This window comes from Carya illinoinensis, chromosome 1 (assembly GCF_018687715.1).
Source record: "Carya illinoinensis cultivar Pawnee chromosome 1, C.illinoinensisPawnee_v1, whole genome shotgun sequence".
In the NCBI taxonomy this organism is placed as follows: Eukaryota; Viridiplantae; Streptophyta; class Magnoliopsida; order Fagales; family Juglandaceae; genus Carya; species Carya illinoinensis.
In genome coordinates, this window is record NC_056752.1 from 39,932,167 (window position 1) to 39,999,838 (window position 67,672).

Below are 67,672 nucleotides of genomic sequence, written 5' to 3' on the forward strand. Positions count from 1 at the left end.
TAACATGAGGCAAAATATGGTAAATATAGTACTACAGGCCGTGCAGCAGGCATACTCATGAACCCCAGCTCATGCATGCATGCCCACAGCATCCAGATTATAAATCGAACCACATGTTAGAAGCAGTATCAATAATGTAGAAAGTGAGAAAACTCTCGCGAATATAAATGCTGGTGTAAAAATCTTAGTGATAAAGCTGATTCGATGAAATGCTAACCATGCAGTACTTTGTTGGAAAATAATATTGGACGTTGGAGTTATATAAATGATGCGTACGTACGTGATACAGAAGATAATTCTGTAATCTAATATTAATAGCACTAGCCCATTTTTGTGAGGGGGTAAACGGAAGTGCTGATCATGAACTTCCGGCCGGGGAAACTTTTCATATAACTTAAATGAAAGACGAGACGAACATGCAATAGATCATCAGCAACAATAACCGGCCTGTAGTATTACAAAAGAAATGAACGTATAGATACTAGGTCAGTACCCATGCAATATAATTCGATCGGTGACAATACATTAATTGATATCCTGATCACGTGAAGAAGATTATGTAATCTAATGCATGTATATGATTTTTCCAAAGAGGATGTGGATGTGTTTCATTTGTTTTAGAAAATGACAAAAAAAAAAAAATGATCCGATCGAGTAGGCATGTACTGTGTGGCATGCGGCCCGCTATCTACAGTATCACAATACGACTGTTCAAGCTATAACAAGATGATTGATGGGCATTTTTCCTATCACTGTACATTCTTTCCATTTTATTTGAGTCACGTCAGTACCACTCCAACTACTGTGCTTTGAGCTTTATAAAAGGAACAATGCTATACCATGTAGATATATATATATATATATATATATGCAAGCAGCATTAATTTGTCGTATATAAAAAGTGAAACCCCTAATCCACCTCCAGCCGGCCCTTATATAAATCCTCTCACTCGTTTCTAACACTCACTTTGCTCTCTCTCTCTCTCTCTCTGCGTGCATGTTTGTGCTTGTGCGTGTATGCTGTGTTGTAAGCAAAAGGATCAGATCCCACCATCCAAAAAACCTGACCTCTACATATATATCTCCATATTGCTCAGACACTTAAAACACAAGACTAGGCCAAAAGAAACAAAGATGGTTGCAGCGGAGACACCCGAAAAGTACCCGACAATGCCAGAGGTACAAATCTTTACGATTCCTACAAAATGTTGTAATCAATTTAATATACAATATCTCTCCTCGACACAATTTTCTGCATTTCTGTTATGTGATTTTATCTTCATCAGGTGCTGGAGGAGCTCAAGAGAATGGCAGGTATAGGCTTCCCCCTAGCAGCCGTGAGTATTGTCGGCTATCTCAAAAACATGATCTTAGTCATGTGCATGGGAAGGCTGGGAAGCCTCGAGCTAGCAGGCGGAGCTTTAGCCATTGGTTTCACCAACATCACTGGCTACTCGGTGCTGTCAGGGCTGGCAATGGGCATGGAGCCCCTTTGTAGCCAGGCCTTTGGTTCACGAAACTTCTCCATTCTTTCTGTGACTTTACAAAGAACAATTTTGATGTTACTTCTTGTTTCATTCTCCATCGGACTACTATGGGTCAACCTCGAACCCCTCATGCTTAGCCTCCACCAAAACCCAGACATAACACGAGTTGCAAGCCTGTATTGCCGCTTTTCTGTCCCGGATCTCATTGCCAATAGCCTTCTTCAACCTCTTCGTATCTATCTCCGTAGTAAAGGAACAACGTGGCCTTTGATGTGGTGCAACTTGTTAGGACTTATTCTGCACATTCCCATCACCATCTTCTTGACCTTCACTCTTCGTCTAGGGGTAAAAGGAATAGCAGTTTCCACTTTCGTAACCAACTTCAGCATCCTCTTCTTCCTAGTGTGCTACATGGCCTACAGTACTCGCAGTACTACCCCTGATCAGGAGCCTTTGTATGTGCAGCTCTCGAAGGATCCTTTGCCACTTTCTTCTTCTCCAGCTAAGGAATGGGGAATGCTGCTTCGATTTGCAATACCAAGCTGTCTAGCTGTTTGTTTAGAGTGGTGGTGGTACGAGTTCATGACAATTTTAGCTGGTTATCTTCATAATCCTCGGGTGACACTTTCAACATCAGCCATAGTAATACAAACCACCTCTCTCATGTACGCAATACCATCAGCACTCAGCGCATCGGTCTCGACCCGCGTAGGCAACGAGCTTGGAGCAAGCCGGCCAGAAAGGGCCCGTTTGGCAACAATGGTGGCCATAGGGCTGGCCCTTCTGAGTTCTTTAGTGGGTTTATCTTGGACCACTCTAGGGAAAGAAGCATGGGGAGGAGTGTTCACAAAGGACAGTGAGGTTCTAGAGCTAACTGTGACTGTTCTACCGATAATTGGACTGTGTGAGTTAGCAAATTGTCCACAAACCACAAGTTGTGGCATTCTGAGAGGAAGTGCGAGGCCAGGAATCGGGGCCGGGATAAACTTTTATGCCTTCTACTTGGTGGGTGCACCACTGGCCATAGTTTTAGCCTTTGTTTGGAAGCTAGGGTTTGTGGGTCTTTGTTATGGGCTTTTAGCAGCTCAAATTGCATGTGCGGTCTCCATCTTAGCAGTGGTATACAACACAGATTGGGAGAGAGAATCCTTGAAAGCCAAAAACTTGGTGGGAAAGAGCGACCAACCAGCAGTAGTAAAGTGTGAAGAAGATCTAATTGGGTTTCGTTAAAGACAATGATCGATTTTGAAAAGGTGATCAAGACAGAGTACGTACTTACGTACTTTTGTTGAGGGATGATCATCACAGACGACACCATTCGAATTAACAGGAACAAATTCCAACTACACTTTATTAATTCCATCAAGTCACACTAGTATCAAATGTACGTGTTTCCTTAATTTGCTTCTAGTAACCTCTCTCTTACCAAACTACATGCATGATCATTAATTAGTAGTAGCCAACAATTAAAGTTTGATTGTAAAATGACGATTCTCGTTTGGATCATCTCCTTTTGTAATATCGCAAAATATAGTTGTAGCCTCTTTTTCCTGCAACTGCGTACAGTACGACCGATCCTGAGCATTAGCTATATATCTAGCTAGCTAGGTTGACTCATTCTCCACTAAGCAAATGTAACAGTCTTTTCTTCCCACTCCTTTGCATGATAACAATATAGCCCCCGTCAGCAAAAGACAAATCAATTATAATTATAATTTGGAAGCTGGATGGGTAAAACAAACAACGTCTTCTTGTCTATATAACACATCCTAAGAGCAATTAATATTTAATGCCAAACCGGACCTCATGTGATACAGATCAGAAATCATATGCACATGCGTATACGTACGTACGTAGGGTCATGATCGATCATCATGTGCAAAAACATTAAACGTACGGACGCATGTGGTGACACGTACCGCATAACATACCATGTGTGATCCATAGGCAGATCAATTAATTAGATCATGACAATATGGATAACTAACTTCCTAACGTCGTAAGACGCATATCATGTTTTACCCTTGAGTATGATCTTATCTACACACGAGAATGCATGTGAGTGAAAGTCGTACGTACGCATATTATCTGCAATCGATTGATACGATCTGTTGGGATAATAAAGATGGCCAATGTGAATTTGCTGCACCACGTACATGATATATATAATCAAAATTCAATACGATAATTATGATGAATGCCCTGGCTATTCACTGAGGGAAAAAAAAAAAAAAGTAAGCGAGCTATATATATATATACATATATTCTCGAAGAAAAACAGCAAAGTTGGAAGAGCGATAAATTTGGACCAATTAAACACTGGAGACTAGTATGTTATACTCATCGGTGAAGGAACAGTGGTGGCCAAATTTAAAAAGAGTTTTGAGTTGAAAAATGGGGCAGTGTGATGTTTGTCGGCATTGGAAATTTGGAACTACATGGATGCGACGACAAGTGAGATTCATACGTGGCTTGGCTTGCGCATGAAGCTCACTCGCTTATCCTATTCTGACACTACTGCTCATCTTGACCTTTAGATTGGAGGCTTTTGATTTCAATAGTGAAGTGCGTACAGCTCAGAAATACACCAAAAGCGGTACATCGGCCTTTGTCTTCTCTCTATATGCTCAAGAGACCGTGAAAAAATAATAATAACTAGAAAAAATGGTTCTAATATATTCCTATAGATCATAAGGGGCTAGCTAAGAGAGGGAGAGGAGGAGAGAGGTGCCAAAACACACCTCCTTTGATCTTGCCTGGATGTAATATTCCAAAGGAGGGTTCTGACCAGGCCATGCAGAGATCAAGACTCTCATGTAGAGGGAAAAAATAGTTACATTTGTATCTAATTGATTGCTAGTTGCAGGTCTCTTTTTAATATATATTGTAATTGAGTCCCTCCAATTTGTTATTTTAAGCACGAATAATACTATTTGGTGATATGAAATTTATCGTTCAGATAGTACTCTTTTTGATTTGTTAAAAAAATTAAAAATACAAATATAGAAAGGATAAAGAGAATCCAAAAGCTCACTCTTCATCTTTTTATATTTTTGAACATCGCGCCTTTTGGTTTGAATATTTTTCTTTTTTGTATTTTTTTTTTTAGTAAACTAAGCGGTATCATGTCAAGAGAGTCATCTAAACGATAAGTTTAAGATGATCCAATAACAATACTCTTTAAGGATATTATTTCACCAAAAAATGTTGAACCGTTTTAGCATATATATAATAATATATAATTATGAACTTTGCTACTTATCTTTTCACATATCAGACATCATATACCAAAGTTTTCATTTTTTCAACTAAATTAATTAAATTTTTTTATTCATTATCTATATACCACATATTTGATAAGGAAAAAAATCATGTGTGATATTATAACGATGAGTGGAATTTTTCTATATTAAAACTTCTTAATTTCTAGTTGATCGATATTATTCAAGTTAAATTTTACTTTTTTCTTTAAATAAATAGTCCAATATGTGTTGAAAAAGAAGCCTAGCTAGCCTGTATGTATTATTAAGAATCTGATAGGAAGAGTTTAAAAAAGCATTAACGGAGATTAAAAACACTGTAAAGTTATTAACTTTTATGATATATCTCGGCATAGAGGACCATAAAAAAAGATCTGTATTTTTGTGTATATATATATATATAAACTCGCCGGAGATCATCTATGGATAATACGCCGATCATAACTGTATATCCTTGATAGCAATGATCTATAGACGCACCAGATGATCGGCGTATTATCCATAGATGATCTCCGGCGAGTTTATATATATATATATATATAGAGACAATTAATATACATGGGATAATGTATAAGTAACATCTAAAAAACCACATGATCAGAAAGTCAAGTCTTATCTACTTTGAAAGTCAAAGTACAAATCAAGTAAATATCAACTTCATGATTAAACTAGCTAGCTGGGGACCAAATCAATTTTAGACCACAGAATCCTTCAATGAAGAGAACACTGATATGAGATATATATAGGACGGTCCTCGTAAATCTGAGGATTAGGGACTTTCTACGGTCAATTAGGTAGGTAGGTAGGTAGATTTATGACTAAACATCGATCATCAGGCTAGCTAATAATTATGCATGATGGATATATATGAATAATGTTATTATGCTATTTAATTTTTTTAATCATATTTTTTAAAAATTTTTTTATTTACTAATTAAAGAAGTGTATTAATCCTTTTTTAATATTTTTTAAAAATATTTAAAGTGTTAAAAAATATGAATAAAAAAATTAAAAAACAAAATTTACAAAACATCCAATAATCAATTGACTGGACGGGTCCAGGCATCACTCATATTATATTATATAAATATATATATATATATTATATAATAGGCGGGCGGGGAGGCTAGCTAGCTAGCCCTAGCTAATAATCATGCTAATTAGAAATTTGATTGGATATGTTTTCAAAAGATCGATTTCGTAGAAATGCAGAATTTCTATATGTGGTCCCACTTTAAGATGCTGTATTTTGTCTTGATGGTGCAAGTGTTTCAACTTTCTAAAAAAGAAAAATTTATTTATAAATATAATTATGTATTAATACATATATATTAATCTAATATAATTAATTAAAAAATAAATTATATTAAAATTAATATTAATTTTAATTTTAAATATAAAAAAATTAATATTAATATATAACTTTATTTATATATAACAAAAATATTCTAAAAAAGATTTCATATTTTACGAGGCTCTTTCTTATTTTGACCATCACGTGCTTGTCGGCATTTAAAAGTTTTAAATATAATATTTATTACGCATTCAATGTTACTCAATTAACAATAATCTTTTTTCCATTTTATACTTAATATATCAATCAATTCTCAAATTTAAAAATAAAAAATTTAAGAGTCCATGCAAATCCTCACATCAATATTATTTTCCTTATACTTTAGAAAGTGTTTCAAATGGGAAGAAAATGCAGTTCCATTGGCCTCGATGGTTCTTATCAAGTTATTTAAGAAAATGAGAAAAAAAAAAAAATCCTATAATCTCACTAGAGCCGGCCTATAGGACCTTCACGTACAATAGAATAATATAATATTGCAGTAGTCTCACGTCAAAAGAAAGCAAAAGCCTTGTACCAAAATTAAGAGAAGAAAAAGAAACAGATCAAAGGAATAGGACCTCATGCATCGATGCTCCAAAAACATGATATCATGAACTTCATCGACAATTTTACTTTTAAGACCGAGAAACATCAGTACTACTGATGATCTCATGCATCCCAAATTATTGAAATGGCTTGAAGAGAAATTTTCAAGATTATTTATATTTTTCTACACCTAACTAGAGAAGTTTTATATTAATATTATTGCACATGTGAAGCTAATGCAATATCCATTAATGGATCCCATCTATTATAGCTTCCACGTTCCTTCTGTCGGATTAATTTTTAGTTTTAGGGCAACCCTTACATATATATGTATGTATATAATATATATATATATATATATACACATACACGACTCTAGGTAGACTCAACGTGCAAGACACGTGTGCTCTGTTGAAATTCTATCTATTAACCTCTTCTAAAGTAATGGAAAATGCCATTTTCAACTTCAAGAGAAAAGTTTAAGAAGATTTATAGTAGATCCCAACCAAGACGATAATTGACTGCCAATGAAGTGCATTAAGCAAACACACTTTAGTTTATGTTAGTAAAAACGTTGAATATGCATGTATGACATTAAATTCAAAATAAAAAATAATAATTAATTTAATTAAAATGACTATTTAAATTGGATAAGATTTATGGTCTAACACGTAGCTAGATGCGGTCTACTTTCATTTCTCTTGCTCATAATATTTCACATCATGCATTTTTTATTTTCTAAAGGAAAGATTTTCTTGATTCAAATAACCAACTCATAACAAATGGAAAATACATGGAGAAGCTATATAGCTTCCTCCATGTCTACAATGACTTCTGAATCGGAAAGAGAAATAGCATCTCTAGCTAGTGTATGTGCAAATGTGTTACAATTCCTGTTTACATGTTGAAAAGACCAATGAACATATGACTGTAACAGCACTTTGATATCACTGATAATTAATAGTCCTGCTTCTGACCAAGACTCTTCCTCTCTTTGGATTTCTTTGATATTTTACCCACCATATTTAACGCTAAGGTTCACACAATTTACGGGTATAATATTATTTAATATTATGAGATACACATTTTATATATCTCATATCATCAGCTTCTAATTGTAAAATATATTTTAAAAGGTAAATTATAGCTAGGAACTCTTCATCCATGTTGTGCGCCTAAGCTAATTAAAGCAACTGAAAGCTGTAAGTTACCCAAAAAAAAAGATGCAACCGAAAGTGACGATTAAAGTATAGAAATTAGACATGATATCACTAATCCAACAAATTTTCCAAATTTGGAAGCTATTGTTTTTAAGATTCTGTGCCAGAATAGGTCGGTTAAATACAAAAATAATTCATGTGATTTCCTGAAATCACTTTACTAACCAAGTTATTTCTTTTTTAGTGAGCTAGACCACTTATAAGAAAAATGATATTTCCTGTCATAGAATGTGCAAACACTGCACTTTTTTTTTTTTTTTAAATGAGCAAATATAGGATCCAAGTTGAAAAATTAGTTTTTTTTTTTTTTCTAATGGATCACCCTTTTTTAAAAGTAGTGCACGATACTTATATAATTTATAATTGTATCTAGTATTATCCTACTTATAAGCATGCAGCCAAGTGGCGGCCACCGCAAGGTGGTGGCTCACGATGGCCACTTCCATTTCAAATGATTTTATGACTTCTTTTTTTTCTTTTTGTATTAAGTAGTGAAAGCATAAGTGTCAATTAACCCGATAAAATGATTTGTACAAACCTAAATACATAAGTCTTTGTTAAAAAAATGGAGCTCACCTTAAAAGGTGTAAAACAAAACTATTTGTTTTAGTGATATCCATTTCTTTTTATAAAATTGCACAGAATTTATCTATTTAGAGATTAAGAAATGATATTTGCAGTCGTGGTTGTGCAAGCGGCGTGCAGTCGCTTTGGAAAAAATGAATTAATATAGGACCTACATGAAAAAAAAATTAACTTTTTAATCGTGGACTGTTAGAAGTAAAAAACAAGAACTCGAAATAAAGTCTTGATGTGGAGAAAACTGATTCTCATTAACTTAACTAACTGAATACAATGGTCTATTACACACATATATATAGACTATAGAAAAACAGAAAGACACGGGGAAAGAGTCCTAAAGTTAACTTTTTATTTTCTACTGATTTACAAGTAATCCAAGACATTGCTTTTCATGACAACCTAGTACACTGCTGCTCATGACTTTATCTGCAATTGTGTGCCTTCTGTTCAGATGTCAATACATGCTTCACATGCTTTTCTGTTGCTTTACTTCCCTGTGTCGGTGCTTTATACTTTTCTGCTGTTGTATCTTGTATTTCAGAAACTTGTATGCTGCATGATACTTTCTGCAAGTCATGGTGTGCTTGTTCAGAGGGTCCATGTCCCTTTTTACTTTCTGTTTCGTGTGACTCCCCCTCAAGATGGGCATAGATGTTGAGTATGCCCATCTTAGATAGTAAGAATTGAAAAACAGAAACTGTCAAAGCCTTAGTGAAAATATCTGCCAGTTAAAACTTTGATGCAATGTGGATAGGTGTTATGATTCCAGCCAAGACCTTTTCCCTAACAAAGTGGCAATCTAACTCTATATGTTTGGTTCTCTTATGGAAGATGGGATTCTTGGTGATGTGAATGGCTGCCTGGTTATCACAGAACAAGAGAGCAAGTTGTGCATGATCAATGCTGAATTCTTTTAATAGACCAAGGAGCCAAACAATCTCGCAGCTTGTAGAGGCCAATGCTCTATATTCTGCTTCTGCTGAGGACCTAGAAACAGTCATTTGTTTCTTTGATTTCCAGCTTACCAATGAGTCCCCAACAAATATGCAAAAACCTGTAACCGATCTCCTAGTTTCAAGACAAGCAGCCCAATCAGAATCACTGTAGGCTTTTAAGTGTGGAGATGACTTTGATGATAGGAAAATGCCTTGACCTATAGAGCCCTTGAGATACCTGAGGATTCTATAAGCTGAGTGTAGGTGAGCTTGTGAAGGTTTGTCCATAAACTGACTCAAAACATTTACAGCATATGTAATGTCTGGCTTAGTAATGATTAGGTAAATGAGTCTTCCAATGAGTCTTCTGTAGGCTGTAGGGTCCTGTAGGATTTCATTTGTGGTATGAACTAGTTTATGATTCAGCTTAATGGGTGTGGAAACAGGTTTGGTGCCAAGAAGCCCTGAATCTTCCAAGATTTTGAGGGTATATTTTCTTTGACAAATGTTTATTCCAGCTGATGACCTTGCAACTTCTAGTCCTAGAAAATACTTACGGGGTCCAAGTTCCTTGATTTTGAAATTGCTATGAAAATATGCTTTGAGTAGATCGATTTCCTCTTGAGAATTGCCTCCTATGATGATGTCATCCACATATACTAGGAGTGCTGTGAAAGTTCCTGTTTGACTTTCTTTAGTGAATAAAGAGTAATTAGACTTGGATTGTTGGAAACCAATGGCTATGATTGAATTAGAGAATTTTGAAAACCATTGCCTTGATACTTGTTTAAGGCCATAAATGGATTTATTCAGCTTTCATACCAATTTCTCCCCCCCAAGCTGCTCTTTGTGAATGTTGTAACCAGGTGGTAATTCCATGTAAATTTTCTCATCGAGATCCCCATGTAAAAAGGCATTATGGACATCCATTTGAGATAAAAACCAGTTTTGAATGGATGCCAAGGTAAGGAAGACACGGACTGTGGTGAGTTTGGCCACTGGGCTGAAGGTTTCTTAGAAGTCAAAGCCTTCTCTTTGAGTGTATCCCTTGGCTACAAGTCTTGCTTTGAGTCTTTCAAGAAAGCCATCTGAATGAAGCTTGATTTTGAATACATACCTACAACCAATTGCAATCTTGTTGGGTGGAAGAGTTGTGACAGTCCAAGTATTGTTCTCTTCCAAGGCACTAAGTTCAGTTCTTATGGCATCTTGCCAATGCTTAAACTGGACAGCTTCATGATAGGAGGATGGTTCAGAAGAGAGTGAGAGGGAAGCAGAAAAAGAGTGATGGGATGGTGAGAGGTGTTTGTAGGTCAAGTGATGATGGAGTGGGTGAAGAGTGGAGGAAGTTGCTGCCTGACAGTGGTATTGTTGGAAGTAGGCAGGTTGGTGTTTTTCTCTGGTGGACCTTCGAAGGGGGGGGGGATGGTTTGTAACTCAATGGATTGGGTTGGAAGAGGGGTGGAGTCAAGGGAGGTATTAGGGAAGGAGGGTTCAGAAGGGGTTTCAGATTGTGTCAAAGGGGTGCTTGAAAGGTAGTCATTTAGTAGTTCACCCTGTGACATACCAGAAGATGAAAAAGAATTGTCTGGCATTGCTGGTGGGAGTACAAGATTGTGAGGAAAGGCAAAGTGGTTTTCCTTAGAGGAATTAGGAGAGTGAATGGGAGATTGAAAGGGAAAAACTGATTCATGAAAGACTACATTCCTAAAGATGAAGGTGGAATGAGTTTCTATGTCATAGAACTTATAACCCTTGACATTGGCAAGGTATCCTAGAAAGACACATGGTCTGGCTCGTGGTTCAAATTTTGTTCTGTGTTGTTTGGTGGTGCTAGCATAACTCAAGCATCCAAACACTCGAAGGTGAGTATATGATGGTGGTGATGAAAAGAGCATTTCATAAGGGGATTTATTGGAGAGAAGAGGATCCTGTTAACAATATATGCAGCTGTGAGAACTGCATCTCCCCAAAATTGAGTGGGTAGTGCAGCTTGAAACAGAAGGGCACGAGCCACATTTAAGAGGTGTTGGTATTTCCTCTCAACAACACCATTTTGTTGAGGGGTATAAACACAAGATTTTTGGTGGATAATGCCATGGTCTTTATAGAAATTGACCATTTCAAATTCAAGACCATTGTCAGTCCTGATCTTTTTAACTTTCTTATTGAATTGAGTGTGGATGAGTTGAAAAAATGACTGCAAAATAGATCTTGTATTTGATTTTAGTTTCATTAAGAAAACCCAAGTTACTCTTGAATAATCATCTACAATGGTTAAAAAGTAATGAAAACCCTGAAGAGAGGCTTGAGAATATGGCCCCCATATATCACAATGTATCAAGTCAAAAGGCAAAGAACTAGTGGATGTGCTTGAAGGAAAAGAAAGATGTTTCTGCTTAGCCAAATGGCAGATTTTACAATGAGATTGATCTTTGGATTTTACATTAAGCTCATAAGAATGAATCAAATTCATTCTTTGAGAAGATAGGTGTCCTAACCTAAAATGCCATAGATCAAAAACTTGTTGAGAAGCTGCATGATTGGCTCGAGTTTGATTGGAGAGATTTGAAGGAAGACTGATGTTGCTGTCATGGGAGCAAGGCAGCAAGTAATATAGGCCAGCATGAACCTTAGCAAGTCCAATCATCATCCATGAAGAGAGGACCTGAATAAAGCACAGATCACTTAAGAAAAATAGGCATGTATCTAGCCTATGAGTTAGCTTACTGACTGAGATAAGATTGAAAGCAAATGAGGACACACACAGGACATCAGTCAAAATTAGTGATTCTGAAAGTTTGACAGTGCCTATGTGTGTGACATGGGCCTTTGTACCATTTGGGAGCTGTACAAAGGCTTTAATACAAGAAGGAGTTTTGTCAAAAAAGGAGGTGGAGCACACTATGTGATCAGTGGCTCCTGTGTCCATGATCCATGGTGTGTGACAAATATCAGACTGCTTATGTTGAGAGTGATCAGCAGTCAATGAGAGAGTGGAGAGGCAATGATATTTACCTGCTAGGTTCGAGTAAGGTGTGATGGAGGAATTATTTTCAGGAGGGTCTGGTTTGACAGCAGTGGAAGCAGGAGCAGGAGTAGGCAATATTGGCTTGATTTGTCCCAAGTTGAGCTGAGGAAATTGAGCATTGACAAGAGCCATGAGATGTTGTGCTTGTGCTTGAGAGAGATTCAGCTGAGAAGCACTTGAAGCATGTGATTCCTGAGGTGAAGAGGCAACCTGTGCAGTAACTTGGTTGGCAGAATATGATGCAGCAGGATTATTTCCAAACTTAGTTTTGGTAAACTTGAAGTTTGGTGGAAATCCTACCAATTTATAACACTTATCCTTCGTATGTCCAACCTTACCACAATGATGACAGATCAAGTCTGATTTTTCCTTTTTCTTTGGAAGATTTTGATAGGCTAAAAAGGCAGATGGCTCTGAGATAGGCAAAGCTGACTTCCTTGCCTGCCTTTGTCTTTCTTCTTGTAAGATTAATGAAAAAGTCTTGTCTAGTGAAGGTAAGGGACTTAGTAAAATGATTTGTCCCCTCACAAAGTCATAACTGTCATTTAATCCTATTAAAAATTTGAAGACATAGTCTCCTTGTTGGACTTCACCAACAGTTTTTAAGGCATCACAAATACATTTTCCACAAGTGCAACATGGAAGTGGTTTGTAACTATGTAACTCTTCCCAAATAGCATTAAGTTGGGTGAAGTAGTCACTTACAGAGAGATGCCCTTGAACAATGCTACTGAGTTTGTGTTGGAGGTGATAGATTCGAGCCTCATCAGGTTGAGCAAATCTCTCCTTAAGTTTGTCCCAAACCTGTTTAGCTGAAGTCATGAAGAATACATTAGAAGCAATCTCTTTTGAAACAGAATTTAGGATCCAAGCTAGCAAGATGTTGTTGCATCTCAGCCATGACACATATGAAGGGTCTGACAACTCAGGAGCTTAAATTGAGCCATCTAGAAAGCCTATCTTATTTTTGATTGAAATGGAAAACAGAAATGATATGCTCCAAGATATATAATTTGAACCATTCAATGGAGGTGAGACAATAACAGTATTGGCATTGTCACTATGATGTAGAAAGAATGGACTGTTTGGGTCCTCAACAAGAGAAATAGGAGAAGAAGAAGAAGAAGATGTCATGGCTCAGAAAATGCAATTTCTGTTTGTGAACTTAAGCAGACATAGCAGGACAAGCCTTCTCTGATACCATGTTAGAAGTAAAAAACAAGAACTTGAAATAAAGTCTTGATGTGGAGAAAACTGATTCTCATTAACTTAACTAACTGAATACAATGGTCTATTACACACATATATATAGACTACTAAAAAACAGAAAGACAAGGGGAAAGAGTCCTAAAGTTAACTTTTTATTTTCTACTGATTTACAAGTAATCCAAGACATTGCTTTTCATGACAACCTAGTACACTGCTGCTCATGACTTTATTTGCAATTGTGTGCCTTCTGTTCAGATGTCAATACATGCTTCACATGCTTTTCTGTTGCTTTACTTCCCTATGTCAGTGCTTTATACTTTTCTGCTGTTGTATCTTGTATTTCATAAACTTGTATGCTGCATGATACTTTCTGCAAGTCATGGTGTGCTTGTTCAGAGGGTCCATGTCCCTTTTTACTTTCTGTTTCGTGTGATGGACCCTACTCTTTTTTAAAGCGATTGTATGGTATTTGTAATTCCACGACTGTATATAGTATTACCGTTAGAGATTATACCAAATATTACTCGTCAACTGGTAGGGAATTGGCCGGCCAGATCTAAGATTAGAAAGGATGTATAGTGACAAGAAGAGAGGCTTTACAGTGGCCCTTAAGGTTAGACTCGGCAGCTCATGGGGAGTAATTTATTTCGGTTATCCAGAAAGCCCGTTAACTTACTGAACATGATCAGTGAAGAAAATATTACCTAAAGAAGGTGGGCTCAGTAAGGACCCAACAGCCATGCCCTAGTTCAACGAAACACATCAGTACTTTTTACTTTTATAAACAAAGAAATCAACTGTGCACGTTTAGGAGAAAGAAATTGCCTAACAATCCGATTACATGCCGGCCCGGCCCGATCTTACCCTGTCAGATGCGATCAGAGGCCCTATTACCATGGCAGGCTCATCATGTCATATTACATATAGAGAAATGTGTACTGAAGTACGTGGGATCGCCTCTGTTCAATTTAAATCTAAATAACTTAAGTGCTGGCATGCATGCACTAATCCCCACTATGATCGTACTGTAGCTAGGACGTCTAAATTATGGTACTAGACCCTTAATACATAAGCCAAGACAAAGGAGGCCTGCATACATTCATGACCTCAATGGAAGGTTGTCGGATCAATCCCAGTGGTCCATCAAAATTATAGAATCCAAAAAAACACTGAATCGAATCAATGTCTGAGATATGCAATGTAATGTAAATGTATGATGTGTTTTTTGTTTTGTTTTTGTTGTTTTGAATTTTTCTATCGAGAATTATTAACATTGTCGGTTTTTTCCTGGTTACTTTTGTTTCCACTTTTGGTAGGCAAAAATAACTAAGCTGATGGTGACCAATGATGCGGCAATTTTTAAGTACGTACTTATATTGGCCTTGGGAGGCTTCTATGTAAGTTTTGCCTGTTGCCTGCCATGGGGGACCATCTTCAGGCCCAATCAAGCATACATGCATGTTGAATACCACATGCGCAAATGCATATGCATATTATATATAATAGGTTGGTTTAGATAATTAACATTAATGGATTAGTTTTTCAAGGGATTTGATTTTAAAATTTCTGTAATTTCAAAAGTTCTTGTTTGCATTCAAACAGAAAAACTGACATGTGAATATCTCGATCATAGATTTATATAAAAAAAAATTTACATCATACTGTCATTTTACTTTCATTTCACTCAATAAGATATGACATATTTTTTATTATTGAATAATCATTCAATATATATTTTTTATCATTTAATGATAATGAATATATCACATCTTATTTAATATGATAAAAATAAGATAAAAATAAAATAAAGATATAATGTATATCATTACTCTATATATATATATATATAAAACGTATATATTATGCTTAATTCGCATAGTCAACACCAAACCTCGACTCCTTAGCTATCTCGAACTTAATTTATGTCATCGATCGGACACCATCCTTCACGTAGGTGAGCGTCTCCAAGGGTTGCCTTCGGCGCTAGCTCACCCCGGAAATTAGGGGTTAGCCACCCTTTTCATTGGGTACTTGCAATCCACCCCCGAGATTGGGTTGCGACCCAGACCTCGAAAATTAGATCAAGCCACGTACCTTCCTCCTCGATTTGATTTTTATATTTTCAAGTAACTTGTTATGAATTATAGTTTACATGTCAAATTATCGACGCGTGGTGCATGCGTTCTCATTCGGTTTCACGTGATTTTGAAGACATGTAGTGACCAGATTGTTGTTAATTGAAAAAAAAAATAAAATGATTTAACAGTCAAGTAGGTACACTTAGTACACTAGCATTAAATTAAATTCTCAAATCTACATCTCAAGTACGTTGTTTTGCCCAACGCAAGTATCACAAATCCCCATCTTGATGTCCTTGTTTAGGTGCAAAGGTCAAGTGTAACAGACAAAATTCCTGCCAAGTAGCCATCACACAAAGGACTCTTTTGTTTCCTTTTCTGTTTTTGGCCTAACATTTCTATTTAATTTTCATTTTTGGTCGCTTTGTCCGCTCTTTTAAAAGTTTTTTGATAAACAAAAAGAACTGCTTATTTTACTAAATTAATTTTAGGGCCCCCAACTCCATCTTCTGCCAAACAGAGGTCCTAGTATTGCTCATATCCTTACCCACGTCATGTCAACTTCAATTCCAACTCTTCTCAGTACAGCCCCACCCTACACCCCTAGCCATTAATCTGACCGTCCACGTGGCCCAGATCTCGATCACTCCTCTTCTATCGAACCAGTTAATAACGATTATTAGGAAGGGATTAAGAGCATAAGAAGAAGAGTAATAATGATTAGTTAAAATGGGGATAGACTCCAGGGGGACGTGTAGCAGGGGCCGCCACCTGTCCCCTATGGCGCCGGCTTTATATATAAAAAGAAAGAATCTTTTGTACTGCTCACGCTGCATTTTGTAGTTTCTGAGAGTAGGGACTGCAGGGAGAAGAGAGAGAGAGAAGGCAAAAAAAGCAGAGAAAACGAGAGCTATTGTTGCGACACCTCACCTTGCTCCAAGTCGAACCCCCACAGAAAAACCTTGCGACACCTCATCTTGCTCCAAGTTCAACCCCCCACAGAAAAACCAAAACGAAAGCAGGCTACTTTTTCTGTACCGCCACGACACATTAGCGTCGTTCCTTCTTCTCATCACCCTCCTCATGTCTATCTTTTTTATTTTTTATTTTTTATCTCTATCTTATTGTTTATTTATATTGGGACTAATTAACTTGCGCCACTAAAAACATACAGCTTGCGACCACCTTTGTCAAACATGATCTGTTTTCTTCTACGTTTCTTTGAATCACTTGGTGTTTTCGGGGGTTTATTTTTGTTTTTTTTTTTTTTTCGAATTTCTTTGAATCCAATTACCCATCGGTTCAGCAAGCTTCGGGGATCATGAGTTTCTTTCTTCTTTTTTTTTTTTGTTATTTTTTTTCTGTCTTTTGTCATTTTGGTTTGACTTTGAATATATAATTAGTTGATTAGAGTACACGTATGTGTATATATATATATATATATATATATGTATGTCTATGTAGCCATCGGGGAAAAAAAAACTACAAAATTTTTCAAACGATTAAAATTTCCGTTGAAAAACTCAATTGAGTTGAAGTTATTTCTTACATGTGACAATTCAGTGTGTTGAATAAAATTGTGTGTAGCCAATCTGAAAAAAATAAGACAACCTCTTTCTGTTTTGCATTTTCAAGATTAACACATATTCTCTGTACATGATTTCAGTCTTCTCACCAAACTTGCATGCATGCTCCTACTTTAATTTGACCACGATGGCAGCTACAGTTTTGTGATCTTTATTTATTATATACATCCAATGTGCGTGACCAGATTATCATGCATGCATTTCTATAATTTTCACCTCTTGATGGTCTAGGTAGGTAGGTCAGCTAAACTGATTGATAGATACTACAAGAAATTTTATACCATATATTTTTATTTAATTAATATGTAATTTATTATTTTTATTTTTTATTTAAATACATATCATTTTGAAAATTTTTATTTTAATTAAATAAAAGTGTACGGTATAAAACTTTTACGTAGGAATTTACCAGCTAGATTAATTAAGATAGGATATATAGAAATTATTTTACGAAATTAGCTAGCTGTCTAGATAATTAATCACCGGCATAAAACCGAGGCCTGGCTGATCATCATCGTCAAAACCCCGCCGGCGTACTTGAAGCGATACTTTGCGTGTTTGTCTTCATCCAAAGAATCGAGATGGGAGGGCAAGTTTCATACGGAAACCTAGCTAGCTAGCTAGCTGATACGACCACGTAGTACTTTGACATAAATGACCTGCAGACACCAAGGATTAATATATGGAAAAATATAGTTGCAAGCATAGTTGTGCATTAATCTGTGCACCAATATGATGTGATTGATCAAAAAGTAGATTTGATTGAAAATAGTGTTAATTTAAATTTTAAGTATGAATAAATCAGTATTGGTACACAGATTAGTGCGCAACTGTGCTTGTATGTAGCAAAACTCTTAATATATAGTCAACATGCTCCAAAAATCATTTTCAGATAATGAACCAAAACTAAACTTGATTCTTCGTAAACATTATTATATTTCAAATCGTTCAAATTTCAATACCCATGCCAGATTATAATCTTCGTTTCATTCATGGTCGATCGGTCTCCTTTGAAGAGCTTATCCCTGTCCCATTATCTTTCTTGATCTGCTATACTGCATTATAATTTCCATATATCTATGATCCATTGATATATAAGAAAACTAAGGTGTACGTGGAGAGGCTTTTTAATGGAGTATATACCCTTACATATAATGGATTAGGTCGGAAAGATCGTGAAGATGATAATGATTATAAGGAAAAACAGACAAGTAATACTAAATTACGTACATGAAATTGAAAGCCCGCTGCAATATCCTTAATTATACATCACATTTACGATCTATTTGAGTTCCCAAGCTTATACGTATGTGCTGCTTTCTCATATATATCGTCAAAGAACTAATCAAAATAAGCGTGTATTATAGGTTAAACTAAAAAACTTTATGACTCCCCAATAAAGATCAATACCATGCATGTGATAGGGATAAGATTAGAATGATGATCAGTTCGATCTGCTGTAGCGTAAAGATCACTGCAGGTGAGGATAACAGCGAAAGGTAGGTTTAAGTATAGAAATGATTAATTATATATAATTAAAAATGTAGCTATCAAACCCCGCAACCCGGTCTTAATGATTTGTTTCGGAAAAGCTGCTTTTAGATCGAGTGTCATGCAAATAAAGAGAGGCTTTTTGGCTTATACACCCATCATCATCATCCATATATGCTTCCCCTAGTAGTACTTCCTCTTAACCTAGCTAATCTTTTCGTGGGGTTTTTCCTTTTTCCTAGCTGTTTCATAATTGGATCGATCTTCCCTCTCAAGCTTTTACTTTGAATAAAAAAGCTAAAACGTATAGATGGGATATATTATATATATATATTCATGTGTGTGTGCGTGTTCTCTGATCATGGACATGTATGGTTACATATCTGTTATAATATCAGTTGTTCGAAGATGATTTTTATATATGTACGAATAATTTTACATATAATTGTAAAATATATAAATATTACGTAATTATTTTAAAAATAAATAATATTTATTATTAAAAATTAATTTTTTTCTATAAATTTCATATTTTATTCATTTTTTCAAAATAATTACGTAACGAATACAGAATTTATAATTATAAATATTTTTTCTCTATATGTGTATTCATTCTTCATGAAATTTAATATCTCTAATCATATAAATTAAACTGACATGTAATATTTTAAGTGATTTTTCATTTAAATGGTTGATTTTAAAAACTGCTTAAAATGATCATAATATTAATACATAATGTGATTAAAGATGATAAAATAAGGATATTGAATATATAAATAACATTACCATATGTGTAATATATATTATTGAAAAATTATCGATTAATGTTACTGAGTTTTGGGTGCCAAATGTATGCATATGTGATATGTCGTACGACGTACACAGTGATATATATAACAAATAAATAAAAAATAATATTATTTGGGCAGTAATTAGATCATATTATTCATGTTGTGTTATCAAAAGTCTCTTTCCTGCAACTTGGCCCATTAATTTTCTTAAAGTACTAACATGACAATCTAACACATGCAATTATACTTGGTGAACAAGTTGTCGTGACAAATCATTTTATCGCACTGGGTCAAACAATCTTATCATTAATTTGCATAGACGTTGTATATATCAAGCCAGCATCTGTCCCAATGTTTACCCATAGATATTTCTTCCCGTAAACCTAATGCAAATCATGACACTTTACACCATGGAATATATCAATTAGACAGTTAAAATATAAATATATGCGGTTGGGCTAGCTAGATTGTTGGATAAGGGTATACATATATATAGAAAAATAATTAATATTAAAGTTGATCAAGTTCTTAAAAAGCACCCGATGAAGGAAATAATATTATCTATTTATTTACGTATCCTCGTCAAAGATTAATGTTAATGATAACGTGGATCGATCACGAATCCATTCATTATCACTTTTAGTAACTAATTAATCATTATAAGAAAAACATGTTTTAATAGTTATTTATGATGAAAAATGATAATTTATTATTAAAATACATATCTTGTTGCAACTAATCATTTTTATAGTAAATAATTTATTACAAATAATTGTTTTTTTTTTTAGCAACTTTTTTTAAACTTTGCATGTTATTTATTGAGAGAGATTAATTTAATTAATCCTCGGGCGGGCACCAAGATCAATTAGAACTCTAATTCTGTGATTAAATTATTCTTAAGTCTAAAAAAAAAGGAAGTGATGCTAATTAATTAGCTAGCCGTTCGTTGGTTGCCGGGGGATTGGGGTTGCCTATCACGTGGGCTTGTGTCTCATGCATGGATGATCTCAGTCCTAGTCCTCCTGTAAACCCACCAGTCCACAAAATGCATGCCGTCGTAGGTTTTATGCATGCCGTCGTGTGGGAATTAAGGATGAGGGGTCTGCTCTTCATTTCACGTTACATATTTATATTATTCATAATCTCACGGTATACATTTTATATATTTTAATATTATATATTTTTTTATTTCTTAAACTAATTAAATTAATTTATTTTAAAAAAAATTCTAAACATAAGCTCACACATAACCATACACCATTTTTTTTTACCAAATATTTGATATGTATATAATAAATAGAAAAATTTAATTAGTTTAAAAAGAATAAATATAAAAAAAATATAATGTGTAGTATATATATAGAGATGATAAGTAATAAATTTTTTTTATTTATTATCTATATATCACAAAAATATTAAAATAAATATAATATATAAGGATGATAAATAAAATTATTATAAATTAATATACGTAGGTTGATGAGCCAACAGAATGTACATTAACATCACCGAGCCAAAACAATAATATACGAAAACAAATCCAGACAGCTTCTAACTCTGACTGGTTTGGATACATAAATATCACACAACCCAAGAAAAAAAATATATATATATATATATATATATATATTTATATAGAATTACTTCTTTCATTGAAGGTGATCATCGATGGCCCGACGGGTGGGGGTTCTTATTTTTTAATTTTTTTACTTAATAGTTAAATAAATATTTTTTACCTATTCTATAAGTATTTCGGTGGCCTCTCTCTGTGGGAGGAGCACCATGTTCGTAGTCTGAAAAAAATAAAATAAAAACTATCTAGCTAGCTATTTGCTGCAAAACTTACAAATTGTCAAACAGCCGTTCTTCTCGGTTCTTAATTTGATCAAACGAGCCAATAGATTTGTCTAGAAAACTAAAGGCACAGTATACATAAAAATAAAAATAAAAAGAGTTGTATTTTTTATAAATCGAAATATAAAATAGAAGGGTTATTGTGACCAATTATAAGGAAAGATATAAAAATAAATAAATAATTTTAGAAAACTTAAAGTTAATTAAAAAAACGTAAACACAAGCAGACAAAATAACCCACAAACTTGGAAAAAAAAAAAATAAAGAAAATGAAATTGAAGCTAAAGAGCGTACGTGGCAGTTGATCGACAAAAGCAGTCAAATCGTTCGCTACGCTAATCGTTTTTATTACTGCTCCATAGCTGTAGGGGCCCCACCAAACCACTCTCTTCCGTACCACACCCTCCACCAGGCCACCCGTTCTCTCCTTCACTGCCTCTCTCTCCCTCTCGCTTCTATTTAATTTTCTCAGATTTTCATCAACCAAACCGTCTCCTCCTCCACCACCACCACCACCAGACTGCACACAGAGAGAGTTGGAGAGTGAGGAGAAACAGATAATAGAATGAGATATGGCGGGTTTGAGTGTTGTACTGGAAGCCCAAAAGGGTGGTGTTAGCAGGAAGACCCCCGCGCAGGTTATCAACAAGACTACCATGTTGCTTACAAAAAACTCCTCTCCTTCTCTGCCTCCTCCCTTTACTCCTCCTCCTTCCTCCCGTAGAAACCTCCATTATCTTCTTCCGGGACCCACTTTCCTTGACCGGTGCTTCCTATGTAACCAAAAGCTCTTGTCCGGAAAAGACATCTACATGTACAAGTAAGCCCCTAAACCAGATTTTTCTAAGCCTTATATCTTTTTCTTTCTTTCCCATCTATGAGTTTTTCATGGTTTATTTTTTACATCATGGGTTGGTTTTTTTTTTAGAGATTTTATTTTTGGGTACTATAATCTGTGGTGTAATATGCATTATGCAGAGGAGACAGGGCATTTTGTAGTGTGGAGTGCAGGTGCAGGCAGATTTTTATGGACGAGGAAGAGAGTCTTCGCAAAAACCACTGTTCATTGGCTGCCATGAAACCCAGTTCTTCGTCTTTTTCTTCTTCTCCATCTCCATCTTCATCGTCTTCCTCCTCGACGGCTCATCATCACCGCAAAGGGACAAGAAACGGAGCGGGAGGGTTTGCGTACTGAGAGGAGAAGGAAAATTGTTAAACTGAAAAATGGCGTTTTTTTTTGTATTCCAGTTTTAACCTTGGTTGGTTTTGTAATGACTCTGACATCCTCTGTCCTTTTGTTTTGCTTCCTAGTATGAAGCCAAAGAAGTCATTTTTGACTTATTATCCCCCCCCTCACCCAAAAAACCCAACGTATGTGTGAGAGCCCATGGTTTTTGTTGCATAAACAACGGTGGAGACGTGTAGGTTTTGTGTCATTGTTAAGAGGGCATTAATGGTTTTCAAACTCTATATGAACTGTTTTAATTAGTTGATTGGGTTATGGTTTTTATTTTTGAATCTTAAAATCAGAGAAAGTGGTTGTCTTTACGAAAGTTATCGTCTTGCTAGCACTTTGGGACGAGCAATTGGATGGTTTTTGTTCTTTATGCAAAGATGGCAGAGCAAACCTTAAATGTTGTGTCCTCGGATGCTCATTTCAGTGAAAATCGTGGGGTGGAAGTCTAGGGACATCAATGGAAAGAACAGTAGTGTTTTAATGGAACTAGGAAAGATGCTACGTAATAGTTAATGAAGAATGGTAGTACCAAGGAAACATGTCATGGTCCCAGCATTGCTACCTCAGAACTTAGACTATTTGTTCTCGTCTTTTGCTTTGTTTTATTTGCTCGTCTTTTTTTCTTTTTTGTTGAACATGGCAGCATCAGCATGCATATCTATCATGAAATTGGTAAGGCCTTGTTTGTCTATTGCAATAATGCTAGGAAATGATTCTGATTACCCTATGTTCACTTTATGTCCGGTACCCCCCGTTCTTGACTGGACCAGAGCTAATATTGGGCATGTAAATTGATTAGACAAAAATAAATCAAGTCCCAATTTTTAATCATAAAAGGTGACAGGTAACGGTAACAAGGAGTGAGTGATCGTTTCCGAGGTATCACTTCAAATTATTTTGGTTTCTAAATCCATGAATCAATTGGATTTACTCAAAATTCAAGAATCCTCACATTTTGATCCAAAACATAACGTATATGGTGCTTAATTTGATCGGAACATATGCCACACCTGGGGGCAATATGCCTCTGATATTATGTGATGGCAACCATGACTCTACACACGCACACCCATACATATATGGCCAGGGCCATCCTTTCATGTCAGGCCAATAAACCAAAAAAAGAGATTCAAGAAATGCACGTTTTCTGGGTGAAAATCGCCCACAAGGTGAGCATTGAATAATGGTTCAGAACATTGAATAATGGGGGTCAGGAATTTGGAGCCTAGAATCCTATACTTTCCGATGTGGGCATGCAGTATTGAAAGTTGGAACGTGGACCCTAGAAAGAGCACAGAGAGAGCGAGAGAGAGTGAGAGGGGCATACTAGATAATAGGAATAAATACTAAATAGGGGTTGCCACTTATTTGTCTTTATGCTCTGCCCCTCAGACCTTGCATCTTACATTCCTGGAAAGAGACAAGCGGCAATTGTTCGTCTCGCGGGGTAAAGATGCATTTTACAATCCCTTTGAGAAGATGGAGAATTGTGTTCGTTCTGTGAGGATTCAGTTTGCCACTTTTACATCAAGTAAAGGAATAATATCTTCTTCTTCTTAAGCTACACCAAATCAGATACCCTTAAAAAAGGAAGTAGAGAGAAGGAAAGCTGACTGCTTGCTGACAACCGTTTCTCCTACACACACACACACACACACCCCATTGCCACATTCAGCCAGCCCCCATTTGAACTATGATATTGAATCCCCGGCTTCGAAGACACCACATTCAGCTGATAGAGCACTGCAATTGCATTTCTTTCAAAGACACCACAGTAATGCAACTTTTTTCCAAGTCAAACTTTGTATGTTTATGGTGGTTTTGAGCGACTTCCCTAACGGTCAACTGTGTTTACATAGGAGATAAGCCGTCGTCAATCGAAATGGACGCCCCCACCCCATGATTTCCTTAAGCCTAAAGTCCCAAATCCAAAGCAAAGCCTATAGAAATTCAACGGCCCAAACTTCCATTTCAAAAGCGAATCAAATAAACTTTACACCAGCTCTCTCCTGTTGGCGTTGGGTCACATATTCACTTAACGTCATCACGGTCGCACGTTTGAAGACTTTCCAGACAAACTTTTTTCCAGTTGCACGGGCATTTTATTATCAAATTTCCTAAGGCATTCTTCTGATTAAAGATTGAATAGCCAGTTTCCATGCAATCTGACACCATGTAAAATATTACACGATATTGAAAAAGATCCAGGCACAACTATAAGCTTCAATATCCAGTGTATCAGGGAATACCAAAGCCATACACAACATTGTCATTCTGATAAACAAGCTAACTAACAATGCTACAGTCTGGAATGCGGCAGAGAAGTTTTCATCCAGATATCCTACTACGTTGGCCTCACTGTTCTTGATATTCCTAGTCCTATAAGCTACTTTTTCCACTAATATTTGCAGCAAAGACGGAACAGGTCGGGACATTCATCCAACCTCAATACCAACTTCAAATTGGACTAGAACAGATCACATAGATATGCACTGAGCACCGATGTGCTAATCAAGTTTTAGATAAAGCAACTGGGACTCATTTAGCTTTCTCAGAAACATCTAATTGCCCTCGAGTCAAGAACAGCTTGGGTATCTAAAGTTCCAAGCCAATTCAAGTGGTACGAGATATACAAGGTAAACAGGTACGGTTTCTAATTATAGTGTCTTTATCACAAATTTTGTCATTGTTGGCGTTACCATCTTCGTCAACATCACAATGATAATTAGCCAGATTTGAATAGCAACACAGCCTTCTGATCCAAATAGAAATAAACGAAGTGGTTTGTTTCATGAGTCACATATGAACCTGCACATGAAACAAGTAAATGTGTCAACAAGATTTTTTTTTTTAATAAGTAGTTCCAGGTTTACCAAACATTCAACACTAAGAAACGATAAAAATGCCAAAAATGGCTATTTTAGTAGTTGTCAGCCAAGATTTCGCATGGGAGCAGACATCAAGCAACTGTCCTCGTTTGGAGCCAGAGGTTTGTACTGAACCTACAGAATTGCACATTGAGGAATGCAGAAAACTTACGAGGCAATTTGGAGCAAGCATAATGCCCCCACACACCTAAAGGAAACCTGAGAAGCAGACAAGCTAAAAGGAAACATATTGCTTGTGGTTTCAACTTTCAAAATGTCATAGCAAAGAAGATGAGCAATGAGAGACAATTGTTTCCAACTGTTATCTAGAAGACACAGTAATCCAACTAACCAAAACACCAATTCATATTTGACAGTTTAATATCACTTTGAACCAGCATCTTATAATGGTCAGTCAACATATGAAATTGAATTTAAATGAGTGTCCATGTAAATGAAAGTTATGGTACAAGTCATTTGAAAACTACAGGATTCAAGGAATGGCCCGAATGTTTTATTAGCTTAGATACTCACTAACAGAACTTGGTATACCACTCTTTATCATGCCTTAACACAATGCACTGCATATGCAGAACTCTAAAATCTGTACCAGAGTATTAGAAAAATAAAATACTTAGACACAGGCAAACATACTACAAGAAACCCACAACATGATGGGCTGCCTATTGCATGGGTAGTGTATCACAACTCCTCTATGGGCTTGAACTGCAAGTTTGTATACTTAACATGTTCTTGATGAACTATCTCACAACCCCAAGCATTGGTTAGTTTCAAGTAATGCAATTAATTGCATTATTTCTCCTTTCCTTTACGATTAATTCAGCCAAAAATATCAAGAAAAGCCTCTCCACATCTAGTAGCTTTCAATCATAATCGATATATAAGATATTATACAGAGAAGGGAAACTCGTGGCTTCATGAACTGCATCAAGATCAGAACTTGCTTTCCTTGCTTTCCGCCACTCTTAAGACCGCCACTCTTAAGACACTAACAACATTAATCGCAAGGTCCAGCCAATAAGTGGGATTTAAGGCTGAAGAATGAGCTGAATCCGAGATCAAATGCGTTTAGAGATTTTACTGTAGTTTGTCATTAAACTAAGCATCAAACAATTTTTTTCCAATCAAGTCTAATACTATCAGCTCGGTGTCACCCATCAACTTCGGTGCTGCTTCCACGTTTTTATTAAAAACGCAAGCAAAGTACATAAACAGGAATGTAATATGGCTAGATTCAACCACATTCCCAGCATGTAATCGATACTTTGAGAGTAGATCTATACTCAAATCGAACAGCAAATATTACCCAATGACCAGTACAAACAAGAAGCGCGAAACGATTCCATATACATATCATCATATTTAAAACTAAACCACAATAAAGCCCAGAAAAATACCTATAAAAAAAATCCCAGAAGAAAACAAAAACCAAGAAACCGAAAGTGAAATAATGGAAGGGAAGGGGGAGTACCAAAGTTACGACCAACGATGCAGTGCCAGGTGGAGCCGTGTCGCTTGTCGAACTCCTTCTTTATGTGCTCTGCAACGTCCTTCTCAACACCGTGGTTCTCAAATGCCTAATAGTTCCCATTCCCACATATCAGACCAGAATTTTAAAAACTGAAGAAGAAAATCACAAATTTATAAATGTAAAAGATTTCTTTCAAAAGGAAAAAAAGAAAAAGTTTTTGAGTATCGGAGAGAAGCTGACGGCGATGGCAGTGTCTACGGCCTCCTTTTGCATGTCGGGGAGCATGTCGGCGCTCTTGATAATGACGCGCTTTCCGGAAGGAGGAGTCGCCGCCAACGAGGGCTTACGGTCGTCTGAGATCGAAGGTTTCACCGTCAGGCCAGAAGGGATGCTCCTCTTCGCGTCCTCGTTCATTTTCCCTCTTGCTTCCACGCTCCCGCACTGCCTCTCACTCCGTGACCCTGTTAACAACAAAACAGCGCTATCTGCTCGGTCGGTCCGAGAGCGTAATTCACTGTGCTGTGGGCAGTGATCTGATTTTAAATGTGGGTGAGAATGCGAGTTGGGATTTCCTCCTCAAAATAAAGTTTGAAAGGCCATAGTCTATTGTTTTTATTATTTGATTTTGGAGACCTAAAGTTTTGTATTGAAGAAATTACTTCACTTTTGGCCAATGAATTATATCATATCTTTTTCCTCTTCTCTTCTCTTTCTTGTTTTTGAATTCACGCAAATTATATATAATAATTTTATATAATGAAGAGGATTTATTAAATTATTTTATAATAAAAATAATTTTATAATTTCATAAATCACATCAAACTACATAAATTTATAAAATTATTTTTATATAATCTCTAAGTATTTTTGAACTACAAGAAGGCTCCATTCTACAGTAATGTTGTTGACTCCAAAACATTATTACTTTTCTGGTGAAAAAGCACATGGGTTTCCGGTCACTCGCATCAAGTTTTCTAATCTTTTAACCATCCTTGTCTCTGTTGCTTTCCCCAACTCAGTGCCAGCAGTATTAAACCCTGCTGCAGTTTTTTGAAAAAACATGGAGCAGATCATATTTAACACCATGGCAAGATGCTTTGTGGGGAAAATCTATCGAGAAAAAGCCTACAAACCTTCGAAATTCTGATTTATTAATATTGTGGATCTTCAAGAAAGCACTTTAGATTGACTCGCCAGAGAAGTTCCTTCCTACCTGCAGCAGTTCCATAAAATAGTAGATATTCAAGTACAATCATTCTGCTACTGATTGCTATACCTCATTCTCGTGTGAAAGGAAGAAACCCAAACAAGCCCATGAAGAACCAGAAACTCCAATTTCGCCATGTGGCTGAAGAAGTAGAATCCAAGAGACTCAAGATAATCTAGAGGCTCTTCAATTAAGACCTTGCTACTCTCTGCTTAAATGCAACTCCAAATTCTAAGTTCAACTTCTGTGTCCTGCAAACATAGTGATTTAATGGAAGTGTGGAATTCTAATCCTTGCATTCAAATATCAACTAATATGCAATAATAAGAACCAAAATCTGAGCTTTACTTCAATCAAAGTTCAAAATGATCAACTGTCAACTACGGAATTAAGCGTACACGCGCGCACAAATACACACAGATACTGAGCTTCAGAAGAAAGCTAATAAGAGCCAACAAGTACTTAACTTGCCCAAAAAAAACCAAGCGAGGCAGCAGAAAATCAAAGATATAATAAACGGCACTTGATGGGTCCATCAAGACATGCCCCTGATATATCACTTCTTTGAGCTTTGCCTGTATACAGCAACCCAATTATAACAACAAAAATGGTTTGAATTCTTAAGGAAAGGAAGTATGAAAAGGAATAAAACCAGCAGATAAAGACAAAGCTCCTGGGTTCTTGAAAGAGACTTTCCCCCAGGCCGCAAGGTATCTCAGTTTGCTGGCTGCAGCAGGCTTGGCTAGATGACTCTTGAAAAGAAAATGAGCAGTATCTCTTAATTACTTTTCTTCCATAATAAGATCAATGATGCCACTAGTTGCTGCAATACGAACTGTATCTTCTCTTCTAAACATGGCACAAATGACCAGAATTGTGTAATTCTGCATCATTGAGTATAAGTAGAAAAAACAGTTTATTCGTTAAGAGGATTAAAAATTATTTCTCCATTAGATATTTGATTCCAAGGAGTTATATCCCAATGGGTAGGCCAAATACCGATGACTTCTAATTATGACTGGATTTCTGTAGTGACACGATGTGGTATGCTCTGCTCAGGCTTCACAGAGAGGATGCAAAATTTGCATTGCTCAATAAGCTGAAGCAAGTCCACTTAATCAACCAACATAATAATAGACTATAAAGTAAAATTTTCCGAGCTGTACCAACCTCATTTTTTTCCATATCATGGACCTCAATGTGAGTTTTCAGCATATGAACATCAAGGCCTCAATGCTCAACCAACCATTGGAAATCCACAGCTCCTTTACTGCCTCCCTTTTCTGCCAACTCTAGCAACGCGAACTCAAACTTCAAAATGCTAGGCACCGTCTGCTCTTCCATATATGCTCTCATTGAACTAAAATTCAGCAGAAGAGTGTAGAATTGATGCTTAAATCATCTTATAATGTACATATGAGGGAAAATGAGATTATAGCTCCAGTCTTGACACAGTCTTCTCCTCTAATTTGGCAAACTCTAGATATTCTTCCTGGAGGGATCATCCTGACCAAAGGGCCCTGGAATATCTGAGAATGCCCATAATACCATAAAAATCGAGAAGCCCAGAATATGGGCCTAGAAGTCATAGAGGGATAGCCAAGAGGAATTCAAAAAGAGATATACACGGCGCTACCTTTAACGGAAGGATAAAAATAGCAAGAAACGATAGGATTATTCAAAATCCCAATCTTGATCTATTCCGATAAATCCTAAACGAGATATGTACAGAAAACAAGCCTATATATACAGGTAATATTTGAGGTTTAAAGAATAATCATCTTTTAACTGATTTTAACATCAGAGTGTTTGTAGGAGGAGCCCCCCTCGAGTTTCATCAAAGGAGATCGGCCGAGCGGTGAAAGATTGGAAGTGAGACACGTCCCAAACATTTGGCACCGTCTGTGGGATGCTTGTGGTTCAACGTAGTTCTCACATGCCAATTGTAACACGCTCAGTAGCAAGCCGAACGATGGACGTCGGACCATCATCTGTGGAAGCGCGACTAGTAGCAGCAGAGGAGAAGTTGAAACAAGCTTTGGAGGCCATGAGAATCTTGCAAAAGGAAAATGAAGACTTGAGACAGAAGAACACCAATTCCCATGATGATGATGTGCCCGCCCACAGCGAGCAAGGAGCACACTGCAGGGTCGAAAAAGATGTTGAACGAGAAAAGAAAGAAAGGATGCATGATGAGTTAAAGGAGTTGGCAGGAAAATATAAGGAAATTGCGAAGAGGATGGGTGGTTCTTCCTCGGTGGAAAGTCTGCTGCACCAAACAGACCTGCCGTACAGCGCACGTATTATGGCTGTGCTGCTCCCGTCGAAATTTAAAGTTCCCCAGATAGATATGTACGAAGGATCCAAGGACCCGGTAGATCATCTGGAAAACTTTAAAGCTCACATCACGCTCCACGGTTTCCAAGGGGAGATTGCATGCCAAGCTTTCCCTCTGACCCTGAAAGGGACTGCCTGGGGATGGTTCGGGACCCTTAGACCAAAGTCAATAGATAGCTTTGAGGAACTAGCAAAGCAGTTCTTGACCCAGTTCATGCCTATCCGAAGACGTCGGCGCCCAGTCGCCTACCTATTAACGGTTAAGCAAAAGGAATATGAGAATTTAAAAGCCCACTTGGCTCGTTTCAATAAAGAGCTCTTAACAACGAATGATGAAGATGAGAAGATCATTCTGGCCGCCCTCTTAGGAGGAGTATGGTCATGCAGTCCTTTCATGGCAAAGTTGGCCCGGAAGACTCCTTCCACCCTCAGGGAGTTCATGCAGAAGATACTCTACAAGCTTTGGTGGTCCCTTGTAAAGAAGATACTCCGGTTGAACGGAGAAATAGGCGGGCTGATAAGAAGGTAATCTGAGTAGACGAGAAAGAGCGAGGGAAGGGCAGTCAGATCGCAACTTCAGATTGGTGCACAATAATCTGGGCGTACAGGAAGAGGAGAGAGAAAAGGAAAGTCACCGCCCTAGCAAAACAGGCGATTGATACTGCAAGTACCATCAGACGAGCTCGCATTGGACTAAGGACTGCACGACCACGAGAAAGAGAGTCACTGAGTTAGCAAGAATCGGCAAGTTAGAGCGAATGGTCGCGGAGCAGTCAAAACCTAAAAGGCATCAGGAGACTAGGGGAAAAGCAAGGCGGAGTTTCAGTCCGGAAAGAAGACGTCGTGTCAATAACCGCCAAGACAGGAAGGTGAGGTAGCCCCCAAAAGGCGATCGAAGCAGGGCGCCCATAGGAGAAATAAAGATCATAGCGGGAGGTTTTGCTGGGGGTGGTATTTCCACATCCAGCCGAAAAGGTGTATGCACGAAAGGCAAGGTATGAAGAGGTACTCGTGGCGGATAGAGTACACAAACAACCAAAGCTTAGTAATGAGCGAATGGTGATATCCTTTGAAGAGGCGGACAGGGAAGGAATTATATATCCGCATGACGATGCTCTAGTAATAACCATTGTGATAGCCAATTACACAACTAGGTGGGTACTAGTAGACAATGGGAGCTCGGTTGATATACTGTTTTGGGAAGCGTTTACCAAAATGAGGATTGATGTTGGCAAACTAAGGCTCTCCCCTAAGCCATTGAAGGGTTTCTCAGGGGACACCATCCAACCTGTAGGAGCAATCACACTACTAGTAACTGAAGGCATCGGAGCACGGACAGCAACCACGATGACCAAATTTTTAGTAGTGAAAGCCCTTTTTCTTACAACACCATATTGGGAAGATCGACCCTCAACCATTTGAGGGCGGTAACATCCACCTACCATCTCAAAATGAAGTTCCCAACAGATGGCAGCATGGGAGAGGCGAAAGGCTAATAGGCTTTGGCTCAAGAATGTTATGTGCAAGAATTGAAGAAAATCAAGAAGGAAGTTTGCATGGTGGCAAGGAAGGAAGGGGCCTTGCCGACCCTGCCACCCCCTGTAGCGGTAACTTGCGAGAGAGATATAGAAGTCAGGGATGACTGGGTTCAGCAGCATGCAGAAGTCAACGAACCTCTGGAACTCGTGGCGTTGCACATTGACCGACTCGGGACCACTACCCATATCGGGACACACGTCCCACCTGTCGATAAAAAAGCCCTGATATAGTTGTTGGTAGAACACATGGATGTTTTCGCATGGAGCCATGAAGAGATGCCCGGTATAGACAACAAGGTAATTGAGCATTGCTTGGGCATAGACCCAATGCACAAGGCAGTATGACAGAAGAGGAGATCATTTAACGCAGAAAAGTATGCTGCCATTAGTGAGGAAGTTGAAAGGTTACTCACGGCCGACTTCATCAAAGAGGTCCATTACCCAGAGTGGTTATCCAACGTCGTCATGGTAAAAAAGGCGAACGGAAAGTGGAGGATGTGCGTAGACTTCACAGATTTAAACAAAGCTTGCCCGAAAGATAGCTTCCCCTTACCACACATCGATGTCATTGTAGATGCTACAACAGGGCATCATATGTTAAGCTTCATGGACATGTATTCAGGTTACAACCAGATACGAATGAACGTAGCCGACGGAGAAAAAACATCTTTCATCACAGACCGAGGGCTATATTGCTACCAGGTTATGCCCTTGGGTCTAAAGAATGCAAGGGCGACTTGCCAGAGGCTGATAAACTGAATGTTTAAGGAACATTCTGGGAGATCCATAGAAGTATATGTGGATGACCTACTAGTAAAGAGCAAAGAGCCCGCCCAGCACCTTGTGGATCTGCAGACGGCGTTTGAAGTCTTACGCTGTTATAAAATGAGGCTAAACTCATCAAAATGTGCTTTCGAGGTCCAATCATGGAAATTCTTGGGCTTCATCGTATCGGAGAGAGGAATTGAAGCTTCTCTAGATAAGATAGAGGCCATAACCAATATGAAGTCGCCAAAAAATTTGAACGAAACTCAACGACTGGCAGGGAGAGTGGCCGCCCTGGGAAGGTTCATAGCCAGATTAACAGACAAGTGCCTCCCTTTTTTCTGAGTATTGCGGAAAGTGCATCCTTGGAATGAGAAGTGCGATGAAGCATTCAAAAGATTAAAATAATATCTGGCCAGTCCGCCCCTTTTTAAGTGACCAGAGAAGGGATACGTACTCTATGCGTATCTAGTAGTCTCCCTGCACGCTGTATCAGTCGTCCTCATAAAGGAATAAGAAGCCTTGCAACATCCGGTATATTATGTGAATCGAGCACTCAGAGGAGCAGAGGCAAGATACCCTCGAGTTGAGTTGTTGGCATTTGCCTTGGAAGTGGCGGCTAGGAAACTCTGTCCTTATTTCCAGGCCCACGTAGTGAAGATACTGACGGAGGCTCCATTGGTGAAAATACTGAGGAAGCCAGATTGTACAAGGAGGCTGATAGGTTGGTCAATCGAGCTGAGTGAGTACGATATAGAGCACGAGCCAAGGAAAGCCATTAAAGGGCAAGCAATGGCGGATTTTGTAGCAGAATTCTCAGATTTTCCCCAAGAAGAGGTAATAACGCCATCAGGGAAGCCCTGTGTATTGTTTATAGATGGGTCATCTTTCCGAATAGGCGGAGGCTTGGGAATACATTTGCTGAGCCCCGACGGCTAGGAGTGGTATTACATAGTCACACTGGCATTCAAAGTAACGAACAACAAAGCTGAGTATGAAGCGTTAATAGCTGGTTTGTCTATGGCCGCCCAGATCGGGACAATCGAAGTAGACGCCAGGTTGGATTCACAAGTAGTAGTAAATCAAGTTTTGGGCCTATACGTTGTAAAGGGCGAAAATTTGAAGAAATATCTGGCACGAGTTTTGGAAATACGCGATCTCTTCTCATACTTCGCTATAACTCAGATACCAAGGGCAGACAACAATGTCGCAGACAGATTGGCACAAACGGCATCAGGAGGGGAGGAGGTACCCCTACCATGGCCAGTTGAGAGAAGGGTCGTTGGGGTTCCAACTGTGGGCATCGAAGTAGGAGTTCTGGGGTCAAGCAGCCCGGACTGGGCGAATAGTATAGTGGAGTACTTGGATGGAGGAAAATTGACGGAAGCAAGAGAAGATGCAAGAAAGATAAAGAAAAGAGCAGCAAGGTTCCTACTCATCGATGCGATCCTTTATAAACGAGACTTCTTTGTTCCTTTACTGCGATGCATCTCCGCACAAGAAGCACATTATGTCATGGCTGAGATACACGAAGGAATATGTGAAAAACACAGTGGGGGAAGAACCTTGGCTACAAAAGCGGTCTGGGCAAGATGTTACTGGCCTAATGCTCTAAGGGATGCATGGGAGTTCGCCAAAAGGTGTGCAAAATGCCAGACCTACGCACCCATACTGCACGCCCCTCCAGATGAGTTAGCATTAATAACAGCACTATGGCCTTTCGCCCAGTGGGGGGTAGATCTGGTTGGACCCTTCCCGCTAGAAAAAAGTGGTGTTAAATTCATGATAGTCGCCGTCGACTATTTTACAAAATGGGCAGAAGCAGAGCCGTTAGTGACGATCATAGGCAAAGTTGTGACAAAATTCTTATGGAAGAATGTCGTCTGCAGGCTTGGAATTCCTTAGAGTATTATAACTGATAATAGGTGCCAGTTCGACTCAGATCAAGGCAAAGTACTCCTCCCTAGGCACCCCTCAAGCAAATGGTCAAGCTGAGGTGACGAACAAGGCATTACTCTCAATCCTCAAGAAAAAAGTCGTGGAGAAGAAAGGAGATTGGGCGGAAGAGCTGTCAGGGGTACTCTGGGCGTACAGAACTACAACAAAAACTCCGAAGGGGGAATCCTTGTTTACACTAGCGTACAGATGCGAGGCAGTTACAGCAGTAGAAGTAGGGCTGCCATCCTATAGAATGAGCCATTTCTCTGGTAATCGGAATGACAAAAAAATAGAAGAATACCTCGACTTACTTAAAGAAGAAAGAGAGATAGCCGAGGCTCGAATGTTGCAAGAAAAGAGAAAAACTGCACAATACTTCAACAAAAGAGTAAGGCCCGGGACCTTTAAAAGGGACGACCTGGTTTTGAAGAAAAGTGGGGTAACTACCCAAGGCGAGGGAAAAATGGGACCTCGATGGGAAGGTCCTTATCTATTAGTAGCAAACAACTGGCCTGGATCATACAGATTGAAAGACAGCGAGGGCAAGGAACTACCGCACCCATGGAACACAGAGCATTTGAAGAAAATTTTTCAATAATTCTTGTAGTACTTATTGATTTAAACATTCCTTATCTTTATTTTTGTCTACATGTTTGCGACATTGCTATTTATGAATATATTCCGTTTTGTTCATTAAAAGTTCTGTACAGAGAAAAAACGTTACCAGGAGAAAACATTAAAAAATGGCGAGAAAGATCAGGGACTGCTCGACCCTAAACACCAAAGACAAGCCTTATGTAGCTTGTGGTGCCATGAAAAAAGAGCACGTAGGTCCTCAGACCACGCCGACTCTAAACACCTAAAATAAGCCTTAGCAGCTTGTGGTGCAATGAAAAAAAGGCGCATAGGTCCTCGGACCACGCCGACCCTAAACACCTAAAACAAGTCTTAACCGTTTGTGGTGCCATTAAAAAAGGGCGCGTAGGTCCTCAGACCACGCCGACCCTAAACACCAAAAACAAGTCTCAGAAGCTTGTGGTGCCATGAGAAAAGGGCATGTAGGTCCTCAGACCACGCCGATCCTAAACACCAAAAACAAGCCTCAGAAGCTTATGGTGCCATGAAAAAAGGGCACATAGGTCCTCAGACCACGCTGAACCTAAACACCAAAGACAAACCTTAGCAGCTTGTGGTGCCATGAAAAAAGGGCGCGTAAGTCCTCAGACCACGTTGACCCTAAACACAAAAAACAAGTCTTAGCAACTTGTGGTGCCATGAAAAGAGGGCGCATAGGTCCTCAGACCACGTCGACCCTAAACACCAAAAACAAGCCTTAGTAGCTTGTGATGCCATGAAAAAAGGGCGTGTAGGTCCTCAGACCACGTCGATCCTAAACACTAAAGGTAAACCATAGCAGCTTGCAGTGCTATGAAAAAAGGGTGCATAGGTCCCAAGACCACGCCGACCCTAAACACCAAATGCAAGCCATAGCAGCTTGTAGTGTCATGAAAAATGGGCGTTTAGGTCCTCAGACCACGCCAATCTTAAAACGCCAAAGGCAAGCCTCAGAAACTTGTGGGACCATGAAAAAGATAAGAAGTAAAAGAACACAACAGCCAAAGCATTCAACAGAGCAAGTCAAAGTCCAATATTACAAATGTATAAAATCTACAATATTATCCACAGTCATATACAAAAAATAAAAAAAAAAAACAAAAAAGAGAGGGCAAAACTATTCAGACAGCATCATCATGCGGGAAGGCTCGGGGAACATTAGCAAAAGCATCAGGCATCTCTTTCCGCCTGAACTCGTCAACCATGCTGCGGCAAGCTTCCTTAGGATAGAACAACTCCTGGTCGAGAATCCTGAGGTTGGTGGCAGGATCAGCCAGAAGACGGTCCCTTAGCCTCATAATGCCGCAGCTATACCCGTAAGCAAAGGCATCATCCCTTGTAGCAGGGACATGGGCTAACTGGTCGCGAAGCCATGCGACCTCCTCTTGGGCAGCAGTCAACTCCCCCTCCTTCTAAGATAGACTCCGCTAACTGGCTCCAAGGGCCAAGTTTGCCTCCCAAAGACTCTCATCGAAGGACCTACAGCTGTCTTGATAACAGGCCAAGTCTTCATGAAGAGAGGACAGTGCGTCATCGCGGGCAGCAAGCTCAGAATTCAGATGAGAGCTCTCAGCCTTAAGACTCTCCTGAGCCTCTGAAAGTTGCCGCCTGGCAGAATCCCTCTCCGAAAGGAGAATTGATGAGGTGAAGTTGATCTTGGCCTTGGCCTCGTTTGTTAGGCGGACTGCTTCACGCAGTGTAAGGAATTCAGTCTCGCGTATCTCAAGATCGCCTTGCAAAGACTGGGAGTAACCCTCAGATTACTCTAGTAGGATCTTTAGCTCCTCCCTATCCTCGGCCAAAGCTACCAATTCAACTCTGTCAGCCTGCCATCTCTCCAAGGCACGTTTGGCTATGTAGCACAGTTGGTGACACTCCCTGACCTCCTCAAGACAGGAACGGTCAGCAACAATCCATGTCGCCAAGTCATTGATCCCCTACAAAAACCAAACAACCAACATGAAGAGAGGCAAAGATACAAAATAAGTATATACAAAAGATGACAAAAAGCATAATACCTCATAAAGCCAATTTTTCAAACAGTTAGCCATCTGGGCAGTGGCCTCTACCTGGGAGTGGACAATTGTTGAAGATCCGCCACCACTAGCATCCCCCCTCACACCAGGGGCTAGAAGGTTTTCTCCCTTAGGCCTCACAGGTGAAGCCATCGTCCTTCTCAATGAATCAACCAAGCGCAAAGGGTGCAGAGAAGGTGATGGTTGAGCTAAGTCAGCATCACAAAGGCGGGCATCCTCCTTCAAAAAATTCGCCCACTCCTCCTCAAGGAAGGATTCAATATCCCTGCCAAAAGAGGAGGCGTGGGTAGGAGGAAAAGAGAGCCCAAGCCCTCTACCAACTGTCAAATGGGTCTTTCCCCCAGAGATGGTATTTGGGAGGCACTCGATGGAAGTTTGACGTGAATCAACCTCGCCGCCTATTCCAACCAGGCGTGGAGGGACATCCCTTGTGGCACCTTCCTCCCCATCCACAGGTAAGGCGCCCGAAGTTTCCCTGAGGCCACCTGTGGGAAAAACTGTGGCCGCCTCGACAATGGTATCAGTAGAAGAAGGGGGTGAACAAGCTCCCGCTGAAGTGATTGTGTCAAGATTAAGGGCCGCAACCACTCTGGCGATCAGCTCGAATTGACTCGCCTGCCCCGCTAGCACAGGAAACTCAAACGCTGGGGTAGGCTCCTGTGTCCCAAGCACGACTTGGGTGGAGGCGGCCAGACCAAAAAGGGCCAGGTTAGCTAGACTCTCCACATCTCTTGAGTTGCAAGAACGTGGAGGCGACGGGGACGGCAAAGGTGAGGAGGGCTTAGTGGTACTGGGCGGGGTGGAACCCTAGATGTGGTTTTCCCCTACAGTTATGGCAAGGACCTCCAGTTGGGGCGACGGGGGCTCAATGGTGACCAGCTATGTAGCCGCCTGGAAAGGGGTGTTCTCCTGTGACACCGGGGCCTGGACGCCCCCAGAGGGCGCCCGGGCCTCCTGTTGAGGAGAAGAGGGCAGAGAAGAATTTCCAATGTGAACTTTCTTTTGGCGGCTGCCTGCCTCATTCTTTTTCTTGCTCCTCTTTTCCTTCTTCTCGGCGGCCACCTCCTTATCTCCATCATCCTTCTTCTTACTTATTTTTTCTCTCTTTTCGACAGCCTCCTCCTTCTCCCCCTCTTCCAAACGTATTTTCCTTTTAGAGGGTTCGGATCTCGCAGTTTTCTTAGTAGACTTCGGCAGAGGAGGAGGAATAATGTCTGAAATCATGAAATCGCACCCTTGAACAAAAGATCGGTTAAGGGACTTCAAAAATCGATCAATATGGGCGGGGGTCAGCAAGTAGTCGATCCAAAGCGCATCTGGTTTGGCTTTGGCCCAAGAATCAACCGTTGTGATTTGAGCCAGATCACAACGCGACAGAGGCGACATCTTGAGCCACAGTTTCTTTTCATCAAGAATAGGGTGCCAGATTGATTTGACTGGAAAGTCATGGAAGACTTCTTCCGTGCCAGGGTATTCCAAAGCCTGACCAGAGATGTAAAATAACACTGAGGTCCACGCCTTGGCATTAGAATGACAGGTTTCGAACCGGGCCAATGTTTGCCCATCGTCCTTCCTACGGAAGCTGAGAATGTTGCCTTTGGAAGCTTCCCTCAAATTATAGAACACCAAAAATTCTTAAGCAGTCAGATCGGGATAAGGATCACCGAGAGGTTCCAAAGCCATGCGAAATACGATACAGGTGCAGAGGTACGTCCTCAATGCGAAAGGGTGCAATTGAGCAGGAGCGAGGTTGAGGAGATCCAAAAGGTCGCAGAAAGGGCGGTAGAAGGGGATCCTCAACCCATGCTACAGAAAAGAAACAGAAATAGCTACTTTGGTAGCAAAGCCCTCGTCATCACAAATTCCAGTTTCAGGAATGCTTAAAATAACGGTTTCAGGAATACGAAAGTCTTCCTGAATTTTGGAAAAGTTTTTCTCTCGAATGGCCGAACGCCATCGGTGTCCAGCAAAGAATGTGTCCTCAAGAATCTCAAATGGGCTTTCAGAAACCTCGCCTTCAACATAAGAAGCCATTGAAATCAATAGGAAGAAAATAGAAAGAAAGTGCAAGAAAAGCGAAAAGCAAAGATAGGAAGTGAAGAGCATAGAGCGTAACAGGGGAAGGGACGAAAGGCAACGGAAAAATAAAGTTTTGAAGGATAGTGAAATATGAAAAGCCAAACGGGAAGAAAAGATAACTCTGCAAGTAGGCTAACCGGTGCAAGAAAACTATATATATTCTCTGCCACAATAGCGGGAAATGATATCGAATCTACGACCCTTCATGACAAAATCTTTATGGGGGGAAGGAAACAGTGTGGAACGGCTAGAAGACGTGACATGCCAGAAGACACTGAAAGGTTGTGGGTCATTTTGGGCCCATAGCCATGTCTACATATTTTGCAAGCACCCAGGCCCATACAATCACACCTAGCATTTTCACGACAACAAGTTTGATTAAAAATAAATTACATCCGCCAGCGGGCGAATAGAATTGACGGGATAGCTGGAGGGACCATCCTGACCAAAGGGCCCTGGAACGTCTGAGAAGGCCCATAATACCAAAAAAACCAAGAAGCCCAGAATATGGGCCCAGAAGTCATAGAGGGATAGCCAAGAGGAATTCAAAAAGAGATATACATGGCGCCACCTTTAACGGAAGGATAAAAACAGTAAGAAACGATATGATTATTCAAAATCACAAGTTTTGATCTATTCCAATAAATCCTAAACGAGATATGTACAGAAAACAAGCCTATATATACAGGTAATCTTTGATGTTTAAAGAATAATCACCTCTTAACTGACTTTAGCATCAGAGTATTTGCAGGAAGAGCCCCCCTCGAGTTTCATCAAAGGAGATCGGCCAAGCAGTGAAAGATTGGAAGTAAGACACGTCCCAAACACTTCCTTTGAATCATCTGAAAGCCACCTACAGTCACTGTAATACACAGAAGCATTCACAAACAAGTTACTGAGATATAATAAGAAACAGAAACATACATGCCATGAACTGTAATGGCTTAATTTTGCTTCACAAAAAAATCTTGGCAGTGTTTGGACATTAGCCAATTTGGTTTACAATATATTTTAATTAAGTTTGAAACTTCTGCTTCACCATACAGAATTGTCTGTCAAAAGATGTTGCGACCCTTATTCTGATCCATAACAGCATAAGCGAAACACATGATCACCTTATCTTAAAATTTAAATCCCACCAGACAATCCCAATGGTGGCCTTGCCATAAGCATACAAACCCAACTAACAACAATGCATCTTCTTCATTCCTAGTGAACATACAATTAGGAGGCCATAGGAAAATCTACCAATTATAACCAAAATAAATTTATTATTTATAATTGAAATAATGAAGTGCACAACAATTGAGCTTTTTGTGAATGTCTACTATCCAAAGCATAACTCATTTTCAAATCCTACATAAAGCGCATTGGAAGGTGTTAGTTTCAATTGGGACACCCATAGCATTCATAGACTACGACATCACTTTCACCCACTACCTCATGGATCCATTTGCTTTTACAAGCCTAGTTTCAAATTGAAACTTCTAGTAACATGTTAAAAGACGTTGAGCCAACGGTAAACTTGTAATATCAATACCCGTGAGTATTAGCAATATTCATCAGTCAACACAACAACCCACAAAATCAGAAGACTTACTTAGTGAATCACATGCAACGGCTACAGGATCTTCAATTGCTCTACAAAGGAAACTCCATCACATGCAACTGCTAGCATCTTCCCTTTTTGATCCAATGTACACACTCTAGCTATTACACTTTCCATGTAAAAATCAATGTGTCTAATGGTAAGATACATATCTTGTAATATTGTATTTCACTATAAAATAGATAATAAGAAGACTCTCAAGATATTCATGACGATCAAGGACATTTTCTATCAAACTTATTGTGTACACATTGTCTTTATGGTATCAGAGACTGTATGAGTGAAGATAGTCTTCCTCCATGGCCACCATTGCCTTAAACGTGGGTAACTTTGTTACCATACGTCACTCCAACAACAACTATCCTCTTTGGCATGAACAAATACTAACCATGGCTAAGAGCCAAGATCTAGTCCGCCAGTTGCTACAAGCACTCTGCCCCTCCAAAATTTGAGACTTCTTCCAATGATTCATCAAACTCAAATAAATTAGAACCCACATTAGATTACCTCTAGTGACGTGAATCTGATAGGTTATTACGGAGATGGATCATTGGCAACCTTTCGGAAGAGGCATTTGGCCTCGTTGTGGGTTTTGACTCCTCCCACTAGGGCTGGGCGGCACTCAAGGCAGCATAAGCTCACGATTCTCATGAGCGAGAGTTTCACTTCATCCAACAATTGACATACCTCAAGAAGGACCCCATGATGCCCCTTGCAGATCACCTCCAAACCTTCAAGGGCTTGTGTGACAACTTGGCTTCAATTGGATGGCTAGTTGTTGACAAGATGAAAGTGTCTTCCCTATTGAACAACCTATGTGCCCATTATGAACTGTTCACCACCTCGATGCTAAAACCTCACATGCTGTCTTACGCCGAGATCCTTCCACTTCTCCAAGGGTATGAGATTCGCATTTCTCTTCATGAATCTAACTCTTCCTTTGCTTTCCATGGATAGCGAACAGGTGCACTGGCCTCTAAGGATCACCGTGGTGGTGGCTATTCGCAACAACAAGGGTTCTCCTCTCGTGGCCACAGGTTTCAATCTACAAACAATTTGGCTCAAGGGTCTCACACAAGGGCTTCTTAAGCTCCCTCTTCTACATGTGAACCCAACGATCGGACCATCACCACTAAGCCCAGTGACCTACCAAATGCTTGTCAAGTTTTTGGTAAAAAGGGCCATGTTACTCTTAAGTGTAGGAACAAATTTAATCACTCATTCCAACCTAATGATATTCCTCGAGCGTTGGCCGCGATGACGTTGGAAAATCTTTTATCCTGATAATGAATGGATTGTAGACACTGAAGCATCTGCCCATTGACAGGTAATCTAGGTATGCTTGAAAATTTACGTTACTATTTTGGTACTGACGTTGTTATTATTAGCGATGGTAGTTCTTAATCATGTTGGTGATACATACATAAATAATGGTACCACTAGAATTAAGTTACGTGATGTTCTTTTAGTGCTGACACTTGCAAAAATTTTGTTATCTATTGGGCAACTTACCAATGATTATCCATATAATTGTGAATTTTATGGTGTTAGTTTTGTTGTTAAAGAATGGGAGACCAACTGCATCCTAATGAGCGGACAATAGAAGGGTAATCTTTACACCTTATTTGCACCTTACGAAGCACACTTCTCCACCCATTTCTGAACTGCCTCTAAAGACGTATGACATCAACGTTTGGGACATCCTCAGGCCTCTACCATCCAAGTCCTCAAACTCAAAGGACTTATTCAAAATTTCGACTCCAATAAAGCTCATTCGTTTGTGAAAGTTGCCAGTTAGGCAAACTGAGCAAATTTCCTTTTTTACCCTCTTTTAGTTTAACTCATGCTATTTTTGATAAAGTCTATTGTGGCTTGTGAGGACTTGCCCATGTTATTTCTGTTGGTAAATTTCATTATTATGTATACTTGGTTGATGCTTTTTCTAAATTTATGTGGTTCATTTCTCTCTAAAAAAATTCTGATTTTTCTTGGAATTTTTAATTTTTGAAAAATATGTAGAATGTCAATTCAATAAAAAAAAAAAAACAAAAACAAAAAAAATCTTCAAATTGATGGAGGGTGGTGAATTTTCTAACTCTCAATTAACCTCTCATTTAAAACACCATGGCATTATTCCCAAGTTTTCATGCCCTCATACCCATGTACAAAATGGTGTTGTGGAACGTTGTTACCGTACCATCCATGAACTTGGTATGAAGATGATCTTCCAAAGTGGTGTTCCAAAAGATTTTCGGGTTGAAGCCTTTTCCAGTGCTACTTTTTCAATTAATCGCCTACGCACTACTACTGTTTGCATGTTTTTGGCTCCAAATGTTATCCATATACTTGAGGCACCAAGCACAATAAATTTGATCCAAAATTCTTACCATGTGTCTTTTTAGGCTATAGTGATTGGCATCATGGGTATAAATGCTATCACCCACCTACTTGCCAAACTTACATTTCTCGTCATATTGTTTTTTATGAACTTAATTTTCGTTATAAACATCCTGGGAACCTTCATCTACCCCTACCCTCTGACCAAACTTTGTCTACATTTGACATCTGGGTTACACCTCCCTCGGACCACCCTCCCCCTACCACTTCCTCCCTTCTCCCTGAATTGAATATTCCCTTACCCTCACCCATCACCTCTTCCACCATTGGCCCAAACCCTCACTTCCCTACCTTCTCCACTCCTGATAGCCCTCCTTCTCCTTCACCTTCCCCAACCCCGCCTCCACTCATTACACATACCATGATTACCTGCTCCAACACTGGTATTAACAAACCCAATCCCAAATATGCTAACCTCCACGATATCTCCAGTATACCCAAAGAGTCCAAAACCATCCACTTTGCTCTCACTCATCCCGGTTGGACCCAAGCTATGCTTGATGAATTGCAAGTTTTGTATGCTAAAAATACATGGACTCTTGTTCCTCGTGATTCCTCCATGGTTGTTATTGGTTGCAAATGAGTTTTTAAAACAAAACTCAATACAAATGAAACTCTTGATCAGTTGAAAGCTCGTTTAGTAGCAAAAGGCTTTCACCAAATAGATGGTATTAACTACCATGAAACTTTCTCTCCTGTGATCCGCCCAAGCACTATTTGGATTTTTATTACTCTTACTCTGATCAATCATTGGGACATTCGTTAGCTAGATGTCAAGAATGATTTTTTTCTACGGCGATCTCCATGAATTCAACAACCCCTAGGTTTTACCCACCTAACTCACTCTTATCATGTTTGTAAGTCAAACAAAGCCTTGTATGGCTTAAAACAAGTCCCGCGTGCATGGTTTGATAAATTTGGTAGTTTTTTACTCACTTATGGTTTCCTATTTATTTATTTATTTTTCCTCTTGTAATTGTCTTGTAGTACTCCTATATGTAACACCCGGGTCCAGCACCAGGCCCATTTTCTAAGTATTTGTGGGTTTATATGTATGAAATGCCCATTTGGGATTATGAGTATTTTTTTTTTTTAAAGAGAGTATAGGCCTAAGATATTATTTTGGTAGATATGGAATTTTTATTGGGCTTGCCATGCTAGTTAAATTCATTAAATATTCTGGGTTGGATAGTGTTGAAGTATATGGCTCAAGGGGGTATTTTTATAATTTTTTAAATATGTCCATACGTCTAGGGTTAGTATAAATAGACATTATATAACCCTGAGTGACTGATAGTGAGTTTCGTGCCGCTCACTCCTTGTGGATGTAGGTGATCGGTGCAAAACTGTAAGTGCACAATATCTATGTTTTATAATAAAGTGATGAGAAGAGTATCGTCGTTAGGGATTGGAAACTTACTCTTGACAAATATCGAAATTATATTAATCTCGATTTTATCTAGAGAAGTCACTAATATTTTTGTAATTGTAATTTAAAATAAAATCAATTCAAAGAAAAATACGCAAAGGAAAAGAAAAATGATATTCAAAGATCAAATTAATGAGAAAGAAAACTTATAGGAAATTGATTTCACCTAATCCCTCACTATGCTTTACTTATCTAACTAATTGAATTTAATTCTCTCTGTTTGTTAACAAATCTCTAATTCATCCAAAAGCCTCTTTCGATAGTCAATTGAAAATTAGTCTTGCTCGTCATTTTACACAAAAGTATGTAAATTAATAAAGCAAGAAAGCAATAAGACTAATGATTTTAATACTACATAGATTAATACAAATCTTTCGATCTCTATATTTACCTATGCTGAAATATCCAAGATCTATCTTATAATTTTCTCTTTCGATAGCAAATCACAAGATTAAAATCATCTAATTAATAGCCAGTTAATTAGAAGCAATAAACTTATAATAAATTAGACAAACAAAGACAGAATTACTTTAATAGTATAGAAAATCAAGCATAGTTCGGAACTAGATTACATCGTTTTTCTAGAATAAAGAAAATTAGTTCATGCTAAAATTTAAATTCAACATAAACAAATTGACCATAACTTTTTGAGAATAATGAAAGGAAAATAAACATTGAAAAATACTCCTCGCAGTCCCAGCCTCTTAATCGTAGCGTCCTCCAAATGAAAGGAAAAAAAATTCTCTCTCTCTCTCTCTCTCTCTCTCTCTCTCTCTCCTATGCATGCATCTATGATCCCAGCAGAATCAATTAATTTCTCTACATGTCTATTCGTGCGTGCAGTGCGTGGAACTCGTTCAAACGGATGGCTTGAAATCTGCTACGTCTTCCTTAAAATAAAAAATGACAGGCAAAAGCTGCTTCATTCCTTCCATAAAGACCAAGTCAAACCCGCTTGCTGCCTTTCCACGTCCAAGAGCATATCAAAGCTGTTTTGCATCTGTTCCGTGCAAACTAAGAACCCAGCATACGTCTCGCATATTATCATCAGCTTCTAAGCTTTTTACCAAGTCAAATTTCCAAAAATAAAAAGGGCCCCACATACACGCAAATCATCTCCTTTCCATGTCCAAGACCAAGTCAAATAATCTCATTTTCTTTTGCTTTTTTGTCCAATCACTTTTTTTTCTTTTTTCTTTTTTTTTAATTCCTTCAATTTTTGGCTTTTAATCTCAACTTGATCTTTATCTTCAAAATAGTTCTGATGACCAGCTCTCATATTCAGATAAATCTTAATTTAAATGAGAGGGTCCTTAGATGATAGGCTTCTAAAAATTTGATCTTTATTTTTTTCAAATCTGAAATAAAATTTAAATAATAACAATGAAGCATAAAATTAACAAAAGTATATAAAATTATACTAAAGTTTAGAGTTAAGAAGTGATAAAATATACTAAATTATGCAATTTATCAATAGGCACATCGCCGAACCACGTTAAATCTCTATGTCGATTTCTATTTTTCTCTTTTAATCATTCTGTATAATTTATTAGTAATTGCTACATATTTCACAACAGATAGAATCTTGGTTTGGGCAAGATAGTTATGGAACAAGTGTATTTTTAAGGATTTGTCGAGGCCCAAAATTTTTGGAGAGAAAGCCCGAGCCATAATAACCATGCTAGAATTCCCTTCACACACATTCTTGATCATGCTTCACGTCCGTTTTATTCAAGGCATGCACGTTCCTATCCCCACGACACTCACAACAGCTTGCATGGGGGATATACATTCATGTTATGCAATTTTTCGCCCTCTCTCTTTTTTTCCTTTAGGGTTGTTTTCTCCAATCACCTCTATAAATACTCCCAAGTGTTTTATCTCCTGCATGGTTGCCGCAGCCTTGAATTCTACAATTAAACTCCTCTACAAAATTTTTCTTCCTCCCATCACGGCCTTAGGGGCCCACACATTGCACCACCTTGAAGCCACAACAGTCCCAGCACTGCACCACCTGTCCCACCCCACATGGCCATCGTACCCATAGGAAGACCTGCCAAGACCTCACCGACATATCTAGCCATGAACCCATGTCAGACAACACCACCCTCAACCTCATCGAGGGACCTCTATTTTTGCATCTCAAAACAGAGCACGTCCTCTCGTGTGGTGACACCAGCCACGACAGGGGAAGCCCAACAACGCCGACGCTCCAATAGCTCCATGATCTGTCGCTGCCCAACCACCTTGTCGTTGTCGCCTTGTTGCCCCCTTGGTGAATATCCCATGCGGTCTTGCTCTCCCTTTCACGGCTTACGTGTTGCGCCTCCGGCCTGTTCAAAAATCACACAAAACTATATTTAAGTGGTTCAGAAAATTGTCTACGTCTACTGGAGCCTCTTTTATAGAATTTATACGAGATTTACAAAAACTCTACAAATTCTCTTTCTCTCCCTCACGTACTCACTTCCTCTCTATTTTCCCCACTGTATTTTTTTCACAACTGAGCTCTCTCCTATTTATGAGAGAGAGCAGCCTACAATTTATTTCGGTGCAGCAATTTGCTGTAGAAATCGTGTGGGTTTTGGTGGCTGCAATTGGTGCCTAACAAAACAAAACACCAAACGGTGCAATTTGCATTCACACTTGGGTTGATTTAACAATCACACCCCCTCCACCTAAGTGTATCATACCAGGCTGCTTGCAAACTGATTCATTCTTCAAATTAATGTACCTCTTTCTTTGACATGAGAGACTTCTGCTATCGAATACACTCCAATGCACTTGAGGGTGCTCAACAGTATACAATACTGATCAAGTCCAAACAGTTTTGGAACTTGATCCCTGTGACAAATTTCGTCAACATATCTGCTGGATTATCTTTAGTGCCAATCTTCTGAAGTTTGATGTCCTCTTCTTCTAATATTTCACGCACAAAGTGAAATCGGACATCTATGTATTTTGTTCGAGAGTGATATATTTGATTCTTGGCTAAATGAATTGCACTTTGACTGTTACAGTAAACGGTAACCTCTTACCGCTTAAAGCCCAAATCTGTTACCAATCCTTGTAACCAAATGGCTTCTTTCACGGCTTCTGTTATAGCCATGTATTCAGTCTCAGTTGATGATAGTGCAATTGTCGACTGCAAAGTTGATCACCAACTAACTGGTCCTCCAACCATAGTGAACACATATCCAGTTATCGATCGGCGTTTGTCAAGATCACCTGCATAGTCTGAATCAACATATCTAGTTACTAGACTATCTTCACTTTTCTCGAACTTCAAACCAATATCTACAGTCCCTGAAATATACCGTAGAATCCACTTAGCCGCATGCCAATGAACCTTTCCAGGATTATGCATATAGCGACTAACTAAGCTAACGGCCTGGGAGATATTAGGTCGTGTACACACCATGGCATACATTAAGCTTCCAACAACACTTGCATATGGGACATTCCTCATGTAGTCCCGTTATTCATCGGTTTTAGGAGACTGCAATGCACTGAGCTTGAAATATGGAGTCATAGGAGTACTCACCGGCTTCGTCTTCGAGTCGATGTTGAATCATTGCAGTATTCTCTTCAGATATTGCTTCTGAGTAAGGTGAACTATACCTTTCACCCTATCTCTGCTGATCTCCATCCCCACTATTCTTCGAGCTTCTCCCAGATCTTTCATTTCAAACTCATTACTTAACTGAGTTTTTAAACGATTTATCTCCCCTTTGCTTTTACATGCAATTAACATATCATCTACATATAAAAGTAAATAAATGAAAGATCCATTTGTAAGTTTTCTGAAATATACACAATGATCGTATTGGCAACGAATGTATTTCAAATCCATCATAAAGCGGTCGAAACGCTTGTACCATTGCCGAGGTGACTGCTTCAAGTCATAGAAAGACTTCTTCAGACTGCATACCCAATTTTCTTTGCCAGCTTCTTTGAATCCTTCTGGTTGAGACAGATAAATCTTCTCTTCCAAATCACCATGTAAGAAAGTTGTCTTTACATCAAGCTGTGCTAACTCAAGATCATATTGTGCAACCAAAGCTAACAATATCCGAATAGATGAATGTTTCACAACAAGAGAGAATACTTCACTGTAGTCAATTCCCTCTGTCTGAGCGTAGCCCTTGGCTACCAACCTAACTTTGTATTGCAATCCATTTTTAACAACTTGATCATCTTTCTGATTAAAGATCCACTTAGAACCAATTGTCTTCTTTCCTTTTGGAAGCAGCACAAGCTCCCAAGTCTGGTTCTGGTGAAGAGATTGCATCTCTTCATTCATCGCCTTTGTCTATTCAACTTGTTCATTAAACTGTATGACTTCTCTGTAAGTGTTTGGGATCTCACCCCCTTCAGCTGGTAATGTATATGTCACATAATCTGCAAAACGTGTCGGTACACGTTTCTCTTGTCTCAGTCTATTGGTTGCTATTGATTCGGGTTGACATGGAGTTACTGTGACTGGACTATCAACCTCATCTTGTCCATGCTTTCTCAACTTCTTTGAAGTAATAAACTTCACACTCTGCAAATCATCTGATGTTTCGCCATCACTGCTGCCTTCATTGGAATCTTTTTGCTTATGTGACTTAAGCATCTCAGATTCGTTGAATGTTACATCTCTACTGATGATTACGTTTTTGGATTCTATGCACTAGAGTTTATACCCTTTTACACCAGTACTAAAGCCCAAAAATTTTACTTTTTTGGCTCTAAGATCAAGCTTACTTTCTTTACCATGATAGTAAGCAGGACATCCGAAAACGTGTAAAGAGTCATAATCAGTAGCATGTGTACCTCTCCACATTTCAGTAGGTGTCTTCCCGTCATTGGCAGCTGCGGGTAGTCGGTTGATAAGGTGGCAGGCATATGTCACAGCTTCAGCCCAAAATTGTTTACTGAATCCAGCATTCAACAACATACATCGCACTTTTTCTAGTAAAGTACAATTCATTCGTTCAGCCACACCGTTCTGCTGCGGTGTATCTCGTACTATGAAGTGTCTGACAATTCCTTCTCTTCGGCATACTTCCATGAATGGGTCTGAAGTGTACTCACCTCCATTATCAGATCTGAGCCGCTTGATCTTTCTGCCGGTCTGAGTCTCAACCATTTTCTTCTAATCAAAGAAGATTTTCAGCACTTCATCTTTATTCTTCATCGTATACACCCACACACGATGAGAATAATCATCAACAAAAGTTACAAACCAATGCTTACCTCCCAAGGGTGCATTTTGGGTAGGTCCCCAAACATCGAAATGTACATAGTCAAGTATTCCCTGTGTATTGTGTACTGCGGTTCCAAACTTGATCTTCCTATGCTTTCCCAATACACAGTACTCACAGAAAGACAGTTTACCAGTCTTGGCACCTTTGAGTAAGCCTTACTTCACCAATGTTTGCAAAACTTTTTCTCCAGCGTGTCCCATACGCATATGCCAAAGACTGGTGGTGTTGACATCTGTCTCATCTAGCTTATCACAGCATGTGGAGGCTCTCCCATCAACAGTACTTCCTTGCAATAAGTACAAGTTTCCTCGTCTCAAGCCCTTCATTGCCACCTGAACTCCCATTAGTACTTTGAGAGTTCCGTCTTCAATGGTGATTCTGAATCCTTTTGAATCCAGAGATCCCAGTGAAATGAGATTCTTCTGCAAGTCTAGAACGTACCAACTTCTGTCAGAGTCTTAACGCTGCCATCGTGCAGCTTTAACTGAATGCTACCTATTCCCTGAGTTTTACAGGCACTGTCATTGCCCATAAGTACTACTCCACCTTCAATTTTTGTGAAGTCAGTAAACCAGTCCCGATTGGGACACATGTGATAGGTACATCCAAAATCCATAATCCATTCATCGAAATGACAAATGGATGATGAACTTATCAAGGAAAAATCTGAATCATCATCTCTGTCCACGACATTGGCTGTAGTGGGTTGATTCTGCTGTTATCCCTTCAGCTTGGGACAATCTTTCTTCTAGTGTCCTTTGTTGTGACAAAAGGAACACTCGTCTTTGGCGAGCTTTCTGCCAACTGATGAACCATGTGATGTGGCCCGGGTTTTCGATTAAAAACCTTTCTTCTTTCTGGGATAAATTGATTGTGGTCTCCCTATTGTTGTTAGAGCTTCACTTGATGTATCTTATTGTACATGTTTATCCTTTTTGTGGTACTTATTGCCAATTAAAGAACTAGATACATCTTTAAAACTAATCTTTTCCTTCCCATACAGTAGAGTAGTAATTAAATGCTCATATGTATCAGGCAAGGAATTTAACAAAAGTAAAGCTTTATCTTCATCTTCGATTTCAACATCCAAGTTTAACAGATCAGCAAGAATTTGGTTATAACTATTCAGATGTTCAGACATTGAAATACCTTCACGAAATTGGAATCTGAAGAGCCTTTTCTTCAAGTGCAAATGGCTCTCAATGCTCTTCTTCATGAACTTATCCTCCAATTTTTGTCAAAGTTTTTTAGTATTTGTCTCTCTCATGACAAAATACTTCTGTTCTTTGGTAAGGCATAATCGGATTGCACTACAAGCTTGGGTATTAAGCTTCCTCCAATCCTGATCAGTCATATCATCTGGTATATCGCCCAACGCAACATCCAACTCTTGTTGGATGAAAACGTCCATCACTTCACACTGCCACATACCGAAGTTGTTTGTTCCATCGAACTTCTCAATTTCAAACTTGGCATTTGACACTGTGGACCGACACCCAGAGCTACTGGCATTTTCAGAACTCCTATCTCTTCCAGATCCTTCCATTTGAATTTAGAAAATTTAGACAACAAAATTTCAAAATTCTAACCATACGAATGAGTCTGGAATGATCCAAATAGTTGGAAAGCACTATTTGATCATTGAAATCGGACTCCAAATGGCTTAGATCTAGCCCAAAATGGATCTGGAAAACAAATGGTCCTGATCGTCTGGCATGTGAGATGCACGCGCGGTGCGTGGGCGCATGTGGTACACGCGTGGATTCGTTCTAGGGTGCGTGGGGGCACGTGAGGACATGCAATTCATGCGTCTTCCTCCTCTAGGGCGTGTGGGGGCGCGTGAGGTGTGTGGTCTGCACGCGTCGTCTACCTCCGGGCGCGTGGAGCGTGAGTGGCACTCGTCTTCAACCTCCAGATGCGCGTGGAGTGAGTGGATGCACGCGCCAATATTCTAGGGGCACGTGTGGACTCCTCCAACCTTCGTTTTGGATTCTGTTTGCCGCAACAGATTCATCTCGACGCGAGGAACACCCTGGAGTTGTCAAAAATTGATTTTGATCAACTTGAATTTTTGGACAGCTTGACCTAGAGCTTTGATACCAATTGTTGCGCCTCCGGCCTGTCCAAAAATCACACAAGACTATATTTAAGTAGTTCAGCAAATTGCGTACGTCCACTGGAGCCTCTTTTATAGAATTTATACAAGATTTACAAAAACTCTACAAATTCTCTTTCTCTCCCTCAATTACTCACTTCCTCTCTATTTTCCCCACTGCATTTTTTTCACAACTGAGCTCTTTCCTATTTATAGGAGAAAGCAGCCTACAATTTATTTCGGTGTAGCAATTTATTGCAGAAATCATGTGGGTTTGGTGGTAGCAATTAGTGCCTAACAAAACAAAATACCGAACGGTGCAATTTGCATTCACACTTGGGTTGATTTAACATTACAAACCTCTTTCTCTCTCTATCTCTCAACATACTCTCTCTCACTCCCATGCTTAGCCACTCAAATCAATGGTAGTTTCGCCTAACCACCGCGATCCGTTGTCGCACGCTCACCTTCACCGATCCACAGCTCGGTCATGCCTTGCTTTGCCGCACGGTGTCTTCGTTTTGAATTTCCTTCTTAGGTGAGAGGTAGCTTTCGGGTTTTATAAATATTTTGCTATTTACGTTGCTGTTAGGTTTGCATGCACGAGGTTGTAAAATTACTGGCAAGTCTGATGATTTCGGTTTTGGATGCACCTTTTATTGAAATTAGACTAGCCTTAACTTGAGATGGGGGTGTTTTATATATATATATATATATATATATTAGGGGTGAGAATCGGCCGGTCCGGACCGGCCATTTTTTGACCGGACCCGGTCCGGTCCATTTTTAGGAGGACCGAAGTCATTCGGTCCGGTCCCGGTCTAGGGGTTTTCCACCCCAGATCGGACCGAATGAAAAAAATAAAAAATAAATAAATATAATTTATATAAATAATTTTATAAATTGATTATATAATTTTTTACTTATACTAATATTTATAATTATATACTAATACTAATAGTCTAATATGGTATTAAAAAAATAAAAATTCTATGTGCAGTCACTTTCGTGCACTCTTTTGTGCACTCCAGTGATATGATTGGTTGGATATTAAAAAAAAATTAATCCAACCAATCATATCAGTGGAGTGCGCAGAGAGTACGCAAAAGTGACTGTATGTAGCATTGCTCTAAAAAAAATAATACTAATAGTCTAATATTATAATATACTATAGTTATACTTATACTAATATAGACTATATAGTTATATTAAATACTATAAGTAATACTAATACTAATATATAGCTAAATCACTATAAGTATTACTGTATAACTATATATATTTAGTATGAATGTATTATTATATTCTTTAATGTATAACTATAATATATAGCACTACTATATATATTAATATATTAACATATTATAAGAGTTATAGTATAAATTATAATATAAAAATTATAATATACTAAATCACTATAACAATATAACTAATACTAATATATAGCTATACAATTAGTCTACTATTAATACTATTATATAGTTATACTTTTCACTATAATTAGTATTAATATATAGTTATATAGTTGTACTAATACTATTAGTCTATTATATAGTCTAAGACTCTTAAGTCTAATATAGGATATATAGTTAAAACTAATACTAATATTATTAATACTAATAATGTAGAAAATAGTTATACTAACTGATTGATTCAACATAACTAATACTACTGATATAATATAGCTATACTAAATTACTAATAGTTTAATACAAATTAATAATAGTTATACTAACTGATTGATTCAACATAACTAATATTACTAATACTAGTATAAGTTTATAACTATATATATTACTAATAGTTATAGACTATCAGTATAGTTTATAAATTTTTATAGACTATACTCATAGTCTATACTAATCGTAAATTATAATACTAATACTATAAGTAATACTATACTAATTTATACCATAACTAGGACTGTTCATCCGGATCGGGTTTTACCCGGTCCGGACCGGAACCCAGATAACCGAATTTTCGGTTATGGTTTTCAGCCCGGATTTGATCCGGGTCGAAACCCGGGTGTACCCGGGCCGGGTACCAGGTTTTAAACCCAGAACCCGGGTTTAAAACCCGGTACCCGGTGTTTCTACTCAGATTTGCAGCTCCAAACTGCTACAAACCCAGTGCATACTCTGGCCGGTGATAGCAACGCCGGCCATTTCCAACTAAATGTAGCAGCCGCCTTCTTCCCTCGCCCTTGACTCACTTAGTCACCGCCACCAACCCTCCTCTTTGAAGCTGACGACGTTTTCAGCCCCAGAGCCTTCTTCACCCTGCTGGCCGCGGACGAAGTCAGCGACCTCTGCAGCGAAGCCGAATGCGAGATCGCAAGAGCCCGTTCGGTTTCCTCCGATTGCGGGATGTAGGTCAACGGCCGCGTACCGGTGCTCCAACACATGGCGACAAGGATCTCATAAGCAGTTTGCGAGGATCTCATAAGCAGCTCGGAGTCCGAAAGATTCGAGCCCGGGTCGTCGAACGGGAAGGGCAGGCCTTCGACCAGGTATACGTGTTTGCGCTTTTGCTTTGAGATTTGAGAAGAGAAGGAATTTCTGTGCAAGAGAGAGAGAGAAGAGAGCGGGGGGGCCCGGGGGGAACTTGGGAATGAAAGAAAAATTCGGTTGGGTACTGAAGATGCAATGAAAGAGATAGAGAGAGAGAGAGAGAGAGAGAGAGAGAGAGAGAGAGAGAGAGAGAGAGAAGTTGAAGTTTGTAGAAACCGGGTTCAACCCGGAATCCGGATTCTGGTTTTTTCAAAACCTGGATACATCTGGGTTTCGGACCGGATCTGATTCGGATTAATTCGGTCCGGGTTTCGGTCCGGATTTGAGACCCAGTTCCCGGGTTGGAACCCGGTTGAACAGGCCTAACCATAACTCTTATAATATGTTAATATATTAATATATACTAGTACCATATATTATAGTTAATAGTTATATATTAAATAGTATAATAATACATTGATACTAAATATATATAGTTATAGACTTATAATAGATTCGTAATATATAGACTTTACTAATAGTCTATAACTAATCATAAATTCATAATAACTAAATCATTATAAGTCTATAACTATATATATTTAGTATCAATGTATTATTATACTATTTAATGTATAACTATTAACTATAATATATAGTACTAGTATATATTAATATATTAAAATATTATAAGAGTTATGGTATAAATTATAATATATCATATATGTATAAATTTATAATGTACCAGTATAGTTAACTTAATATGTAATATGTTAGTATTAAATCACTATAACTATATAGAGTATTAGTAATATAGAATTTAATATAACTACATAGAGTATTAGTAATAAGAGTATTACTATTATTTAATATAGTATGACATAGAGTATTAATAAATGTGTGGTGTTTGAAGAGATATAGTAATAGTAGTATATTACATATAGTATTACTATTATTACATATAGTTATTAGTTATAGAAAATAAATTAATAACTATTACTAATTTACTATATACTAATAGTATTAGCATATTATTAATATATATTAATATATATAATAGTATACTATATATATTAAATATATCACAATGTAATTACATCAGTATTAAATAAAATGTCATAGGATTTATAAATAAATAAAAAAAAAAGAGTCAACTGTGGACCGACCGGACCGTCCCGACCCTTAGGGAGTTCGGTTAGGTCCAGGGTGGGAAAATCCTGGACCGAATAGGTCCGGTCCGGTCCGTAAAACCTCCCCAGACCGGACCAAACTCACCCCTAATATATATATTAAGGCTGGGTTTATTTCAAAAGGTTGTTTTCATGTTTTAAAATGTATTGGACTTGTGTTTTAAAATTAGTCTGGGTCAAATTATAAGTTTTTACGGAAACTAGTTTTAGTGAACATTAAGTGAATATCGAGGAATTTAAGAAGTGTTAGTATCTTCAGAATTAAGAAAATTTTAGGCTTTGAGGAATTAAAATAGGTATTGCAGGTGTAAAATACGAGTTATATATTCATTTGGAGATTTATTCAAGTTACATGAATTTTTATATGTAATGATTGATATTAGTTTCACACTATTTTGAGGAAATTCAGAGAAGTTAAGAAGTTTAGGTAAGCGAGGTTCCTATACTAGACTTTGCATAAAAGAAATAAGCGGAGTTCATATGCTAGACTTTGCATAAAAGAAATGAACTGAGATTGGTTTCATAAAAGTATACATATTCTATTATGAAAATAATTTTGAAATAATCTCAGTTATTAGTTTTGCATTACTCATGAAATTTTGTATAAGAATAAAAGTATTTTCTGGCATGACTGGTGTAGACATGAGCTATTTTGGTTTTTTATTTCTGAATTGTACAAAAAAGAGCGAATATGAAATTTTGTGCATAAATTATATTTTTGTGATATAATTTTGTTCTATTCTGAATATGTTTTGCATTATGATAAGTTATGATATGATTTCTAAAAACTTCTGGCATGATATTCTATTTCTATTTCTATTTCATTCTGACCTTACACGGGTATAAAACTGTGACCTCTGTTCGGGTTAATACCAACTTTCTAGTTTTCGGTGCACCCACTTTGGAAGCAAAGTGATTTTTTCCGTGATCTTTCCTGTATGCACACTCGGAGCTCCGAGAATAATAAGAGGAAAATTCACATTCTATTTTTGTTCTGTTGGTCATCGGGGTTTGCACAATCTTACCACGGGGGTTAAACATGAAATTATGTTCTGATGTGAGGTTTCAGTTATGCTGTGCCAAAGGGCTTTTGAATAAGAATATTTTTGAACTTTCACTCTGATATTTTTTATAACATGTTCTGACTCTGTATTCTAAAAATAAAAAGTGTTTTTATTCTGCATTTTAAATTCTGTAGATGTTCATATTTCCATACTAGTATATGTTCTCTTATTTACTGATAACTCACCCCCTTATCTCCATAATATTTTTCAAATAATCTTGATGGTTCAGTTGGAGAACAAGAATAGGCGATGTTAGAGAGGTTTGAAGGTCGTAGACCCTTATCTCCATAATATTTTTCAAATAATTTTGATGGTTCAGTTGGAAAACAAGAAAAAGCAATGTTAGAGAGGTTTGAAGGTTGTAGAGGAATAAGTACCCAAGGGTACAAGTACTTATTTGAGAGTCATAGTTAATAAATTGTTTATTTTCAATTATTTTAATATGTTGAGTTAAGAATATTTTTGAGTTTTTGGAGAGTTTCTAATTTATTATTATTGAGAATTTCTTTGTTGTCCCTATAAAGGCACATAGATATTTGGGTTAAGAAAATGAATTAATATTTTATGGAGTTTTCCGAATTGTATAATTTATGATTTTGGAGTTGATTACATACATGTTAATGATATTTTACTCACTAGTTTCTCCATTGATTTCCTTCATGAGTTTATTTTGACTTTTAGTAGTAAGTTTGCCATGAAAGATATGGGTCATCTCCACTATTTTTTGGGTATCCAGATTGCTCAAACTCCTGATGGCCTTACCTTGACTCAAACTAAATATGCTTTTGACATTTTAGATTGTGCCTAAATAACTTATTGTAAGCCTATAGGCACTCCCATTATGGCTAAGACCAAAGGCCTTACAAGAACAACACCTTTCTCTGACCCAGTTCATTATCTCAATCTTGTCAGTGCTCTCAAGTATTTTACCCTCACTCGTCCTAACCTTGCATACAGTGTTAACTTTGTGTCTCAATTTATGCACTCTCCTACTGAAGCTCATTTTAAAATGGTCAAACATGAACTTAGATATGTGAAAAGCACAATTGATTTTAGACTTCATTTCAACTCCAACTCTACACTTGATCTTTACGCTTTTTCTAATGCAGATTGAGCTAGATGCTTTATCACGTGACGCTCCACTACAAGCTATTGTGTATTTCTAAATAGTAACTGTATTTCTTGGTTTGGAAAAAAGTAATATATTGTCTCTCGCTTGAGCACTAAAGCTGAATACAGAGCTATGGCCCAAACTACTGCAGAGCTCACTTGGATATATTTTCTTCTTCGTGACCTCGGCATCAAGTTACACACACCACCATTATTACTTGTGATAATCTCAATATCCTTTACATGATTGTTAACCCATGCTCGAAGCAAATACATTAAGATCGACTACCACTATGTACATGAACTTGTCGCTCTTGATCTTCTTCATACCCGTCATGTCTCGATCTCTTTACAACTTGTTGGTCTTTTTACCAAACCACTTGGGCACCTAGCTCTTTTTTCTCTTTGCACCAAACTTGGCCTCGTACCTTGGCATAGTTTGCAAGGGTATTCATCAATCAACACATCAACCCACAAAATCAGAAGACTTACCAATTGCATCACATGCGATGGCTACAAGATCTTCAATTGCTCTACCAAAGGAAACTCCTTCACATGCAACGGCTAGCCACTCTCTCGAAAGAAACTCCACCACATGCAATGGCTAGCAACTTCCCTTTTTGATCCAATGTACATATTATAGCTATAACACTTTCCATGTATAAATCAATGTGTCTAAAGACAATATACACATCTTGTAATATTTTATTTCACTATAAAATAGACAATAAGAAGACTCTCAGGATGCTCACGATCACTGAGATTTTGTATCAAACAGCTTGTGTGCACATTGTCTTTAATGAGCACCGCGGTCTTCAAAATACTCATCGAACTCTCATTAAGCCTCCAGGTCTTGCCACTGAAACCAAAACAGCAACCATCAAATAATTGAAAGCTTTGAAAACCTGACTTCACGAGTCACAAAGATGGGTCCTACTTCACTATGAAAGTCAGATGCGACAACACGGTTCCTTCGACTTTACTAACTATCGTGTTCTCGTATTCAACCCGAAAAGACATAACAATTCCGTTGATCACCTCCCACTTGCTAAATCCTTAGATACGTAAGACCAACAATTGGTAAAAGAATGAAGGCAGCTCCTGCAAGTTCACACTATACAAACACTTTGTCCAAAAACTCTTCCCCATCTCCTTATCACAATAAATGAGAACTCCCTCGGAGCATCATGACCAACAAGTCCTTCCCCATCGCTCTAAAAACATGTGTACAAGCTCATAATGAGGGACATTATCTTGCTCATGAGGGTAATAAAATTCTTCGCGAGGCTAGTAAATAGAGTCTTGAGCTAGCGGTTGCGGGTGAAGTATGGAAGAAGATAAAGTTTGAATTCCCACGCATGGATACTTAGTAATCCAATGTAATCTAGTAATTGTTGCTTGTTCTCTTAATTGAATATTAATTAAACTCGGCCCAATCTTTTACTAAAAGGATTGTGCTGAATACAAAACAAAGATGCTATTGTATATATTTTACAAATTCATATTTATCTAGGTATACAAGATCTTAAATACAGAAAAGTATAAAACAAAACAAATTAAACATTTTTATTGTTATGTTGGGTCCACAATTAATTCTATGGACCCTTAGGGTAGGTGTCTTCTTTCTTTTATATCTATATCTCATAGTTTCTGATCATGGATTGAGCCAATTTAACTCTTAATACATGATCATTCGAGTCAAGTTTTTTCGTTATTGAAATAGGCGAATTATTATGGATCCAATTTAGCTCTTAATACATGATAATCTTTCATCATCTAGTTCGAGCACAAATAAAATGAATGAAAGTAATTTAGTTCTTACAAGTAAATGCTCAATACCCAAGTAGGCTTACAAAATTGACCATGATCAAGTGCTTTCTGGGTCATCTCAAACCTTGCAATTGGATTTTATTCCCCAAAGATTTTTTTTTTTAAAAAAAAATTAAGACTTTTTACATACAAAATATTTACTTGTTACTAATAGAGTCTAGCCTTTGTTCTACTTTAGATCTCTTATTGCACTTTGATAGTATCGTATATCATAATTAGGTCAATGCAAAAGAAATGAGTGCATTTCCATACTATTAAGTAAGCGAAACAGATAAAACAAAATCTATATTACGCCACATCACTTATTCTACTAGATCTTATGGAGCCTGTTCACGTACCACATAATCAAGTCTGATCATAGAAAAGATTCTCTTCAAGTGAACTAGTCTATCCTCTTTATGGGGCTTACGTGGTGGTTGGAACAAAGACACATTTAGTTATGAATTCAAACAAATGTAGCGGATAAGGAATATATTTGCACAGACTAATCAATAGTTCAAGTCACACACTCCCATAATCTATTTTCTCTTTGGAGAATTCACTTCAACCATTAGTGTCAAAGAAATAATACAATTTTGTGGGGTTGAAGAGAAATATCCAAATATATGTTTTGTTATTTTCAATAATGCATATTTATAGCAATGAAATCCTATTGTTCCTACCCTAAGTATAGTGATAAATGACTAATTACAAATATTTATGATCTATATTATATTTTGTATTCTCTATAAAGGACTAGAAATGCCTTGATACGAAATCAAGCATATGATTGAACACCCTGTTAGCATAATGCCCACCACGGAATGTCTCCTCTTCATAATTACTAATCAAGACTAGACACCTCGGGATGAAAATTGAGTCAACTATGGGTGTGAGAGAGGTAGCGTGGATGTGGTGACGGGGGGCGGGAGGGGGGGGGGGGGGAAGAGAAGAATTGGAGGGTAATGAGGAATTGGGATTGTAACAGCCCGCTAGAAATTCAATTAAGGAATTTCTATTGACTTTAAGAACCTCGTGAAAATTTCATAAGTTTACACGAATCGACTAATCGCATAGGTTTTAGCCTGTCAACATAGTTAGTGTTATCACTCACTATGGTGCCAGAAATGTGATTTTAATTATTTGAGATAGTTAGAAGTGTCAGAATACATTATAGTCTACACCACTAGGCTTAATTGAATATTTAGGATTTTTCAGTACTAAGTTTATTACGTTTATTTTTGGAGTGAATAGTAATCTCGGTAAACGTACTAAATGCAGTATTTTCAAAATCACAGTGTGAAATGTCCAAATTAGGTTAGCAAAATTTTATTTGGATACTTGGCAAGATCTTAACCACACATAATGAATAGTATTAGATACTTAGCACAAAGAGAAACCATTAGATGGAATTGTGAAGGAAATCAAGGTGTGAGATCATGACACCTAAGCAAAATACACATTTGGAAAATATCTTAAGAACATAGATTTAAAATACACATGGAAAGATTTTAACCACCTTACTCTTCCAAGTCTACTCCACATTTAGAAAATATTTTGAACTAATTTCGTGGATATTATTGGGTAAAAATATCTTGAGTTGATTTTTGTAGATATTATTAGGTAAGAGAGTCCTACACTCCACTCTCACTCCGGTAAGAGAGTCCTACACTTAACTCTCACTTCGGGTAAGAGAGTCCTACACTTAACTCTCACTCCAGCCTCATCTCTTCCATATCTTATCCACAAATATCTCCAGCCATCCCTCCCCATGAAATTATCTTCATTTATGCTTTCCATTGAAAGAATACCAAACACTCTCTCTCGGACAGCTTTTAGGAGTTCTTTTGCACACCCATTTCGAAGCTTTTGTAAGTGTTTTATCATAAAGTCTCCTTCATATAAGTTGTTCCTCTTTGAGTCTAGTTTCCGTAGATGTATTTTTCGTATCATTCCATGGTCATTTGGTCGGTCAAAAGTATTTTTAACCATAGAAAGGTCATTCTGGGCGTGAATCTGGAGAATATGTTATAGTTTGGAGTTTTTGACCAAGCTAATGGATAGATATTAGTCCGAAATTTTTATGGAGTATTTTTAACATGTATATGTGACTATTGGTTGAGGATTTGTGCATGATTAAAGGTTTTGATGAAAAATGTTCTTAGATTTAGAAACTTAGAAACTGGAAGAGGAAAAACAGTTTCTGTTTTGAGAAAGTTTAACTCTTTGGTGGTCTAAACATATTCTAATGACTTTGATAATTTTATTGGAGGATCCTAAACATCTTATATACATGTTATATTATTCTTTTGAAGATATTTGATATTAGTTTCAAAGATATGAAATTTTATGCAAAGAGATATTCAAATAAGTCAAAGTGTGGATATTCTTGGCTAAATTTATGTTTTGGTTAATTTCTAACCATATGATCTTGAATTAGAAGCTTATATATGTTTTAGGACATCTTTTTAAACCGTGTGATGGTTTGGTTTGAAGATCATATATTTATAAGTCATAGATCAAGAGATTTATCAAAACTAGTTGAGGGAAAAGTTTATGTTTTTGGACTAAGTGTAAAACCAAAAACTCCAAATGTTATTTTGTGATTTTGGTGACTTTAGTTTGATGATTTAAAGCATGGTTGATGTTAGGATGATATTATGAATATGTTAGAAGTAAGATTTGATTTTTTGAAATTCTTGGAGATGTTTTGATTTAAGGTCAAAACTTGTGATTCAAGTGCTTGGATCTTTTTACAAAAAAGTTTGGTGTTGATTATTAGCTTTTTCTAAATGGATGTTTTAAGTATGGTTTTGAACTTAGGATTGAAAGATGTTTGTTGCAAAATTTTGGTTTAAGCATGAGTTTTGAAGTTGGAAGGAATTGCAACAAAAATAAAGGGAAATGGCCTATGGATGTTTCGACCATAGTGTGTTCTTCATAGTTGTGTTTTGTTTTAAATTTTTCTGAGTTGATATTTAAGTTTAGGACAAGATTTACATGAGAAATGTAAATTTTGGAAACTTTTGGAGTTAGTATGCAAAATCCTTAAGTTATGGGTAAAACGGTCATTTTCCCACATGTAGAGAGTAAAATGAAAATTTTACTTTTTAAGTTAGTATTTTCCATATTTCAAATTATTAGTGATTTAGTTCTAACTTTTAGAATCACTAATTACAGTTCCTCGTGATCGCACTTGAAGTTTTATAAGAAACGCGGAGATCGAGGTAAGTTAGCTTTTAACTTACTAGCAGTCTACTGTGTATGTATGCTAAGTAAAAGAACTACAGTGTATGTATGTATGTTATCATATGTGTCATGCCATGTCAAGTTATCATGTAATTGTCTATTATACAGAATTTATTCTGTCATAAAATTTTATCTGTTACATAATATATTCTGTTATATATTACTGTACATTACAAGTACGTCATGCTAAGTATGTCATCCATTACATGTAAGTCAAGTCATGTAATATTCACTGTTGCAAGTATGTCATGTTAAATATGTTGTCTATTATATGTTATGCCATGTTACGAAATATTTCTATCTCAAGTTGGTCATGTATTCTAAGTTATGTTCAAGTCACGTTATGTTACGTCAGGACTTCAGTCCTTTCGTATTCCAGTCACATTTCATCTTGAGTACATTATGATGTGTAGAATACATGGGACCACAACAACTGTGGAGTATGTATTTAACTACAATTGTGATGCGTAAAATACATGGGGCCACAACAACTGTGGAGTATGTATTTTTTATGTTAAGTCAAGTTTGTGTAGAATACATGGGGCCACAACAACTGTGGAGTATGTATTTTTAATGTTAAGTCAAGTTTGTGTAGAATACATGGGGCCACAACAACTGTGGAGTATGTATTTTTAATGTTAAGTCAAGTTTGTGTAGAATACATGGGGCCACAACAACTGTGGAGTATGTATTTACACGTAGAATACATGGGGCCACAACAACTGTGGAGTATGTATTTTTCATGTTAATTCAAGTTTCAGAGCAAGTTCATGCTAAGTCAAGTTTCAGATCAAATTCATGTCAAGTCAAGTTTAGTTCATGATTCAATTTAAGCTATGTCAATTATGCTATATTGTACGCTAAGTTATACTTTAATTACTTATGAATTTGATTATGCATTTATACTTTTACTGTCATACATGCATCATTAGTCTGTATGGAAGTTTTTTGTTAACTTGCTGAGATTTGTAATCAAATCTCACTGTGGTAGTCCCAACTACCATTCCCCCCGAATGGTAGATCTTGTTACAGGACCTGAAGGAAGATCAGGAGCTGACCAACTAGATACAGTCGACTGAACGACGGTGCGTCGTTAAGGTTAATATAGTAGTTAAATTACTACTTGTACGATGGAGTTGCATCTCCAGTACTTTTAGATCATAACTATTTTGGAATAGTTCTGTGATCTTAGTTATTCAATGTATCTTTATATATGAAGTATGTTTTAAGTATTTGGGATATTTTAATTTGGTGCATAGTATTGCTAAAGAAAAAAATTATCCGCTGCGAATATTGCATAATGTTAGATGCATGTTAGGATTATTGCATCTTATATGTCATGAACGGGGGCAGGTAACCTTGTGTTGCATGTCTCGACGCTTCAAATGTCCGTCCAATCCCAAACGGAATTTGGGGGCGTCACAGGGATCATGGAAGATGAGGAGTAACATGAAGAGATAGATGCAGGAGGAGAGGAGAGAGCAGAGGAGGAAGGAGAGTGAGGGGGTGCATTAGGAGACGGTGAGAGCGGAGGAAGGAGGGAGAATTTTCCGAGGGCCAATTTTGGACATTGGACAAGGTTGTTCAGTAAACTTGAAAGGGATTCGACTTTATTTGTTTGGGATTCTAGTAATGAGTTGTGAGAGATTGAAAATGACTCTTTATATTGTGGGTGATTTGGTTGTTGCTATCATCTCTAAATCATGGTAAAGTTAAAGGAGATTTTTGTTGTTCTTATTTCAAATAAGAGGAAGCATGAGAAGTTTACAAACTATAGATCTATTAGTATGTAATATTGTCTATAAGATCATTGCTAAGGTCATTACTAATAGGTTAAAAATTATTGCTAAGTTTATTGCTAATAGGCTGAAACTCATTTTACCACAAATTATTTATGTTGATCCCCTAGCTGTTGTAGTGCAAAATTAGCTAGCTGATGTGCAACAGTATTCCCTTCCCTGTATGTGAACTTCAAGCTCCACCCAGATGAATTTCTAAACACTATCTTTAGATCTTCTATTAGTTGCCCATACCAAGTCAAACCCATATCACTGTTTTGAACTACCTTGATTACCATGAGTGCATCTCTTTCGAATATTGCTTGGCTAAAACCCAAATCAGAACAAAACTCAACTTCTTTCCACAAAGCCATACATTCAGCAATAATTGGTTGATCTACATATGACTTTTGGAAACATGTTGTTTCCATAACTTGCCCATTCCAATCCCTTATTACCACCCCCAATCCAACCTTCTGATTTACCTTATCCACAACTGCATCAAAATTTACCTTTACCTTCCCTCTATCTGGAACTAACCATTGCTGTATTACTTCTGCAAATCGAAGCCTGCTTGTGTTTCTCTTATGTAATTGAGGCTCTTTTGTGATGCCCCCAACTCCCATGTACGGACAAGTGGAAATCGAGGCATTGGGATGATAACAACACGGGTCACACATCTCATCGCCAAGTGCCAAGTGTGTATACATGCAACAAGTGTACAATAAAATCACGCAGTGGATAATAAAAGTCTTATAACTAAGTACCAGAATTTTTGTTTAAATACAAACTCGTTTAAATCATACATAATAAAATATCACAAGTCTCAAATATTGTTTCAAAACCAAATTACAAGACATAAAAACTAGTAGAGATAATTTTGAACATAAACAACTCCAAGTCAATACTCTGACGGAGCCGCCTCCTTGGGATCAGCCTCCTCCTCCTCCTCCTCAACTTCTGCATCAAAATCTACAGTACCAAAAATAGTGCCGCAGGTAAGTAATAATCCAAACGCCACAAGATAAAAATATATTAAACTCAACAATATGCATAAAAGGATACCAAATGCACATGTCCCATAAATCCACATTTTTCCACGCACGCCAAAAATCTCATTTTGACCCAAAACATTTCCTTTAAACATATCCTCACCATTATCCCAGATAATGGCCCAAAATCAAAACTCGTCATTTTCCTAGAAAATGGGTCATAACCAATATCCAAAACCAGTTCCAATAAAATGCATGCACCATGATCTCCCTTAGGGATCATCCGCACACTCTGGCTCCTGTGCCACATTGCAGGTAACGATTACGCATGTTACACCTAAACGAGTGATACCCAGTCTCGCGCTCAGCGCGTACCTGGACTAGGTCATCCTCTAGTCCCCACCAGTCGAGGAACCACGGAGTCAACACGACAGCATTACCATATCGTGCGATCCGGTCATCACCCAGCAACAACCCAAAGGATGTCACTTAGTATTATCCACTCCCGAGTGATTAGAGGAGCTCTACCGAGATAATACCTCATCCCAGCTTGGGGTCGTGATACACACGCACCCGAAAATACATTTACACAGATAAAACCAGTTTTCTCAATTTAACACATGCACATATATGCACCATGCAATGCACACCTCAAGACCAAATTTAACCAACAAAACTCAACATCAACAATAATCAAACAACTCCATCCTCAAGTCCATCCAACCCCCGACTCCTCGGACTTAGTCCAAAATAACCAACCAATCATAGTTTATTGTAAAGCAATAATATATTTAAATCTAAAATGAAGTTTGGAAAATACTTACAGTGCTTTAAAGACAAATTCCTGAAAGATCAAACGCCAACTTTAACTCCCAAAGCTAGCTTGAAAATACACTACCCAAAATACAATTTTTACACTAAAATGGGTTTCGAAAACAAAGGGATTTTAAGGTGGGATTTTCGGATTTAAAGGCTGATTTTTCTGAAACAACACTTGAAGATGATGGCTAGAGATATAGTTACACGACAAGGGAAAACAAAGGCCAAGAACACACGCACGACTTGCTCAAAAATAGGGCACGAAAATGAGGCTTTCAAACACAACTAGACTCAAAAATACTAGAGGAAAAAGAGGGAAAACGAGCAAGAAAGTGAAGCCAAAAACAAAATCTAATTTCGGTACAAAACAGAGCATTGGTTGGAGAGGAGAACACCCGAAAATCACAAGGTTTACCCACAAATCTTGCACACAAAAAAACCTAAGAAAAAGAAAGAAACTACGCATGGAAGTGTGGCAAAAAACAGAGCATTGGCTCACGGATTCACCCGAACAAAAATGGAGGAAGGATTCGACTCAAAGGTTGAAGAAGATTCAGAAAATTTCCCAGGAAAGAAGAAGATCAACCGGCCCAACAAGAGGGGAAGAAAAGAAGATAAAACCGAAAGAAATGAAGAGAAGAAGGAAGGAGAAGCAACAACAGCTGAACGGAAAAGAAGAAAAAGAAAAGAAAGAGGTGGACGGCGCTGAAGGAGAAGGAAAAGAAGAAGCCCTAAGGCACTAAAACGACGTCGTTTTGGATAAGTTGAGGGGCTGGGCTTATGGGTCATGGGCTGGGCCCGGAATTGGTTGGGTTTGGGTCCGAAAATACAGGAAAAAAGAGAAATAAAAAGAGTCCAATCCAAAAAAACAAAGAA

General features: G+C 37.9%; 3 protein-coding genes across 3 annotated transcripts; 2 read left to right on the forward strand and 1 right to left on the reverse strand.

Annotated features, from left to right (window-relative positions):
- Positions 1-961: 961 nt before the first annotated feature.
- LOC122302671 (protein DETOXIFICATION 55-like) lies at positions 962-3,043 on the forward strand. Its single transcript, XM_043114059.1, has 2 exons — positions 962-1,179; positions 1,287-3,043. The coding sequence occupies exons 1-2, from the start codon at positions 1,018-1,020 to the stop codon at positions 2,715-2,717; spliced, it is 1,593 nt and encodes a 530-aa protein (XP_042969993.1). The 5' UTR covers positions 962-1,017; the 3' UTR covers positions 2,718-3,043.
- Positions 3,044-21,794: 18,751 nt separating this feature from the next.
- On the forward strand, positions 21,795-22,891 carry LOC122318655 (FCS-Like Zinc finger 15-like). The gene is made up of 2 exons (XM_043136216.1): positions 21,795-22,223; positions 22,382-22,891. Exons 1-2 carry the CDS (start codon positions 21,976-21,978, stop codon positions 22,596-22,598), a joined length of 465 nt encoding a protein of 154 aa, XP_042992150.1. The 5' UTR covers positions 21,795-21,975; the 3' UTR covers positions 22,599-22,891.
- Positions 22,892-25,074: 2,183 nt separating this feature from the next.
- On the reverse strand, positions 25,075-27,678 carry LOC122318661 (dynein light chain 2, cytoplasmic-like). The gene is made up of 3 exons (XM_043136225.1): positions 27,240-27,678; positions 27,000-27,105; positions 25,075-25,448 (listed from the first exon to the last, which is right to left on the reverse strand). The coding sequence occupies exons 1-3, from the start codon at positions 27,411-27,413 to the stop codon at positions 25,366-25,368; spliced, it is 363 nt and encodes a 120-aa protein (XP_042992159.1). The 5' UTR covers positions 27,414-27,678; the 3' UTR covers positions 25,075-25,365.
- Between the last annotated feature and the right edge of the window lie 39,994 nt (positions 27,679-67,672).

Excerpts from the sequence above, each read along its gene's own strand:
- LOC122318661 (XM_043136225.1), bottom strand. The coding sequence starts at position 27,413 with ATGAACGAGGACGCGAAGAGGAGCATCCCTTCTGGCCTGACGGTGAAA. Across the intron at positions 27,106-27,239 it reads CCGTAGACACTGCCATCGCC|GCATTTGAGAACCACGGTGT; the intron begins GTCAGCTTCTCT and ends GGGAACTATTAG. Across the intron at positions 25,449-26,999 it reads CATCGTTGGTCGTAACTTTG|GTTCATATGTGACTCATGAA; the intron begins GTACTCCCCCTT and ends TTTCATGTGCAG.
- LOC122302671 (XM_043114059.1), top strand. The coding sequence starts at position 1,018 with ATGCTGTGTTGTAAGCAAAAGGATCAGATCCCACCATCCAAAAAACCT. Across the intron at positions 1,180-1,286 it reads AGTACCCGACAATGCCAGAG|GTGCTGGAGGAGCTCAAGAG; the intron begins GTACAAATCTTT and ends TATCTTCATCAG.
- LOC122318655 (XM_043136216.1), top strand. The coding sequence starts at position 21,976 with ATGGCGGGTTTGAGTGTTGTACTGGAAGCCCAAAAGGGTGGTGTTAGC. Across the intron at positions 22,224-22,381 it reads AAAGACATCTACATGTACAA|AGGAGACAGGGCATTTTGTA; the intron begins GTAAGCCCCTAA and ends TGCATTATGCAG.